Here is a 72,089-nt window from a genome sequence, read left to right on the forward strand (position 1 = left end):
GCCATGGATGGAGATGGGGAGTTGGACTTAAGTCTCTGTACAGGCCAATGATTGTGATGGCGATTCTGATCTAACCATGAATTAATATGTTTTGCCACTGGCCTGAGACAATTGGAGTTCAATATGTGGCCTAGATGTAGCCTAGTTAGCTAATTTAGCAGGTTCATTGTTGCCCATGCGTGAAAGTTAGGCTAGCAAGCATTTTAGCTAGGTAGCCTATGACAACAAAAATGAAACATGTACTGTATGACAGAGCCATAGATCTTTTTTGCCAACATGAATGAGGAGGATAGCATTGGTGTTCAACTAGTTTATAAGTAGGGTGTTTTTACTTACACACACACAGAAATAAATCAGTACCATGGACTACCACATGATATTTAGCTAAATTGATTGGACCAGTGGCAACCCGTCATTCAGGGCAGAGCCACACCTGTTTAGCTATAATATATATATATTTTTTAACGTGTCATTAATACATTTCACATATCAGTTTGCAAACAGTGTAAAAAAAACGAAAAAAACATTGAGTTAATAAAGCCGCATACAAACAATGTATTTTTTTTCTGAGTAAGGCAGCTCCAAAATGCAGGTGTTTTAGCCTAGCTCAGTGCTTTCTGTGGTGTTGGAGCAGCCAACGGAAAATACGTTGCGTAGGGGTTGATAATGTTCTCTTGTTGCTCCGTGATTGGCTCAGTGTTCTGTCACTCATGGGGACACTACGTCACAGCAAGCCCCTTGGTTACTGCCATAGACTTACATTAGAAGTGCCCATCCAAGAAGACTCAAGGTCATTAGCCACAGATAAAATTACATCAGATCATGTTATGTCTACCATAGCTTTGATTGGGACTGATCATGTCAACATCATACTTTCAAAATCTTAGCTGGGAAGCTAGCAGTCATCATCATGCATCAAGTCGGCAATCTACTGGCAAATTGTTTTCAATCCTTGTCATATGAAGAGAAATTATATATAAAGCGTATCGGGGTGCTCATTGGTCATAAACATTACACAACAAGTTGGAAATGGTAAATTCAACAATTAGTGCTAAGGCACCACTGCAGCCCCCACTGCAGTTTCCTCCAACACAGCGGTGCAGCTGGCTTCCGGGTTCAGCAAGCAGTGGGTCAAAAAGCAGTGCGGCTTGGCTCTCGACCTTCACCGAGTCCGTAGGGGAGTTGCAGCGATGATACAAGATCGTAACTACCAATTGGATGTCACGAAAAAGTTTCAATACATTCGCCATGCTGTCAATCCAGCATCACTTCTGCCTTTTTTTAAACAACTGGAAACTCGGAACTGGGAAATCTCAGACTTCAGTGAGTTCAAGACAACTGGGAACTCAGACAAAACTAGCTCCGACTGGGAAAATACAGAAAATAATTTTGAACGGTCGTCCAACTCGGAATTCCAAGTCGGGATTTCTTTCTAGAGCCCACAAGAAGGACCGCCGTGCCACCTTCCTGTTCAAGTAACCACAGCACAACAAGGTGAGTCCAAAAATGTATTGTATTGTATGTTGCTACATAAATGAAGTAATATGCCAGGGAGATATGCACACTGTAACCAAGAAAGTAATACTAAGTGTATGTTGTGTAGTAAGCTGTTAGTAGCCCATGTGCCTCACCCTAATAATTTGGTCCCTTTCCTCCCTCATAACTTAGCCTACTGTTCTGACTCGATGGTGCACATGTAGCCTAAAGCCTGTTTTAGTGAAACGTAATCATAAAATATTGTAATAGCTTTCATTGTCTGATGATGTGCCCCCTTTATTTATCCTACATTTCTGACTTGGTGTACAGGGAGAATATTGTAAAAACAGACCATGTTCTGAATTCTGTTGCTGTACATTTCAAAAGTGCTGAACAAATAGTTTTATTGACTACGTCCATCCTAGCTTGCTTAGTAATGTCTTAATCAAAATTACGGATTTCCCCTAATCCGCTCATAGTTTGTACATCTCAAATGTCAGTAGAAACCACATTTGTTTAAGCAAGTCGGCCGTATCAGCTATGTTTTTTTTAAAGGCAGTAAAGGAGGCTGAATGAACTGTTTCACTGGCAGAGAAGGTTCCGCTGGTAGAAAGGTGTAGCGGTGTTAAGGATTCACTCCATGGTGCTGAAAAGACTGCTCTCATATTGTGGGCACCGTTTGTCACCATTATAGTGCAATGAATGTATTGTTTAGTGTAGTGTTGTGCAGTGTAGTGGCTTTGCCCCACCAAGATTTACATGCTAAAATCGCCACTTGATTGGACTAAATTGTTTTTGGTATCTTTAAGTTTGTTTTCAGTGTATTAAACAAAGCATATGTAGCCTTATTGATTTGATGATGCTTAAGTTAAAATGGTGCTGGAATAGCGGAGGCAGTGCTCCTGTTGCCTTTGTGCTTACTTGTAGTAACTCTGTGGTTCTAAATCAGTAGTTGATTAGTAAAGTGTCAAACATGAACTTGCTCGACCATGCTGCAGGTGATATAACTGTTTGTTACATGAAATATTTGCTTTATGGACTTCACAGGACAGATGCTGCTCTCCGTTTTTTGGGATAAAACAAACGTATGTGTGTAGCTGAACATATTCCGCCTGTAACAGCTGTCGTGGGTGGAAGAAGAGGAGGACCAATGCGCAGCGTGGTAAGTGTCCATATTGTTTTAATAAGAATACTGAACAAAAACAATAAAACGAGAAAACGAACAGTCCTGAACGGTGAAGCAAAACACCGAACAGAAAATAATCACCCACAAAACACAGGTGGGAAAAGGCTACCTAAGTATGATTCTCAATCAGAGACAACGAACTGATTGAGAGCCATACCAGGCCAAACACAAAACCACAACATAGAAAAAAGAACATAGACTACCCACCCAACTCACGCCCTGACCATACTAAAACAAAGACGTAACAAAAGAACAAAGGTCAGAACGTGACACTGCCACTGTGTGACGTTGTCTTTTTGCTGTCACTGCCTTCTTGTATTTCACGGTGGCATATGAACGAATGGGTTATAGAGCAAACAACGCAATTATCACAACATAGGTTGTAATATGGCTCTTTTACTGGCTTGGTTTATCGTCTTCAGTGGTTATACCAACACACCGCTACTGTAACGGTGGAACCAGGTAGGCTACATGAAGGATGTAGACATGAAGGGTGAGGGTGCACCAGGCAGACTGCACTAGTGGAATGATGTTGCTGTACCACATCATTCTTTAAATACCTTGTCGTCTGATTGATAATCCAGAAGTAAACTGTGTAGTTTATTTCCCTCACCCTGATATATTCATTCATCCATTCATTGTCCATCCTGGTGTGAGTAGACAATGAATTACTTCAGGTAAGCTCAGTATGAGTAACAGGCAGGTTGATCCTCTTCAAGGATGTCATATGCGGGACACATTAAAGTTTAATGGAAAATGTTAAGGGAGAGAAATGTTCCTATCATTATGCTACAGATTATAATGGCATGGGACACAGGCTAGCTAGACCATTTATGGCGGCATTGTTGGCAAACACATCTGGACTTGGACAACAGGATCATTTAAGCTAGAAAAAAATATTAGATTTAGATGAGTGATTTTATTTAGTTATCCAATGTGTAATAGGCCCTATGAAAACAATTACATACATTCCCACTGACCAAGAAATCCAGTCGATCTAAGATTCAAGTGCTGTAAACGCACATGCTCATAACCCACAGCAGCGGCGGGCTATATTTATGTCTGTCTCTAAGGCTTTTGGCTGGCTCTTGGCGATCATAATTCAGCACAAAAAGTCTGCATCCATAATGGGAGCAGTCAGTAATGGATGTAGCTGTTGCCTTCTTAGCAACACAGTGCCTCCAGCTATCATCGTCAACACATTTCTCTTTAACCCCCCCCCCCCCCCACCCCGCAAAAATGGTATACGATTTTAAAACACCGAACAGAAAATAATCACCCACAAAACACAGGTGGGAAAAGGCTACCTAAGTATGATTCTCAATCAGAGACACAACAGTGGTAGGCTTGATTACCAACAACGATGAGACGGCCTACAGGGAGGAGGTGAGGGCCCTCGGAGTGTGGTGTCAGGAAAACAACCTCACACTCAACGTCAACAAAACTAAGGAGATGATTGTGGACTTCAGGAAACAGCAGAGGGAACACCCCCCTATCCACATCGATGGAACAGTAGTGGAGAGGGTAGCAAGTTTTAAGTTCCTCGGCATACACATCACAGACAAACTGAATTGGTCCACTCACACAGACAGCATCGTGAAGAAGGCGCAGCAGCGCCTCTTCAACCTCAGGAGGCTGAAGAAATTCGGCTTGTCACCAAAAGCACTCACAAACTTCTACAGATGCACAATCGAGAGCATCCTGGCGGGCTGTATCACCGCCTGGTATGGCAACTGCACCGCCCTCAACCGTAAGGCTCTCCAGAGGGTAGTGAGGTCTGCACAACGCATCACCGGGGGCAAACTACCTGCCCTCCAGGACACCTACACCACCCGATGTCACAGGAAGGCCATAAAGATCATCAAGGACATCAACCACCCGAGCCACTGCCTGTTCACCCCGCTATCATCCAGAAGGCGAGGTCAGTACAGGTGCATCAAAGCTGGGACCGAGAGACTGAAAAACAGCTTCTATCTCAAGGCCATCAGACTGTTAAACAGCCACCACTAACACTGAGTGGCTGCTGCCAACACACTGACACTGACTCAACTCCAGCCACTTTAATAATGGGAATTGATGGGAAATGATGTAAATATATCACTAGCCACTTTTAAACAATGCTACCTTATATAAATGTTACTTACCCTACATTATTCATCTCATACGCATACGTATATACTGTACTCTATATCATCGACGGTATCCTTATGTAATACATGTATCACTAGCCACTTTATACTATACTATGCCACTTTGTTTACATACTCATCTCATTTGTACATACTGTACCCGATACCATCTACTGTATCTTGCCTATGCTGCTCTGTACCATCACTCATTCATATATCCTTATGTACATATTCTTTATCCCCTTACACTGTGTACAAGACAGTAGTTTTGGAATTGTTAGTTAGATTACTTGTTATTACTGCATTGTCGGAACTAGAAGCACAAGCATTTCGCTACACTCGCATTAACATCTGCTAACCATGTGTATGTGACAAATAAAATTTGATTTGATTTGATTTGATTTAAAAGTTCCTAATGACCCACTCCTCTCTCACCCACCTTTAGCTTAATGTGTTGAAAAGCTAATGGCTAATTTCTAAGCTCTGGTCACAATGACATGTCGTCATTTTAGAAACCTTTTTGAAATAAAAGTCAAGGTATTCCGTCAAGCAAAACACTTGAGGAAATGAATATGAGTTTTTTTGTGATGTTCAAGACACGACTAATGGAACGCAGAAAGTCTTGATTTCATGAAAAAAAAAAAACTTGATTGACCTTCCCCAGTAAATTTTCACAAACAACATTTGTATCTAAAATGTATTTTCCTGCAATATTGCTTGAATATTTTGTAATGTCACATTTATATTTGATAGCTATATGGAAACTGACACCTTAACCAAACAAAGAGTCATAGTCCGGAGTATGGCAGAAAATCTGAAACAAAAATAATGGCTCTACAATGTTCTATAATGATTTTGTTTTTGGGCAAGTTATGTCAGTGTTCAACGGGACAGTGCATTTTGAGACAGAAGATTGATTGATGCTCTAAGACACACTATTTCATTAAAGTGTTCAGTAAGTTATAGATTTGCTGTATTTTATTTGTTGGCTTGCCGAGAGACTATTGTGTTGCCAGGTGTTGCAGATGAGACTGAGTTTGAGTGAGGAGGCTCTTTTTGCACAGTAACTAGGTGCTTAGCTCCATGTGTGTAGGTAATTGAGTGGGATTCCTGCTGAGTCATTATGGAGCCAAGGCAGCAACGAGTTCCATAAATCATATTCCATCAACATTTTTAAATGCCAGGAGGATCTCCAGTCCCAACCGGGAGTACTGCAAAATCCACAGAGGGAAACTCCACCAAGAGTTTTATAGCCTAATAAAATTATGGGTGGGCACCTGCTTTTAAGTGGTGCTGATTAGACCTACTCTATATTTTCACTTGGGTGGACTGCTGCAGTAAAGTCAGGCCTGCTAGGTCTACTCATTATAGTGTTTTTACATTTACAGAGCTGCTGAAGCATAGCCCACTGGGCACAGACTTCAATTCAACGTCTAGTCCACGTTGGTTCAACATAACTTCATTGAAATGATGTGGAAACAACGTTGATTCAACCAGTGTGTGCCCAGTGGGAGGTGTCATTCAGTGAAACTACTAGGCTTTACATAGACAGGACTTGGTATTCATGCAGTGGCAGGACCTGAGGAATACTTTCCCAGCATGCCATGCAGACTCTTTGTGAGGCTGTTCAATACAGTCAAAGCATAGTTGCTACCAGGGGCGCAACTTTGTGGGGGGGGCATTTTATTATTATTTAAAAAATAATTTCCCAAGGCATCTGCATGGTCCTAAAGTACACTGTAGCCTCGTTTTGTATCACTTTCCAATTATAAAACTGGGGGGGGGCAGTGAAAGTTGTGCCCCTGGTTGCTACAATCCTTTCTCCTGCAATGTCTGTGTGCTCCTCATTCCTCTTTCCCTCTGTCTGAGTGTATCTTGTCAGAGAATATTAATTATGTAATTCGGGAAACTTATAACAAAGCACCGTAATGACATGTTCTTTTCACAGAGTCGCACAGCTAATTTACCATTGATTCATGCTCAAGGACAAGAATAAGAACCCAAGTCAACACAAGGTACATTATTTTTCAGGTGCTATGATCTTTTTTTCTCTTGATTGATCCAGAAAAACTGAATGACATATGCTAGAGACATGGCTCTTCTTGACACTGTGCATGGAGATGTAGTTTTTGTTAAACAATACAAAAAAACTCCTCTTCTTACAACTCACAAGATCAAACCATTGACAGTAAAAGGGTCTGGATCTAACAACACGTGGTCTGTTGAGCTGCAACTTTACAGTGATGGTGTCATGACTCTTTTACACCACAAGAGGGCATTATTTACTCAGCTTTCCATTCATTGAGGTCCTGGATACAACATAAAAGAGGAAAGGTGATAGGCTACTACAGTTCTGGGAATTAAAACGTTACTCAGAAGACAGCAATATGATCCAATCCCTACTGCCTCTGATCTGGTGGACTCATGCAAATGCTGCATTTGAAAATGATGTCTGAGTGTTGGAGTGTGCCTGTCTGTCTGTAAAGAAAAAAAAGTTAATCATGTGGTCTGGTTTGCTTATAGCATTAACTTTTTCATTTTGAAGTATAGCAATTGAGTCATTTATCCACCACTGTACTTAAGTACATTTAAAACTATATACTTTTAGACTTCTACTCAAGTAGTATTTTACTGGGTGACTTATACTTTACTTGAGTCATTTTTTATTAAAGGTATAGTGTCTTTACTTTTTTATCAACTATGACAATTGAGTACTTGTTCCACCACTGATTTTACACATTAAGTTTAAAATGTCACGTATCATGTCCCACCCACTGTAGTCAGCACATTCCCATATCTGCAGTTCTACACATTCATAGTGCTGTCTTATCCATAGAAACTCTTTTATCCTTTTACCTCAGGTATCTTTATGAGCCATACCATCTTCAACTATCTTCCCACGCAGCTGCCTCCCAGTTGGACACTACTGAAAAAAGTGCCCAGATCGATGTACTGTACTTCAGCCCAGACACAAATGTGACAGCATTGCTGTGGAACGCATAAATTAAGCAATTCAACTCCATAATTGAGATAACACTTCCCTGATATCAGAATTCTACAGTTCTACAGTTCCAGGAGTTGATTAACATTAATGGGGAGAGCTTTCCATGGATAGTTTTACAAAAGTAGCAAGGTGTTATGTTTCATTTGTTACAATTGTCTTTGGTCTTCTCTTTGCCACCTGCGACTTCTATCCTCACCCCCTTCAAATTAGAAGACCTGGGGAATTTTTTTCACTCGCCTATAAGTGTATCTCAATAGAGATGTGTCATCATACAACTGGCACTGCCACTTCAGTTCTGTAGGGTTGATGAGTGCAAGCCAGGGCACAGAGAAATGGGGATTTTTGCAAGAGCATTCAGAGCAATGTCTTTATCCGCAGGATTACTTTACCACCCAATTAAGAGCTGTTTAAGAACACGTTAAAGGGATGGCCATGGTACAAGATTAGGAATAAGAACACGTTAAAGGGATGGCCATGGTACAAGATTAGGAATAAGAACACGTTAAAGGGATGGCCATGGTACAAGATTAGGAATAAGAACACGTTAAAGGGATGGCCATGGTACAAGATTAGGAATGCTTCATTTGTTGTTGCTATCTTGCATGTTCATCAACAATATGGAAGACAAAATAACTTAACAACTTAAATATGGTCATGTGAAAAAGTAAATACACCCTTTGGAAAGTGGTCTTTTTTTAATGTGTTTTTTACATATTTGTACACATGGATATTTGAGCTAAATTCCAACCACATTCATTGATAAAGGTAACCGAATTTAACAAATCACACACAAAAACATTTACTTTGAAAAGGTTATGCAATTAAAATAAACAAAAATGGAATTTCCAAATGCAGAAAAAATGTGTATGCCCCTACCTTTACCATCACCTAAAATGGCAAAAATTAGGATCAGGTGCACCAAAACAGGTGACAATGATTAGGAAATCATTAGAGAGTACCTTGGGAGGGTCCAGCCTTCCACAAAGATTAGAAACTTGGTCTGGTTTGGTCTCAACCATATGGGCGTGTGTGGTAACACATCGAGCAAAGGTCAAAATACCTATCTGAGGCCCTCAGAAGAAAGATTATTGATTCCTGTGAGTCTGGGAGGGGTTACAAATCAATTTCTAAGCAATTTGAAGTATATCGCTCCACTGTCTGACAGATCATCTACAAATGGAGAAAATTCCAGACGACACCGGAGTAAAGACCAAAACTACTGGAATAATGTGCTCTGGACAGATGAGTTAAAAGTGGAGTTGTTTGGCCGCAATGCTAGATGCCATCTTTGGCAAAAAATAAACGTCCTTTGACCAGAAGAACACCATACCAACCGTAAAGCATGGAGGCAGTGGCATTATGGTTTGGGACTGCTTTGCTGCCTGAGGGCCAACTTTAACACAACCTGGACACAGAAATGGAATAAAATGGAACAAAAACAATATCATAAAATACTACACTTTTTTTATGAATGAAAGTACATCATGCTAAATTCTTCACATTGGAATAATTATTGACACAATTATTGCCAGGGGTATGAACAGCTAGATGTGGCTAGATGTTCTTTTCCATTCTGCCATCAGATTAGCCACCGATGCTCTTTTATAGGACACATCACTGCAGTCTATACTCTTCTGTAAACTGGTCGTCTCGGCAAGACCCACTGGTTGATTATTTATAAAACCCTCTCAGGCCTCCCTCCCCCTTATCTGAGATATCTATTGTAGCCCTCATCCTCCACATACAACACCTGTTCTGCCAGTCTCCCAAAGCACACATCCCTGGGTCGCTCGTCTTTTTAGTTCGCTACAGCTATTGACTGGAACCAGCTGCAACAAACACTCAAACTGGACAGTTTTATCTCAATCTCTTCGCTCAAAGACTCAATAATGGACACTTACTGACAGTGACTGCTTTGCGTGATGCACTGTTATCTCTACCTTCTTGTCCTTTGTGCTGTTGCCTGTGCCCAATAATGTTTGTACTCTGTTTAGTGCTGCTACCATGTTGTGCTGTTGCCATGTGTTGCTACCATGTTGTCATGTTTTGCTACCATGCTGTGCTGTCATGTGTTGCTGCCATGCTATGTTGTTGTCTTAGGTCTCTCTTTATGCCGTGTTGTGTTCTCTCTTGTCGTGTTGTGTGTTTTGTCCTATATTTTTATTTTCAATCCCAGCCCCCATCCCCGCAGGAGGCCTTTTGGTAGGCCGTCGTTGTAAATAGGAATTTGTTCTTAAATGACTTACCTAGTTAAATAAAGGTTCAATACATAAAAATGAAAATAAAACAGCATTTTCTTATGTATCCAGTTCACAGAACAGTACTCATATCAATGATACACTGTATGTATAAAATAAACAGAAAATATATAAATATTCATTTCGATTTATTCAAATAAATGGTTAATTTAAAATAATCAAACCAACATTTAATTCACAGTACAAGCTCTGGATTAGTCTCTTTGAACAAGAAATCATCTCATTAACATATACAACTTTCCCCTTGGTTAGTAACAACAAAAGTTGTTTTGTGAGATAAGGGAAGGCATTAATGCATGGTGTGTAAATGCTACAGGCGACAGAGACTACTGTATATTAGGACTGCATGTGCGAGCAAGCGTCAACAAAAGTATGACAAAAGTATGACGATTAAAGGGTAACTTAAGAAGAGAGGTGATTTAAAACAAGCATGAAACACATTCTGTGTTTCTGAGTCTATATTGTAAAGAAAATCAATTTGACATACAATTCATTCAGCCCTTCATGTTAACACAGAAACTACAAACTGAGGATGTACATGAAAATACATTTGATGAGTGGTCTACAACAAAATCAGTACTCCATAAGCTTCAGTTAGATGTTTAAAACACTACGGCTCCAAATATCAATAATAAACTGTGGTTAATTTACATTACAATCAGTCCTTGAGGAATCCTACACCTCATGTTGAAAGTGGCACTCTTTTGTAAGTGAACAGCTTAGTGTCAGTGTTTATCGTGTTTGGCACAGGAGAAGTTGGGTTAGTCAGGTCAGTTGGGAGTCATGGAAACTGTCCATCATCCAGTATGTGTGTCAGTGAACTCGAGGTCCTTTGACTTTCTTCTATCCCAGAAGCACTCTCTGCAGCCTGTCGGCCGACACGCATCTCTCGTCCTCCGACTCAGCGTCGCTCTGCGGGTTGGAGCTGCAGGGAGAGGTGCATTCTGGGGAGCACAGGTAGTGCATGAAGGGTAGCCGGTACTTCCCGCAGAAGTCCACAAACTTGATATGCCTCACACACGAGTCAAAGTACACACCTGAGAGGAAGAAGGCAAGTAAGCACAACAATATGAGAGCAATAGAAATATCTCAAGGTGTGATTTTATTACAAAGAATATGTTTTATTTCAATTTTTCCTCAAATTATTGAGGAATCCCAGCCTTCTCTTCCTCCCTGGACGAGCCTCCTCTGATCCACTCACAAATACTAGTACATAAGTATGTAACTTAAACCTGTCCCCTCTCCTCCACTTACCGGTACATTTAGGGTTGGGACACTTGCTGGCCAGGTCCAGGTACTGTACCAGGTTTCCAGGCAGGTCATTGGGGTGGTAGTGAAGGTTGCGGGACTTGATGGTCCGTCCGGCCAGCTCCAAGAGGGAGGGGGGGTCGTAAGTCATGTCCTTGATGAAGCGGACCACCAGGGGGTTGCCGCGGAGACTGAGCTCCTGCAGGTGCACCAGGCTGAGGATCTCCCGCGGTAGGTAGGTAAGTAGGTTGTTATGGAGACTGAGGCAGCGCAGGGAGTAGAGTCTACAAACAGACATATTCAGACATGACCGTGAATCATGGCTTTAGCTCAGCAGGCTAACACAGTCTTATGACACACAGGAGACCTAAGTAAAAAAACAAAAAAAAACTGTCGGTCACATGAGAAAATTATGTAAAGTCAGTGTTTCTCCTATGTGATGGCCCTCACCTTGTGAGTTGGGGGGGTACACTCTGTATCCGGTTGTCACAAAGGACCAAGTATCTGAGACCGCGAAGGTTGGCCAGCTCTGGGGGGATGGAGATGATGAGGTTCCCACCCAAATAAAGCATCTCCAGACTGCATCAGATCAGAGAAAAGTGTTTTTCTTCACACTTGGAATGACAGGGAACATTGCTAAATTAACATACAGATGTAGGATCTTAAATTGAACCAGTTTTCTACAGCCCAAAAATAATCCTGTGGATTATATAAAGCACAATGTTCAAAGGTCAAGAATGGCCTAAACAGTTTGAGTTTAAATCCAGAAGAAGCATGTTGAAATTCCAGGGTTCAAAGATCCCAGAGGACAAGCTGTATTGACTGAGTGATCTGTTTGTTTTTGGAGAACCACTGTGATAAGGTTACACACATACTACACTCTTGAACACCTCCAGAACACCTGCCAACTATCTCTGATCAAGCTGACAACAGAAGAAAGAGAGAGGAGATAGAGGGAGCGTTCGGAATTTAACTCCGCTTTTTGACCATTTTATGTCAACGGAAGATATGCAGAAGAGGTGAGATGATGGTAAAATAACTCTGATTGTAAAACGTCTTCTCTTTTTAGAAAGGGGTCGAGAGAGAGAGAGAGAGAGAGAGAGAGAGAAATCCTACGATAGAAATGTCAAGAGGGAAGGCCTTATGATGCAAAGCACAGCTGCTAACTTAGCTACAACACCGTTTGAAGGATGCTGTGGGCTTTTGGGGGGAGTCCAATGGACCTTTTCATCTTGTCTTTACTCTATAACTTATTCTCCACTTTGTTCCAAATCCCAAACCCCCATGTTCCTCTCACGGTGCCAGTCCCCCACTGTGGTAAGGCAATATGTCAAATGACCTGATTTTGTAACATGGCACACAGCCAGCCAGACAGGCTAAGCCACACTGACGAGCCGACTCCAGAGAAGTGTGTCAATGCAGCACCAAGACGGAGACGATGGGCCCCTGCACCATCATGCAGGACATGATCAGGAACCACATGCTCATGTGGAACCTATCTAGGTGAATACAGCGACAGTATTGATTTTATGCAAACGTATTTGCCCGTTATCTTAACCCTCACCATCTAGTTCCTGAATGCACACTATGAAATCACAGCTGCAGTCCTGGAGGCCCAGTCATTTCATTAAGACAGCAACAGAGCTTATTATTCTAGCTGGCTACTACATAATGGTTATTATGAGCATGCTATTATCAGGTAGGGTGGCAGGTAGCCTAGTGGTTACGAGTGATGGGCCAGTAAGTGACAGGTTGCTGGTTTGAACCCCTGACCTAGGTGAACAATCTATCGATGAGCCCTTGAGCAAGGCACTTAACCCCAATGGCTACTAGGAGTCGTTCTGTATAAGAGTGTATGCTAAATTACTAAAAATATATATGATAAGGGCAACATAACCTTGATATGGCAATTTCTTTATTCACATTTGAGTGTCCCAACGTTGGGTTATTAGAAGCTAAGTGTTTTTAAAAGCTCAGAAGCTTAAAAGCTTAAAGCTCATCTAAGTTTCAGCAACCTCCCTTCGTCATGCATAGCTGTGTACAGATAGTTGTTTGTTAAAAGTCCCCCTTTATATTAAGTGGCTATAAAACCTATGATTATATGGTAATTAACGTGGAGGTAGTTAGTGTCTTTGTAACAAATACCGTTAGCCTAAATTGTTACCGCTATAATGTATCGGTATTCTTACCTGGTAATATTTTCTATCTCTGCGGGGATAGCTTTGAGTCTGTTACCCCCAAGAGACAGATATTTTAATCGCTGGAGTTTTAGAAACTGAGTGGGCACCTCTTCAAACATGTTCCCACTGAAGTTCAATGTGTCTATCTGCATGGACCCAAATTCCTTTGGGAACGAAAATTCGTTCAAACGGTTGTTCTTGGCTATGAGTGTTTTGAGGTTTGACAAACGTTGAATGTCCTCACAGAGAACCGTTAATCCATTGTTGCTTATATCCAGAACTTCCAATTTGGAGAACAGACATACCGAAGCGGGAAACACTGTCAGTCGGTTGTTATACAGGTAGAGTTGTTGGGTCACTCTCCTCCGTTCGTCACCGACAGTGTCCAAATTTAAACTCTCCAGATTCAGATGGGACATGTCCAAAATGCAACCCCCCTGATCAACTGTTGCAAATAGCTCCATATTCAATACCAATTGCTATCCACCTAGTTCAAACATATGAATGAATTACAATGTGATTTTACAAAGTATATGCTCTTTCAGCACTGATCACGACCGTATAAAGCCTCTTTATGCATTCTGCTCATGTGCAAATCCTTTTCCATTAAAGACAGACCGCACACGCACAGCTGTCACATTTGCATCAAGTTCACATGTAGTCGGTTTTAAAAGGCTGGTCAGACTTTGGATTCTCCGCCCCCAGTTTAAATTAACCCGTGCATGCCTGCTTGCTCCATGTCCAGAAATCAAGTTTGCGCGTGTGTGGATGCTTTGTAAATGTTTTCACGCTGAAACATATGGTCAATTAACTTTGCAATAGGAAAACCCAGCTCTCATTTATATTAGCCTATGAGGAACCATATCTAATATTTTGTAATACACCCTACTAGTTTTAGTGGTAGATCTTATGTCACAAAAGTCTGGAGACATGTGAAATCATAAAATACATGTGCAATGATACAATGACTACTATAAACTGGGTGGTTCAGCCCTGAGAGGTATACCACAGGTATGACAAAACATTTATTTTGTACTGTTCTAATTACATTCGTAACCAGTTTATAATAGCAATAAGGCACCTTGGGGGTTTGTGGTATATGGCCAATATACCACGGCTAAGGGCTGTATACACGCACTCCGCATTACGTTGTGCGTAAGAACAGCACTTAGCCGTGGTATATTGACCATATATCACACCTGCTCGTACCTTATTGCTTAAGTATCCAAAGAACACACGCACGCAAATCAAATCAAATCAAATGTATTTATTTAGCCCTTCGTACATCAGCTGATATCTCAAAGTGCTGTACTAAAACCCCAAACAGCAAGCAATGCAGGTGTTGAAGCACGTTGGTTAGGAAAAACTCCCTAGAAAGGCCAAAACCTAGGAAGAAACCTAGAGAGGAACCAGGCTATGAGGGGTGGCCAGTCCTCTGCTGGCTGTGCCGGGTGGAGATTATACCAGAACATGGCCAAGATGTTCAAATGTTCATAAATGACCAGCATGGTCAAATAATAGGTTTGGGACAAGGTAGCACGTCCGGTGAACAGGTCAGGATTCCATAGCCGCAGGCAGAACAGTTGAAACTGGAGCAGCAGCACGGCCAGGTGGACTGGGGACAGCAAGGAGTCATCATGCCAGGTAGTCCTGAGGCATGGTCCTAGGGCTCAGGTCCTCCGAGAGAGAGAAAGAAAGAGAGAAAGAGAGAATTAGAGAGAGCATACTTAAATTCACACAGGACACCGGATAAGACAGGAGAAGTACTCAAGATATAACAAACTGACCCTAGCCCCCCGACACATATACTACTGCAGCATAAATACTGGAGGCTGAGACAGGAGGGGTCAGGAGATACTGTGGCCCCATCCGATGATACCCCCGGACAGGGCCAAACAGGACGGATATAACCCCACCCACTTTTCCAAAGCACAGCCCCCACACCACTAGAGGGATATCTTCAACCACCAACTTACCATCCTGAGACAAGGCCGAGTATAGCCCACAAAGATCTCCGCCACGGCACAACCCAAGGGGGTGGCGCCAACCCAGACAGAAAGATCACATCAGCGACTCAATCCACTCAAGTGACGCACCCCTCCCAGGGCCGGCATGAAAGAGCACCAGTAAGCCAGTGACTCAGCCCCTGTAATAGGGTTAGAGGCAGAGAATCCCAGTGGAAAGAGGGGAACCAGCCAGGCAGAGACAGCAAGGGCGGTTCGTTGCTCCAGAGCCTTTCCATTCACCTTCACACTCCTGGGCCAGACTACACTCAATCATATGACCCACTGAAGACATGAGTCTTCAGTAGACTTAAAGGTTGAGACCGAGTTTGCGTCTCTCACATGGGTAGGCAGACCATTCCATAAAAATTGAGCTCTATAGGAGAAAGCCCTGCCTCCAGCTGTTTGCTTAGAAATTCTAGAGACAATTAGGAGGCCTGTGTCTTGTGACCGTAGTGTACGTGTAGGTATGTACGGCAGGACCAAATCAGAGAGATAAGCCCATGTAATGCTTTGTAGGTTAGCAGTAAAACATTGAAATCAGCCCTTGCCTTGACAGGAAGCCAGTGTAGAGAGGCTAGCACTGGAGTAATATGATCACATTTTTTGGTTCTAGTCAGGATTCTAGCAGCCGTATTTAGCACCAACTGAAGTTTATTTAGTGCTTTATCCGGGTAGCCGGAAAGTAGAGCATTGTAGTAGTCTAACCTAGAAGTAACAAAAGCATGGATACATTTTTCTGCATCCTTTTTGGACACAAAGTTTCTGATTTTTCAATGTTACGTAGATGGAAAAAAACTGTCCTTGAAACAGCCTTGATATGTTCGTCAAAAGAGAGATCGGGGTCCAGAGTAACGCCGAGGTCCTTCACAGTTTTATTTGAGACGACTGTACAACCATTAAGATTAATTGTCAGATTCAACAGAAGATCTCTTTGTTTCTCGGGACCTAGAACAAGCATCTCTGTTTTGTCCGAGTTTAAAAGTAGAAAGTTTGCAGCCATCCACTTCCTTATGTCTGAAACACAGGCTTCTAGCGAGGGCAATTTTGGGGCTTCACTATGTTTCATTGAAATGTACAGCTGCGTGTCATCCGCATGGCAGTGAAAGCTAACATTGTGTTTTCGAATTACATCCCCAAGAGGAAAAATATATAGTGAAAACAATAGTGGTCCTAAAACGGAACCTTGAGGAACACCGAAATTGACAGTTGATTTGTCAGAGGACAAACCATTCACAGAGACAAACTGATATCTTTCCGACAGATAAGATCTAAACCAGGCCAGAACTTGTCCGTGTAGACCAATTTGGGTTTCCAATCTCTCCAAAAGAACGTGGTGATCGATGGTATCAAAAGCAGCACTAAGGTCTAAGAGCACACACACATTCAGTCAAAAGTGTATCAATAAAAATGTGCTTAACCATTCCATTACGTCTATTAAATGTATTTATTGACATGTATAAAGCTTGCATACCTTTTTGACGGTACAGTAGTGTTAATAATCAACAGGGAGTAAATGTTTTATTAAAAGTCTACTGTAACAGCGAACAACGCGAGCTGGTATTATTCTAAAAGTGAGAGAATAAATCATTACAAACAAAAGAAACACAGGCTTTTAACTTCAATTAGGCCATCCATTTGGCATGGTTTCATAGTGTCAGCCATTGCTCTAAGAGAACGACAGCAGGATGTCCCATAGGTCTTAGTGAAAATTTAAGGCACTGAATACCACACATTATAAAGACATTGAAGTGAGATCCACCACATTCAAATATTGACATGCAGGACATACAGCTCTGAACAAAGAAAGGAAAGCTCGAGTCTAGGCTGTGAACCTACTTTCTAAAAGTTACTACACATACTGTACTTCAGGTATCTTGCATTTGAACTTTGGTTTAAGTAATGCAATCTAAAATGTTTTCTAGAGGTTGTTTTGGCAGTTTTTCCCAATCCTTGTGCCTAACAAAGTCATCCCATCAAAGCACCTATATCCTGAGAGACCGACATGCGTCAGCTTCCAAAAGAAACGGATTGCAGTACTGTTGGCAAAGCATGCACAGATTATGTATGTCTCAGAAGGACCAGACAATTGTGTATTTCAAACTAGTAGGAGGGACCCATAGCACTGGAGTACTTGTGTTATTAAGTACTTTTAGTACTATTAGTTAGTCCATATCTGCAGCATCCTTGAAATATTTCCCCCTGAACATTCTACAATTGATCATCTTTATTGCTGGGTTTGAAGAGACACAGGCGTTATCACAAACTCTCCTAGCAATACAGTACTGTCACTACCATCTGTGTTTTGGTAGCCTGGATCCATACTGAATTCTTCAGTTTCACTTCACAATCCGAACAAGTATCCAGGCTAGTGTTTTGGCATTAGATTCATTTTATGGTGTAATAACTCTACAACCCTATGATAGAAAAACCATTTGTAAATAGATGGACAGCATTACCTCATCAGTGTAGACATGTAGCCTACAGATTGAACCCTAGAATCATCACTTTACCTTGAAAAAGCAGGAAACCCTGCACACATCTAATCATAGATTCTTGTCATATTGTTGGTGCATAGACAAGAAAATAGAGATGGAATACATGTTCTTGTCTAAGACAGTGCGGACACTCTTCATTTTCCTTTTCCTAACAGATTGAACCCTGGCACCATCAGATGTTATGGGTCAGTGGGTTTTACTGTATATATCACAGATATGATATGAGTAGTTATACTGCCAGGAAAGTGTAATCACACTGTTGATGGATTTACAATGGTATTCAGGTACATTTACAACTGAGCCATGTGTTCATCTTTCATGTGATTTACTGGCCCTGTAAAATACTCAGGTGTCTGGAATAGTACCCTGTAAGGTCAATGTATCTGATAAGGCTTTCTCGCCGAATCGCTTGTCCTCTGTGATGTGGTTGGTGTGTGTCGTGGCAACTGTGAAGTCATTTTCTGCGAAAAGTAGTTCTTTACAACTGTGCTTTCTTTATAGCTCCAATTCCCACACTCTTCTCTTCTCTACAGATGAGCTAATTTGACTGACAGAAACAACAACGAAAACAACAAATGAACTAAAATGAATACAAATATTAACCCACCACTAGGTGATGGGGATTTTTACCAAGGCTTGGGAGTGTTACTCAAATAGGATAACAGTACTGTGTTTGTAGGTACACACACTTCAACTAGTCTCCCCTATACACAATAATATTATAATAGACATTGGTACATTTTTAAAAAATCTCAATAATTCACATTGTAAAATATAAAAACTAAAAACAAGTGATGCATTTCTTTAGCAACAGTACAAGCTCCAAAGCCTCAGCCAGATAGTGATTGTTGATGGTGGGACTGAAGGAGGGCTCTCTCTCTCTCTCTCTCTCTCTCTCTTAAATGTCCTTAGTGCTCACTTTCATCTTCTCCACAGTTTCCTAACAAGAGTTAAAGGAACAAGATTATTGGCTACTGTAGTACAAGTACCGTTATGATACACAGTGTACACAGCATGGGTTCATATCGTTTTCCCCCCTTTAAAATACATTAGCCGCTCTTGATTGAGCTTGCCTGACACAATGGAACCAATGAAATAGTCCCAAATGTGCAAACCCCGCCCATCTGGCACCTCAGGCAGGCTCAATCAAATGTGCCTAGTACTAAAAAGAAAGCAAAACCTATGTCTGATGTACAGTAAAGATGCAGCCAAAAAGTGTGACATTCCTAGAAGCATGGGCATGTAAACTATGACAAATATCGGCTCTGATTATGACAGTAATTGACTCATAAAGTTCTAAGTACAGGTGTGTGTGTTGTATAAGTACACAGCCTCATTGACCTATACTGTTACTTAAAGGGGCAATCCACAATTGAAACAAGAACACTTCTCAAGTGTTTCGGTTAAAAGCTGAGGGATTGGCTGGAGAAATGTACTGTAACCACTCTCAAATTCACAGACAGAGCTATGGATGTAAGGACCGACCATCCATGATATCAGAATTATAGTTTTAACCATGTTTTAAGGCTATACAATGTTTGTTTACATTTACTTTGCTTACACAAACATTGGAGTAAAACAAGCTTATATGTTGGGTTCGGATGGAATGTGACAGTTGAACTAAGTTCATGAGGCATTTACAAACTATACTCTTTAAGAATCAATGGGTACATATCATTCATTTCTAAGTCCAAAAATTGATGTAGCAACTGCAGATTGCCCCTTGATCAAGTAGCAGTGAAACGTCATGTGCTGTTCATGGTGCCAGACTAACCTGATGTTTGTTGAGCTCAGCCACTCTCCGTGTCCACTCCTCCTCTGTCATCTCCTGGTCAGCACCTTCAGTCTTCTCCACAGCAGGCATCTTATCTGTGCCTGCAGGGAGGGAGAGAGGAATAGAGAGAGAGAGAGAAAAAGAGAGAGAGAAAGATAAAGAGAGGAGGGAGGACAGAGGAAGCGAGACACAAGCCAATATGGACAGAGATAGAGAGCAACAAAGAAGGAGATAAAGCGAGGGAAGAGTCAGACATAAATAGAGAGAGTGAGAGAGAAAGAACATAACTAATCTTAACTCAAAATCCCCTCACACTATGACCCAGATAAGTAAAGGCCTACTATAACGGCAGGTGTGAGACAGCTAGTCTCACCTTCGCAGGTCACAGCTGTGCAGACCCAGTTCCCACAGGCACAGACACAGCGGTTACATTCCACCTGAGTCTCGGCCCCGTCCTCATAGGTCTCATCCTCCAGGGCACACTCTACAGGAAGCAGGAAGTGGATAACAGGAAGTTAATGGACATGTTGATCAGTAACAGTTTTCAAACCCAGAAATGAAAGTGGTCAATACGTTCGGGAGCGCCTTGCGAAGCAGTCTCAACGGACCAGACCAGGTTTTGGGAAATCAGTAGGAGAAAATTCTTCTTTATTTGTACATTTTCTTTAAATCTATAGGCACAACCTACAGTAGATTCGAGCCAATGTTGGAAGCAGAACATGTAATTACTACAACTTTGTGCAAGTGACAAACTGACACGTTTTCATTTTCGTCAAAAACAACTTTATATCGAAGGAATGCTTTTGATTTGACGACCTGCACATCGTTAGACCCGATGATGTGTTTCTGCGCATGACCTTAGGTAGCTAACGCGGCCATGACATCGCCTACAAGCGTAATCTGTGATTTTGATTGGAGAAGCAGTTTCTGGACATCTTCATGTATATTTTCTTTGGTAGCAGTATTTTATTTATGAACGTGTCTTTTTGGTGTGTTTTTAAAAGGGTCTAACAATCAAATCACATTAAAAAAAAAACGTAAGGTTTGAACATTGGACATAAAAAAACATACCAGGAAGATACTGTATATGGTGTAAGTCTTACTTCTCTCTGGTGGGTTGAAGCCAGGCTTGAAGCAGTTTAGGAACTCATCGAAGCTCAACTTCCAGTCCGTGTTCTCATCTGAGAGCTCGATGAGGGCATCCACACACAGGCTCCTAGTGACCAACAGGAGAGGTGTGGGAATTAACAATAGGGCCAATAAGACACAGGAGGGAAATAGAGTAAAACAGACTACTGTTACCCTCATTTCACTGGAGCTAATGTATATACACTGCGTTGACAAAACATTGCAACCCATCCCCTTTTGCCCTCAGAACAGCCTTAATTCGTCAGGGAATAGACTCTACAAGGTGTCGAATGCATTCCACATGGTTGCTGGCCCATGTCGACTCCAATGCTTCCCAAAGTCATTTTAGAATAAGGTTGTAACATAACAAAATGTGGAAAAAGGGAAGGGTTCTGACTACTTTCCGAATGCACTGTAAATGTTCCTCAATGTTCCTTAGACTGGGCCTAAAACAAACCACGCCGAAACCAAACCATGCCTCACTATTTTGTTTTTGGCATCTTTTGAAACTAAAACATTGGAATGACAATGACCACAGGAGTTGGCAAGACAGCACAAACAGATCTGGGATCAGGCTAATGCCAGTCCAGCTGCCCTTTAACTCTGGTCTATCTCACAGATGACCCCAGATAGCCAGCCGACACACATTGGGAGGAAGGTTCCACACATGAATGAGAGTTGATACTGCCCAAATCCCCGTGCCGCTCTCTGCGCTCGCTCCCAGACCCATGATGCATGGGAGAAGAGTATGGTCCCACGGGACAGCCAGTGTTGTGCCACTGAGCCCCATTGCCACCCACACCCACCACCACTTTCCATCAAAACAAGCCGCCTCACCATAACAGAACTGCCAAAACAGCACTTTCAGCCCCACCAAATCACCCATCCCCCTACCCCAACCCTGCCCCCGTACACCCTGTCTCGAGGTCACCATGTAAACAACTGTGATATAATAAATCTACATCACTCATCCTAGTCTTATCAATTACATTCTTTGACGATTCCATACAGTCACAACTGTAGAAATCTACAGAACACTCACCATGGCTGCAAAGGTGCAGCAGGGTGATTAGACACGGACAACTGAACAGTTCAACATCAGAGTTAGAAAACTTTGATAAGGGCAAGAACTGAACAACTGGATTCTACAGAATGTGATTAGCATATATTGATGTATATTATACAGGTAGTTTTATATCAATATGGCAATAACCGATTCACTGAAAGAACTCAATCAAATACCTACAGTATTAGCAGTGCAAGCAGTGGCTTCATCGTGGCCTTTCCATTGCTTTCAATTACTCCATGTACTCCATGTATTGAATTCAATTAGTGTTAGTCCCAGAAAAATTGATATTTAACTTATTTTGAAGTTAAGTCCCTGGTTAGGTGCTGGAAATTAAAACCCTGTTCATTTGCTTAGGGAGCTCAATAAGTGCTGGGCCCCACTCACAATATGAGCAGGTGTTGGTGGAGATAGCTTCTCTTCTCTTCAAGCAGCAATTGAAAACAATGACGGCAAGGTTACAGTCACTAGTCTTTTTAGTAAGTACTCTTATTCAACACAGAAATACACCGAGATACCAATATGTTGAGAGACAAACAATCATGGTGTTGCTACTACTTGACGTGAATGCACTGCACTAAGCAAATGTCAGTAAGTAACACTACTTGCTCATGACTTACAGTTCATTATCAATAACTTTAGAATGCATTATACCTGCAGGCTTTACGTGAAGTGTTACCCAATTATGGTCTGGGCTCAGTGAGAATCGACCAGTGGGCGCAGCTCATCTGAGCTGGTCTGTGACGAGTGACAGCTGTGCGCTACTGACTCTGGGCCAGTGGTGGGGGCTCACCTGAGCAGGCGGTTGTTCTCCTCGTCAGCATATGAGGTAATGTTGATGGCTGTTTCGTTGTGCTGGAGGAACTTAAGGAACTCAGTGGAATCCAGCTGGGAGTCTCCATTGTCATAGTCCTGTAGGAATATTCATTCATTCATTTTATTTTGAGCCTATGAGGATGCAGTAGATGTGTTTTTTTTTTCTTCATTAAAGGAGTACAGTTCCACCACTCTTTAGTATGATTATTTTTGCTGTATTGAGTATGAAAATAAATGGTGGAGATGACCATCAGAGCTCTATGGGCTTTCTGTGAGAAGTGTTAACCACACAGGCAAACAGTGGGAGATGATATTGACTCTTTGGGGGGACAGAGCAGGAGAGCTGTTGCATAACTGCTGTTATGTGTTCAAGTGCTGGGCAGTGGGAAGAATGTTAAACAGTCTGTTCTTGCTGTGGGGCCTTTTCTATGCTGTGAAGCTTGGCCCACAGAACAAACGAACTGACAGAGGGGGAGAACTCGGTGAACTTTCAACAGATTCTGTCTCAGTAGAGCTGCTGCAAGTGAAATGTATCATTCTGCTGCTTACGGAGTCATTAAGTAGTCCATACATGCTAACGGATTGTAATCTTAGCCGTTTTATTAAGGTGAGGACAGAGGAGGACTTTCTAGAAGTACTTTACTAGAAATAAATACTCCATTCCACTTTAAATAATGTGAGCGGTACTTTCCCCTGCAGTTTTTCCATGATTTTACAGCAATAGTTAAACTATGAAAGTATCATTACCTCTCCCCACACACACACACACTGGGCCCACAACCACACACACACACACACACACACAGGGGGGGGGGGGGGGGGGGGGGGGGGGGGTGTTTCACCCCTGTTTCCTGTAAACGACTTTTGATTGGTTGCCATGCAGGAACAGTTGTTCACAGTTGTTTGTAGAGGTGGCCACTTTGGTCATTGACCACCAGTGTAGTGTTGTTGACATGTTGGAGGCTCTGGCTAGGTTCATGGCACTTCTTAATGAACTGGTCTTGTGCTGTGATGGCCAGAGGGGTGATTGATGGTCTCAGAGAAAATAGACCAATATAACAGACAGTTAGGAAAGCCAATGAGGATTTTTGTTTTTGGTCACACCTCAACCACACACACACAAGCACTGCAGATAGGCAAGCGTGCACACCCACACACACATGCACAAACGTAGGCACGCACACACACACACACACACACACACACACACACACACACACACACACTGGGCCCACAACCACACACACACACCCACACCTATCCACCCACCCAACCCCACAAACACGCACAAGTCCGACCTACCTTGAAGTACTTGAGCAGGGTGTCGGAGAAGTTGGAGCCCTTGGCGAACCAGCCGTCAGGGACCACCTCATTCTGCAGCCACTGGATGACCCGGCTGCGCAACTCGTTCCTGTTGGCCAGGTAGCACACGACTACACAGGCAGAGAGGGAGAGAGTAGAGAGGGTCAGTACTGCAGACAGCTGAATGACTATACAGACTCGCTAATATTTACCGCGTGTTTTTACTGGAACTAAATATGTGAGAGTACTGCTGTTTGTGTGTGTGTGTGTGTGTGTGTGGTGTGTGTGTGTGTTGGGGGGGCTGGTTGTGAGTGTGTGTGTGTGTGTGTGTTGGGGGGGGCTGGTTGTGAGTGTGTATGTGTGTGTGTCTCCCTTGAGCACATAGCTGTCGTGTGAAAGTGTAAAGGAATATCCAACAGTGTATCTTCCACAGTGCATGTAAGGATAGTATGAAATGAACATACTGCTATTATTACAGTTTTTCTCAGTCGCTTTGGTGCATTTCTTAGATCAAAAGTGCAATTCTTGACACTACTTGTACAAATTCCAAATCGTCGAGGCACTTGTGCACATCATTAAAGCAATTTCTTATTCCTTTTGAACAGGTGTCAGCTTTTTTCCACATTATCAATTGCTCATGTCATGTTGATCAAAATGTAGTAGATGGTTCTCTGTTGAATAGTCTTACCCCTCAAAACATCTAGTCATTAGTTCCTTGCATAAGCCATTACATGCAAAATTGTTGAACTATTTGTCATTAACTGTCAAGCATAGTTTTACACCTTTCTATTAGACCTTTTGTACAAAAACGTGAATTGATGAATCGTGCAGGTGAAATTGACCCTCACTCATGAAGGAATGTAAAGTGTTAGTTCAACCAACAATCAACCAGTTGTCTAAATTGCTCAAAGTTGCATCTCATGAAGAATCAATCGGCAAGCATATATAGACAGACCACAACACAGAGTTGCAATTTTCCAATAATGGATGGACCAGGAAACGAACAGGGTCAACAGCCAAGAGGAGGAGGAAGAGGAGCAAGGATGCGTGGTGGAAGGCAAAACAGAGGAAGAGACAGAAGAGGACATAGGCGCATATCTGATGACATAAGGGCCACTATTGTAGACCATGTTGTCAATCATGGCCTTACAATGGCTGAGACGGGTCGAAGGGTGCAGCCGAATATTGGGAGATCAACCGTGTCCTCAATAGTTCAAACGTTTCGAAGAGAGAACAGGTATGTCCACCAATGTACAGTGCACTGTTACTGTATATAAGCAGTATACTGTATACTTCCTACAATGCTTCATATTACAGTAGTCCACTTGTATTTCACAGCATACAGAAATATACTCTATACAGATACATACTGCACCTTACATGCATGCACCCACCTGTATGTTTTACAGTAAAATGTGTGTTCGCATAGTTTTTGACTATGTGAAAGTGTGCGATGCATCACTGTATTTCCCCACATAGGACTGCAAGATTACCTCAAACCGGTGGCAGAGGACGCCTTTTCACACCTCAACAGGGGGAGGCTATTTGCACCATGGTCCGAGTAAACAATGCCATGAGACTCAGGGAAATACAAAGGACCATTATAGAAGACAACAATGTCTTTGAAAACATCCATACGGTTAGCATCTCAACCATCGACAGGGTGCTGCATAGAAACCAGATGAGTATGAAACAGCTGTACCGTGTACCATTCCAAAGGAATGAGGACAGAGTTAAGGAGCTACGGTACCAGTATGTACAGGTAAAACATATATCTATGTAACTACTTTACAGCAACATTTTATAGTGATACATAGTACAGTAAGCATAAACTGCACACATTTCCATTGCTGTGGAATGGAACATGCAATATATGTACATTTTATGTCACTCTTCCTTACCAAAACAAATTCAACTGTGTGTTCTGGGATATACAGTGCCTTGCGAAAGTATTCGGCCCCCTTGAACTTTGCGACCTTTTGCCACATTTCAGGCTTCAAACATAAAGATATAAAACTGTCTTTTTTTGTGAAGAATCAACAACAAGTGGGACACAATCATGAAGTGGAACGACATTTATTGGATATTTCAAACTTTTTTAACAAATCAAACACTGAAAGATTGGGCGTGCAAAATTATTCAGCCCCCTTAAGTTAATACTTTGTAGCGCCACCTTTTGCTGCGATTACAGCTGTAAGTCGCTTGGGGTATGGCTCTATCAGTTTTGCACATCGAGAGACTGACATTTTTTCCCATTCCTCCTTGCAAAACAGCTCGAGCTCAGTGAGGTTGGATGGAGAGCATTTGTGAACAGCAGTTTTCAGTTTTTTCCACAGATTCTCGATTGGATTCAGGTCTGGACTTTGACTTGGCCATTCTAACACCTGGATATGTTTATTTTTGAACCATTCCATTGTAGATTTTGCTTTATGTTTTGGATCATTGTCTTGTTGGAAGACAAATCTCCGTCCCAGTCTCAGGTCTTTTGCAGACTCCATCAGGTTTTCTTCCAGAATGGTCCTGTATTTGGCTCCATCCATCTTCCCATCAATTTTAACCATCTTCCCTGTCCCTGCTGAAGAAAAGCAGGCCCAAACCATGATGCTGCCACCACCATGTTTGACAGTGGGGATGGTGTGTTCAGCTGTGTTGCTTTTACGCCAAACATAACGTTTTGCATTGTTGCCAAAAAGTTCAATTTTGGTTTCATCTGACCAGAGCACCTTCTTCCACATGTTTGGTGTGTCTCCCAGGTGGCTTGTGGCAAACTTTAAACGACACTTTTTATGGATATCTTTAAGAAATGTCTTTCTTCTTGCCACTCTTCCATAAAGGCCAGATTTGTGCAATATACGACCGATTGTTGTCCTATGGACAGAGTCTCCCACCTCAGCTGTAGATCTCTGCAGTTCATCCAGAGTGATCATGGGTCTCTTGGCTGCATCTCTGATCAGTCTTCTCCTTGTATGAGCTGAAAGTTTAGAGGGACGGCCAGATCTTGGTAGATTTGCAGTGGTCTGATACTCCTTCCATTTCAATATTATCGCTTGCACAGTGCTCCTTGGGATGTTTAAAGCTTGGGAAATATTTTTGTATCCAAATCCGGCTTTAAACTTCTTCACAACAGTATCTCGGACCTGCCTGGTGTGTTCCTTGTTCTTCATGATGCTCTCTGCGCTTTTAACGGACCTCTGAGACTATCACAGTGCAGGTGCATTTATACGGAGACTTGATTACACACAGGTGGATTGTATTTATTATCATTAGTCATTTAGGTCAACAGGATAGTAGGCAGGATACTTACTTGGGCTAGCAGCAACAGCTTTGTCTGTCTTTTTCTCTGAAAGAAATCACAACACAATCAAAACAACTGCAAGCACTTCGCTTAATCTCCTCTTTATTGCAGAATGTTCCTTGGAACACAGAAATAGAACTCCCAGAACAGACTTTCAATTCAAGGTAATGCTCTGTGATGGGAAGACCAGCAGTCATATTGAGTGTACATATGTGTTTCATTGAAATGTGCATGGTCTGAGGGGCTTTGTCCATTCTAGAAATATATTTCTATGCCTTAAGACAACCCGGGGATTCTTTTCAGGGTCCCCTACCTTCACAGTGTCCGTCGTGGTACACCTGGATCTTGAGGCCGGTCAGGCAGGCGTCGCGGTGGAGCTCACAGTGGTTGCGGTACGTCTTACCATTACTGCCACACACAGAGCGCTTGTGAGGTTTGCATTGCTGAAGACAGAGAGAGAGCACACCCATTTTCAATCTGTGCAGTGAGACCTTTGGTCTTTGCCAGGAGTGTGTATGCATGCGTGCATGCATGCATGCGAGTATGTGTGTATGTGTTTGTGTGAGCGCATGCACGCCTGCGTGTGTGTGTGTGTGTGTGTATAGGCTAAGACTCACCTCGATGCACAGGCAGGAAGGTTCCCCTTTCTCTGTCACAGCACACTCCCTGCCAGCCCCACAGAATACATTGGCACACACCTTGGACTTGCTCTTCCCCTCCTACAGGGACACAGAGACACAGAAGACATGGGAGATTATACATCTGATGCCTTCTACTTGTGTGATGATGTCCGTAAATACAAAATGAACATCTCCTCCCGCAAAGACATTGAGATTACATGCCACTTCTTAAATGCATTCTTCTAATCTACACGATCAGAAAAATACAAGGAAACACTAAGGAAATTCCAAAGAATTAACAGTAATAAGTAATAAAGGAAGGGTCCTTCTTTACTGCCGTAAGTAAACTACAGAGCGATCTCATTGAAGGTGGCCATCGCCATCTAGTGTTGACTAAAATAGCTAGATTTACAGGTATAACATTTGACTGGAATGCAATCATTTTAGGTTTATTTGAACAATATGCATTACTATACAATTCTTCAGTTATGTTAGATTTAGAAAACGGGTGATTTTACTAGAACCAGGTCTACTTGGCTTGAGTCAGATAACATTGTATTTGTAAAGACTGCACAATTAAATCAATAAAATAATATAATGTTACTGAGATTGATAATTTTCTGCTGTGATCACAAGTAAGTGACCACAATTTACTCACTGGTGTATGAGATAGATAGATAGACAGACAGACAGACAGACAGACAGACAGACAGACAGACAGACAGACAGACAGACAGACAGACAGACAGACAGACAGATAGCCTGACAAAATGACAGACAGACAGACAGACAGACAGACAGACAGACAGACAGACAGACAGTACGCATTCATGAAGGCTGTCACTAGATGGTGAAATGGCCTTCACTTCCTAGCAGTAGGGTTTTCTAATGTGTATACCATTACTGTAACACCCTGATCTGGTTCACCTGTCCTTGTGATTGTCTCCACCCCCTCCAGGTGTCGCTTATTATATCCCGGTGTATATATCCCTGTGTTTCCTGTCTCCCTGTGCCAGTTTATCTTGTTTGCAAAGTTAACCAGCGGTTTTACTTGCTCCTATTATTCCCCAGTCTCTGTTTGTTTCTAGTCCTCCTGGTTTCGACCCTTGCCTGTCCTGACTCCGAACCCGCCTGCCTGACCACTCTGCCTGTTCTGACTACCAGCCTGCCTATCCCCTTGTACTGTTTTTGGACTCGGACCTGGTTTTTGACCCCTGCCTGGCCTGACCTCGAGACTGCCTATCGTCTGGTACGGTTTGGACTCTGACCTGGTTGATGAACTGTCCCCCCTGCCTTTGCCTACTCCCTTTGTTATAATAAATATCGGAGCTCCACCATCTGCCTCCTGTGTCTGCATTTGGGTCTCACCTTATAATTACGCCCTTATAATTACGTTCTGTTTCAGATGTCTTGATAAACAGTATGTTACATTTTAAGAAACACTATGTAATTTCAATATATATCGATTTCTACACTCAAACACATACACAACAACATTGAGAGAGAGAAGTGTGTTGCCCTTTTGTCTGCTATCTAAGTCCCCCAGACTGCTATCCAGACCCTCAGTTTCAGATGGAAGTCTGAACAGCCCGTTGACCTGTGACCTTTCATTCACAGCGAGGGCCGCTAAGCCACAGTGACTTTAGCATAACAATGTTTCGGCAAATGCCCTCCCACACGCATAGTGACACATGTTCTCTCAGCCAACGCAGTCAGACAAAAGACACCCACAATTTTATAGGGCAGATGGTAGACAGACAGACACTGGACCAATATGTCATGGAGTGTCCAGGTGACTGAAGAACACAAACAAACCCACACATACACTACCGTTCAAAAGTTTGGGGTAACTTAGAAATGTCCTTGTTTTTGAAAGAAAAGCACATTTTTTGTCCATTAAAATAACATAAAATTCATCAAAAATACAGTGTAGACATTGTTAATGACTATTGTAGCTGGAAATGGCTGATTTTTAAAATGGAATATCTACATAGGCGTACAGAGGCCCATTATCAACAACCATTACTCTTGTGTTCCAATGGAACATTGTGTTAGCTAATCCAAGTTTATCATTTTAAAAGGCTAATTGATCATTAGAAAACCCTTTTGCAATTATGTTAACACAGCTGAAAACTATTGTTCTGATTAAAGAAGCAATAAAACTGGCCCTCTTAAGACTAGTTGAGTATCTGGAGCATCTGCATTTGTGGGTTTACAGGCTCAAAATGGCCATAAACAAAGAACTTTCTTCTGAAACCCATCAGTCTATCCTTGTTCTGAGAAATTAAGGCTATTCCATGCGAAAAATTGCCAAGAAACTGAAGATCTCGTACAATTCTCTGTACTACTCCCTTCACAGAACAGCGCAAACTGGCCCTAACCAGAAAAGAAAGAGTGGGAGACCACTTGCACAACTGAGCAAGAGGACAAGTACATTAGAGTGTGTCGTTAGAGAAACCAACACCTAACAAGTCCTCAACTGGCAGCTTCATTAAATAGTACCAGCAAAACACCAGTCTCAACGTCAACAGTGAAGAGGCGACTCCGGAATGCTGGTCTTCTAGGCAGAGTTGCAACGAAAAAGCCATTTCTCAGACTGGACAATAAAAATAAATGATTAAGATGGGCAAAATAACACAGATACTGGACAGAGGAATATTGTAAAAAAGTGTTATGGACAGACAAATCTAAGTTTGAGGTGTTCGGATCCTAAAGAAGAACATTCGTGAGATACAGAAAAAATGAAAAGATGCTGGAGGAGTGCTTGACGCCATCTGTCAAACATGGTGGAGGCAATGTGGTGGTCTGGGGGTGCTGTGGTGGTGGTAAAGTGGGAGATGTGTACAGGGTAAAAGGAATATTGAAAAAGGAAGGCTATCACTCCATTTTGCAATGCCATGCCATACCCTGTGGACGGCGCTTAATTGGAGCCAATTTCCTCTTACAACAGGACAATGACCCAAAGCACAGCTCCAAACTATGAAACTATGCAAGAATTATTTAGGGAAGAAGCAATCCACTGGTATTCTGTCTATAATGGAGTGGCCAGCACAGTCACTGAATCTCAGCCCTATTGAGCTGTTGTGGGAGCAGCTTGACCGTATGGTACGTAAGAAGTGCCCATCAAGCCAATCCAACTTGTTTGAGGTGCTTCAGGACGCATGGAGTGAAATCTCTTCAGATTACCTCAACAAATTGACAACTAGAATCGCAAAGGTCTGCAAGGCTGTAATTGCTGCAAACGGAGGATTCTTTGACGAAAGCAAAGTTTGAAGGACACATTTATTATTTAAATGAAAAATCATTATCTATAACCTTGTCAACGTCTTGACTATATTTGCTATTCATTTTGCAACTCATTTCATGTATGTTTTCACGGAAAACAAGGACATCTCTAAGTGACCCCAAACTTTTGAACGGTAGTGTATATTACATATGGCACCAATATGTTATTATATTTTTGATGCATATATGAGTGGGTTCCAATGGGGGACCATGTATAGACTGTAGCCTGGTGTCACAGATATGACAGGCATGACTGGGGGTCAGAAAGCACCAGCTGCCTGAGACTTGTGACCCCCGACCTCTCACCATTGATATTTTGGGGTATTTTATTAGGATCCCCATTAGGGTCCACACAGCCACAGCTACTCTTCCTGCCAGGCCACACAGCCCTACTTAAGTATTACAGGACATGATTAGTAACAATCATAAGTATCTGCTGGTATGTCACTGCTTGGCTGGCGTGTGTGGTGAGATTTTCACAGACACACGATATGAAGCCTTGTGTAATCTCTCTCTATATATATCCCTCCTTATAGAGACACAATCACCCTTTTATACATCAGCGAAACAATCAAGAGGGTTTGCAGTTTTTTGATTCTATTGGTTCCATTGAGCTGGGCAAGCCCAATCAAACCCAACATTTGAAATTCTCTTGAATACTATTTGAACCTAGGCCTGACCCACACATGCACGCACTGGCATGTACAGTATGTGCGCACTCTAGCACGCAGACATACACACACACACACACTGTACGATATGCAGGTCAGGCCGAGACCTCCTGTCTCAGGCATGTTATTTTCATTAGTCCACATGAAGACTTATGGCAGGGTCGGTCCACAGGCCAAGAACTGATGGTAAAAAAATACTTCCGTCTTCGAGCTATCTAACAGAGGAGCTGTACACCCATCACACACACACACACACACACACACACTTGAACACACACACAGATCTGCATTCTCAGCTGGAGTGTCTGGTCTGGACTGACTTCTCCCTCTGTGTGCCCAGAGGGAGATGGATAGCGTGAGTGGAAGACAACAAGAAGAAAGACACTTCAGGGAAACGAGGGCGCAAACATTCCCCTGCAGAGCCAAGATGAGGAATTTGGGAGCATGTCCAACCTGTGACTCTCCCATCCAATCCTAACTTGTTTTATAGGGCAAAGTTAAGACACTGAAAAAAAGAAAGCTGTAAGTCAGGGGCATACCAAACCAATCATGGCTTTAATAGCGCTAGATGAACCAATCAGTTGGGGAGAGAGCCTTCCATCTGTTATCCAAGGAACTTTGTTTCTAAATGACCTAAATGATCTCCGGTTAAACCCAAATGCGACACTCTCTCATTGACCTAATACCAAAATCTCTCAATTTCTGGTATTATTTTTCGTGGACAGATCTTGGGCAGAGTAAATGCTCACGCATCACATCGTCCTCTCTGGTGTATCCAGAGAGCTACTGGAGACCCATAACAGAGACGGAAAAGGCACCCCCAATCGCTGTTTTTTCCCCCAGTTTTTTTTGGGGTTCAATGAAAGTCACTGAACTAACTAGACCAGACCCAGCTGCTATTGCATTGGTGTCTATGTGAGACTGACAATTCTTTCCCCAATGGTAAACGGCCTGAGTGAACTATCTTAATTTATCCACCATCTTTGCCCATATGGCTCAAACAGAGGAAGTGAGTGTAAATGGACTGTGAGCAAAACATAACGGGTACACAATTCTACACAACACTGCCTACATGGCTTTCACAATAAAAAATATTCTGGCTCCACCAGCACCTTCTGAGGTGACTCAGGGGAAGATGTTAAAATGGCTACACAGGTATAACTGTTTCTGCTCTTTATTTCACAGCCGCTTTGGATTTTTTGGGAGGGAGAGGCCTAGAAGGGGCCAGGCAGGAAAGAACACACAGGGAACAGTGATTACTTTAGCAGAGAGACAGACAGCAAACATGGGCCTGGTTTGGCCACTCCACAGGGTGAGGAGAGCAACTGTGTTCTCCAATGGCGGCCAAGACTAAAACGCCATGATTGAGTTATCACTTGGGATGTACTGTAGTGGGGATGACCACAACTTACACTAAACTATGACTAATGGCTATACATTGTCAGACAACCAAAAGGTGCATTAATTGGATATGTGTTGGATAATGGTATTTTACAGACAGAATGAGCTATAAGGCCAACACTGAGTTTCGGTGAGGTTCATACCAGCAACACAGAGAGTTACTAGAGAACCGCAGGGCTCAAACACAGGAAGTGAGTGTGGACAGACTGTGAGCAAAACACAATGAGGGCACAATTCTACACAACCGTCCAGCTGTAGACAAGAAACAGACCTAGTCCCAAAAACAAATGAACATGGTTTTCTTCGATTCAAACAAAGGACGTGTCACTCACTGTCATCCTCCTAATTGGTTGATAAACAACAATGTGAGGGTTTGAGTTATAATAAACTATTACTGTATTTAGGTCATTAAGATGTCATATTGGACGAAAAGACTCTCCTTTCTGTTCTGTGTGTGTGCGTGTGTGTGCGTGTGTGTGTGTGTGTTTGTGTGTGTGTCTGTGTGTGTGTGTGTGTGTATGCATGGACTACTTTGGATGAGTAATGGAAAGATACCGTTCAATGAAACAAACCAAAGTCACACCCTAGGTGTAACTTCAAGATCCTTCGTCATCAAAGCTTCAAAAGCCCTTTACATAAAATGTAATTGCCAATGTCATACTTTTCTTTGAAAGCCAGGAAAAAGGCTGTGGGGGCTGATTATACTCTATGACTAATCTTTCCAGCTGGCTGACTGCTGAGACCTTTCATTCAGAAGTGCTTTCCAGAAGAGGAGTGTGTGTAATGTCTATACTTCATAACTCACCATGACCCAAATCAGAGGGCCCACAGTGGACTGAACATATGAGTCACATTAGTCCTTTGCAATCAGACCAAAAAAAGAATCGAGATGGGAGGTAGAGGAAATGTTGTTTTTGTCTCACGTAAGGCTGTGTCTGTGGCTATTGGGGAAGGGGGCCTTATACATCTAAACAGAAGGACAAACAGCAAAGAAAGGCCTCTTGTCTCCCTGCAGAGAGAATATACAAGCAACTGCCAACATAGTATCTTAATAGAGCAGAACAGAGCCAGAACAGTTTAAAAGGTCCTCGGCATGAATTCTACAAGGGTCTGGAACTCTATTGGAGGCATGCGACACCATTCTTCCACGAGAAATTCCATCATTTGTTGTTTTGTTGCCGGTGGTGGAAAACGCTGTGTCAGGCGCCAATCCAAAATCTCCCATAAGTGTTCAATTGGGTTTAGATATGTTGACTGAGACAGCCATGGTGTATGGTTTACATTGTTTTCATGCTCGTCAAACCATTCAGTGACCACTCGTGCCCCGTGGATGGGGGCATTGTCATCTAATCGGGGCATAGCCATGTTAGCCAAAATAATGTTGCCTCTGGCTAGCCGTAAAAAAAAACGAATATAAGGAACTTTAAATGATTTACACTTTTAATGTTGATACTTAAGTATGTTTTTGGAATTACATTTATTTTGATACTTAAGTATACTTAAAACCAAATACTTTTTGACTCTTAATTAAGTAGTATTTTACTGGGTGACTTTCACCTTTACTTGAGTCATTGATTATCCTTTATTTTTCCAGCAATTACGTTCCTGTCACGTTCGTCGTAAGGATCGGACCAAGGCATTGCGTGAGTAGAGTTCCACATCATTTTAATAAATCGAAACTCACTGAACAAAACAACAAACAACCAAATGAAACGTGAAGCTACTGATGTGCACTAAGGCAACTATACATAGACAAGATTCCACAACACAAATGAGGAAAATGGCTACCTAAATATGATCCCCAATCAGAGACAATGATAAACAGCAGTCTATGATTGGGAACCATATCAGGCCAACCTCCGACATACAAAAACCCTTAGACATACAAAAACCCTTAGACATACAAAAACCCTAGACATACAAAAACCCTAGACATACAAAAACTAGAGTACCCACCCTAGTCACACCCTGACCTAACCAAAATATATAGAAAAACAGAGATATCTAAGGTCAGGGTGTGACAGTTCCATACAGCACATAACTTGAACTACATGTAATTGCAGAACAACTTCAAACTTGTCTCATCCATCTACATAGGATCATGATTTTAGTTTAAACTACACACACACAAAAAAAATACCAATCTGTTAAGTTGTGCCTTAATAAGTGTGTCTAAAGTGAACAGCATTCTTTCCCTCTATCTCCCAGATCAGGCCCAAATGAGAGAGCTCACCCCACATACCAGACATTCCTGCCCAGGTCAAAGGCCTGATTCGGGGGACTGCTCACCCAGACAAACCCTCTGACTTCCAGAGCCATGGCTGCGGGCTCCAGCTGTGCTGACCCATTTAGCACTTGCACAGCCCAGCTACTGCTGCTTAGCCTGCACACACACTGGAATGCTCTCACCCATGCATGAGCGCACACACATTTCAGTGATGGGTGAAAAAAACAATGCATATCGGGATATTCATTTTGACGATATATCATATCCTATCATATCCTATTGCAATATTATTTTGAACTAGTTTGCTGTACCTGCGCCAAAACGTTCCTCCATAGCTTGTTCTCCGTCTTCTTTCTAAATACAGAGCCCATTTGTTTTCAGCACTTTCATTTCCATGACTGATCAAAAATGCATTTCATCATGGCTGTCTCTTGTCTGCATCAGATGGTGAGCAATACGTTTGGAACACCGAATCGCAATAAAATCACAGTATCGAATTGCAATACATCTAGAATCGTGAGAATCGCAATAGATGTTGTGATAATATCGTGTCGAGGGGTCCCTGGGAATTCCCAGGCCTAATACACATGCACGCGCAAGGGTCTGAGCTGTGTGTGACACCATCACCATGTTGGGAAGTAAGCTGCTGTGGGGGGTAGGGGGGGTGGGTCAGAGGGCTCTGATCACGGAGGAGGTGACCCTGGCTTGTAAGAGGACATCTGGCCTGAGGTGGCCCAGCTGGGAGTGAAACTTTGTCTTCATGAGACCCCAGGTTTTGCGGTCACTACTTACGAGACAGCGTCGGGATTAGAAGGCACTAGCACAAAGTGATTCTTTGGCATGTGTGACTTGTTAACCTCTCCGTTTTAGACCCTGACTCAGGCATCAGATAGGTCAATAGGTACTAATAATAGTCGCTGTGCCCCCCTGAAATGGTACCTGACAAAGAGAATTGAGTCAACGCATACATATTTCATTATGCAATGAACCCCAGTTCTTTCTAAAGCTGGTAATGAGTTTTGTTCTACTGTCTTGTTTTTGTTTTGCGTTCCCAACAAGCAGAATGCTTGCATAAATAAATCAAAACATGGGATTCCCTGAACATTTCGTCAGAGGGTCCCGCTCGGACAAAAATCACGCGTTTTTTTCACATTAAGCTTTACAGAGGTAGGAGGGCGTTAAGGTGGGCAGTCAATTCCTCCCAGGGTCTCTCACACCTCGGCTAGCATCCAAAAAGGCCAGCTTTCTAACCCAAGAACTCACATCCTTTTCCTCCACTCACACATTCGACCTGAGCACTGACAACTCGATTCCGTGGTTTAAAAACTTCTGATACAAATTCTATTTGAAAATGCTCTTTCTGATTCTCCCTCTTTTTCCATTTCTTTTCACAGATTTTCTTGGAAGTTGCGTCTGTAACAGCATAGCTTCCGTCCCTCTCCTTGCCCCTACCTGGGCTCGATCCAGAGACCCTCTGCACACATCGACGACAGCCACCCTCAAAGCATCGTTAGCCATCGCTCCACAAAAGCCGGCCCTTGCAGAGCAAGGGGAACAACTACTTCAAGGTCTCAGAGCGAGTGACGTCACCGATTGAAACGCTATTAGAGCGCACCCCGCTAACTAGCTAGCCGTGTCATATTGGTTACACGTCTGAATAAAGACAAAGTTTCACTCCCAGCTGGGCCACCCCAGGCCAGATGTCCTCTTACACGTCTGAATATTGGTTACACATCTGCATTCTTTCATTAATTCATTCACCGTATTAAAAGTGATTGGTTTAGATAGAGCGTCTCGTTCGTAAAGGCTGTTTGAACCAATAAAAGCCAAGGTGATGTCATGAGCAAAAAGGCGGGCTCTAGCAGCCTAATCAGCCTATAGCCTTATTGTTTCAAGTTCGTTCTCATGCTAGGTGAATGGAGTTCCATTACAGTGCTCCTCTCATCCACCCAAAAGCCATGTATATACCATCTCCCATAAATCCTTGGGAAGCTCAGTCCATTCAACTCCTCTCCCCCTAACTGTGTATAGCTCCCCTCTTCTCCCTTCCTCTCCCCCGTCCTCCCACCCTCTCTCCCGGCTAGTCTCTCGACTAACTCTCATCGCCTATATCACTCTCTCCCACTCTTGTTTCTCACTTCTTCATCCCACTCTCTCTCTCTCCCGCCCACTTTTTTCCCCCCTCCTGTCTCAATCTCTTATTTTTCTGTCTATAACTCATCCCCCCCCCCCCCCCCCCTCTCTTCCTGGCTAGTCTTGGCTGATGCTGAGTGGTGTCATGGCAGAACAGGCTTGTTCCTGTGTTGCTCTGTGCAGGCGGAGAGGGTGAGCTAATGGCTGACAGATGTTTAGAGGAGGAGGAGAAGGAGACACACTCTAGGAAAAGGCATGCATTCTTAAGCAGAGCACTGTTCCAATCACACACTCTTTAGGAGGGCCAAGCTAGCACACTTAATAGACGTATCAACTGCCACAGTTATAAACAGTTATAGACCATTGTGTAAATACAAGACAACCTTGCTGTAAATAGCCTTTCTGCACTACAAGGTTGTGTTTATCAGTTGGCGGTTATGCACTCATTTGTGCTGTGTTCCTTATCAGCCGTCCAGGCAACAGCTTCAGTCATCCAGACCACATTTTGAGACTAATTGCCCCCCTAATAGGGCTAGAAATCGTCTGGTTTTCTCTCTGTCTCCTTCTCTCTCCCTCCCTTTTTTTTCTCTCGCTCTATGAATCTGGGAAACATGCCAGCCAGGGAGAGAGCGAAAAAAAAAAGCAGAGACAAAAGATAAAGAAAGAGAGGGGGGAAACCTTAAACTGGCATAAAACACAGTGAAAAACATCAACCTTCCCTTAATGAGCTTCACAAGCTGCTCTGTGTAGGAGAGCAAACAAGCCTTTCCACTGAGGGCATTAAGGATGGCTCTGAAGTGGTGGCAGAAGTAGGGGAATGGGTGCACTGCACCACACCACATGCCTGTCAACCACAACCACATACACGCACGCACGCACACACACACACCATAACCATGTTCACAAAACAAGATGGAAGAAGGGAGGGAAAGAGAGAGAGAGGCAGTTGGATCTCCTCATTGTCTAAGGCTTAGCTGGCTCCTCAGCCATCACACATGCCTGTCAGATCCCAGCCTGCTCCACTCGGACCCCTAAACCATGAACCCTGGCCTTCTGTGTAGGACCGGCCCGAAGGACATACAGCAGTAAATTCAGTCTGGTGAAGGACAAACAGCCACCTTGGCTCTTATGGGCCATTATGGGCATCATGGTACTGCCTATAATGCTTGCTTTTAGATTACAGAAGGACTGTGCTACCAGTCAGTAGCTGGTACCTAAAGCTATTTTTCTTTCAGACAACAGTCAAAGGTTATGGAGCTATGCCCTACTTCCAACAACACATCGATTTTCCATTCTGAAATCTATAGAAAATGGCCCTGCTGGGTATCCTTTTTCAAGGGCCTTTGCACAAATACAGATTTGAATTTGACAGATTTGGCATGTATTCCTCTAGTGCTGTTACATGTTCATGTCCAGGGTTGGATAACTCAGTCCCTCAGGCTGGCTGTGAATGAACTCACAGGGCCTGGGAGGGCATGGATGAAGCAGGACAAACTGTACACAGCTGAGACCATGTTGACTGTCCGTGTCCACACTAACAGATTACAACTGAAATGAGGACATCTGAAACAACTACCTAGTTTCTGCTTGGAGCAGCATGTTTAAAAAAAAACACATTCAATGATACTCATTCATTACTATGGTATTCAAAAAGTCAACACTGTCGTTGCTGTCTGCGCCACAGTATAACCTGTAGGGAAACAGGTAGGAAAGGAGGCTGGCTTTGAAATGAACCTTTAGAAATCTAAACCAACAACTGGAAAATCCAGACAGACAGAGCAAAATGATTGAACACAGCAATCACTTTTCCTCTTTCTTCCTTGTCAGGACTGCCAGTCTATGGATGTTGAGGTCTAAGGGCATGTTCTCTGACTCAGTGTACATGTGCAGCTAGATGAGGATATAGACACACACAGGCACACACACACATACATCCCAAATATAGAAGATGTGGCCCCAGGGCTGTAGATGAAAAGACTGACACATCTGTTATCTGCGTTTGTCAACACCTAAGAGCTGCCAAGCTGTGTATTTCACAGCTGTTTAAACAGGGAAAGATGGTTTAAAAAACACACACAAATACATAGTAAAAAAAAAACACCTGGAGTCTTTCATTGCAGGGAACTGGTAGTGTGTGTGTGTGCGTGTGTGTGTGTGTGTGTGTGTGTGTGTGTGTGTGTGTGTGTGTGTGTGTGTGTGTGTGTGTGTGTGTGTGTGTGTGTGTGTGTGTGTGTGTGTGTGTGTGTGTGTGTGTGTGTGCGTGCCTACGTTTGTGCATGTGTGTGTGGGTGTGCACGCTTGCCTATCTGCAGTGCTTGTGTGTGTGTGGTTGAGGTGTGACCAAAAAAAAAAATCCTCATTGGCTTTCCCAACTGTCTGTTATATTGGTCTATTTTCTCTGAGACCATCAATCACCCCTCTGGCCATCACAGCACAAGACCAGTTCATTAAGAAGTGCCATGAACCTAGCCAGAGCCTCCAACATGTCAACAACACTACACTGGTGGTCAATGACCAAAGTGGCCACCTCTACAAACAACTGTGAACAACTGTTCCTGCATGGCAACCAATCAGAAGTAGTTTACAGGAAACAGGGGTGAAACACACCCCCCCCCCCCCCAAAAAAAAAAAAAACTTTAAAAAAACTATGCTGAAGTGAAGTACATTCAACAGCAGTGATCAGGATTTGCTTGATGTAAATGGAAGGCAGAAAGCACATTAATTATCTTCTAATGTTCTCTAAAATATATTACATATCAAGTATGTGTGATAAAGACTTTTCCTAGAGATACTGACGGTCGGTCTGGAGCTAATTAGAATAGGCTGCTATTTCATTGGCACATAATGTACACACAAAATGCACTCAAAAGCACTGGTTTGGTGAATGTTGACATTGCACCTTTGAAGCTGGACAGATGTGCAAGGCTTTGCCCCTTCTTTTTCTAAACTCTTTGTCTTCTTTAAATTACTGTTTAGTTATTTATATAAAAACGTACACACATCAGAATGTCCCAAGTTAAATTGACCAATCAGACAAGCACGTTACTGTTGGATTATGTACTTTAGCCAAATAATGAAAAAGTATACATTAAAAAAAAAGGAAAACAGTCGTTTGTCAACAGACTAATCGTCCTCTAGAGCGTATATATTGTTTTACATCTAAATAATAAAAAGCATTTACCTCGGCATGACAGCAAACGACTGCGACTAGTAGACATAAAAGGGCACTTCGAAACATCTGCAGAGAACACAAATAAGACAGTTGCTTCAGTGACGGCCTGACAGTCAAAACAAAACCGAAGAAACTTGAGTATTTATGAAAACGAAAATGTTATCCTTTTTCCAAAAACTTACCATGTTAGCGGGTGATGACTCAAAGGCCATAGGAGAGACGTCAGTGTTCAGACCGAGACAAAGGAGGATAGGAAAATTAGATTGGCGAAATTTGAGCACCACGAAGGAATTTCCCTCGTCTGTCTCCCCCCTCTCTGACTTGGCCAATAGCGCTCGAGGCATTCGAAGCTGGACGGAGCAACAGCAGCAAGAAGAGAAGTGCTCAAGGATGGACAGTTGCCGGGGAGAGAGTTGTATCAAAGTTTAATGTTGTCCCAAAATACATGTGCCATCCATGGTTCCTTATTTGATTTACTGTGTAGGTCTAGCCTACAGTTGAAGTCGGAAGTTTACATACACTAAGGTTGGAGTCATTAAAACTCGTTTTTCAACCACTCCACAAATATCTTGTGAACAAACTATGGAATATCGGTTAGGACATCTACTTTGTGCATGACACAAGTCATTTCTCCAACAATGGTTTACAGATTATTTCACTTATAATTCACTGTATCGCAATTCCAGAGGTCAGAGGTTTACATACACTAAGTTGACTGTGCCTTTAAACAGCTTGGAAAATTATGAAATGGCTTTAGAAGCTTCTGATAGTCTAATTGACAATATTTGAGTCAATTGGAGGTGTACCTGTGGATATATTTCAAGGCCTACATTCAAACTCAGTGCGTCTTTGCTTGACATCATGGGAAAATCAAAAGAAATCAGCCAAGACCTCAGAAACAAATTGTAGACCTACCACAAGTCTGGTTCATCCTTGGGAGCAATTTCCAAATGCCTGAAGGTACCAGGTTCATCTGTACAAACAATAGTACGCAAGTATAAACACCATGGGACCACGCAGTCGTCATACCCTTCCGGAAGGGAGATGAACGTACTTTGGTGCGAAAAGTGCAAATCAATCACAGAACAACAGCAAAGGACCTTGTGAAGATGCTGGAGGAAACAGGTACAAAAGTATCTATATCCACAGTAAAACGAGTCCTATATCGACATAACCTGAAAGGCCTCTCAGCAAGGAAGAAGCCAGTGCTCCAAAACCGCCATAAAAAAGCCAGACTTCTGTTTGCAACTGCACATGGGGACAAAGATCGTACTTTTTGGAGAAATGTCCTCTGGTCTGATGAAACAAAAATAGAAATGTTTGGCCATAATGACCATTGGAGGAAAAAGGGGGAGGCTTGCAAGCCGAAGAACACCATCCCAACCGTGACGCACGGGGGTGACAGAATCATGTTGTGGGGGTGCTTTGCTGCAGGAGGGAACTTCACAAAATAGATGGCTTCATGAGGAGGGGGTAAAGTATGTGGATTTATTGAAGCAACATCTCAAGACATCAGTCAGGAAGTTCAAGTTTGGTCGCAAATGGGTCTTCCAAATGGACGATGAACCTAAGCATACTTCCAAAGTTGTGGCAAAATGGCTTAAGGACAACAAAGTCAAGGAATTGGAATGGCCATCACAAAGCCCTGACCTGAATCCTATAGAAGATTTGTGGGCAGAACTGAAAAAGAGTGTGCGTGCAAGGATGCCTACAAGCCTGACTCAGTTACACCAGCTCTGTCAGGAGGAATGGCCAAAGTTCACCCAACTTATTGTGGGACGCTTGTAGAAGGCTACCCAAAATGTTTGACCCAAGATTAACAATTGAAAGGCAATGCTACCAAATACTAATTGAGTGTGTGTAAACTTCTGACCCGCTGGGAATGTGATGAAAGAAATAAAAGCTGAAGTAAATAATTCTCTCTACTATTATTCTGACATTTCCCATTCTTAAAATAAAGTGGTGATCCTAACTGACCTAAGACAGGGATTTTTTACAAGGATCTAATGTCAGGAATGGTGAAAAACTGAGTTTAAATGTATTTGGCTAAGGTGTATGTAAACTTTTTACTTCAACTGTATATTTTCCCTTGTCATGTCCTCAGGGCGAGAGTCAGGTTAGCTGTCATTCAGGTTATCAATGGGAAAAACATTAGCACTGTTTCCTGTCTCGTTACTAATATTGTTCAATAGATTAACATTGGCAGGTGCATGGGGAGCAACCCCATTACCAAAAAACTCAGACTGCGGAAAAACTTTTGAAAGTCTATAACTGTATCATAGTCCTTGGCCTGTGATGTTGGGACAAATGATGGTCCCTTACCTAGGGTAGATGAACATGTATCAGATGTTGGACAAGTTTATTGCTGTGTCTTGCACGCTGTGCGTGTTACGCGGAGTGGAACAGCGGAACCCAAGAGCAGACTCAAACGAGCAGACTGTGATGAAAGGTTTTTATTGAAACACAGGGAGGAGATGGAGTGCAGGTCAGGGGTAGCTCGGGCGGGTTGCTGGAAACCAGGTGCGGAGGTTGAGGCTGGAGCGAGAGGGGTTGAGACAGGCCTGGAGGGGAATCCAAGGGAGTAGTAGAGTGGAGAATCCAGGACAGAGTAGCAGGATGACGAGACGTGGGACTGGAGACATGGACCAGATTCAGAGCGGGCAGAACTGTAGTGCAGAGGAAAACAGCGTCAGACAAGGAAAACAGGCACAACAGGAAAACAGGATCTGAATAGTAACAAACGGCTAGAAACGTAGACTGACTGAGCAGAGATTACGATCTGGCAGCGTGGAAGTGGCAGGGCTGAGTATTTGTAGAGGTCTTGATTATGGAACAGATTGCGGCTGGTTGGGATCTGCTCTGACTCCTACACATCTGTCTCCACACACACAATCACACACACACAGAGAGAGAGGGAGAGAGTACTGGGGGAGTGGCAGAAGGTCAAGGAGACACAGGATGAGCAGTAGATGGCATTGCAGGAGCAGATGTGACATTGTGTTGGGCGGGGACTTTGGGTGTTGCCGTCTTCATACGTAGTCCTCTCCTGCATTTCTTGCGGGGACACAGGGTGGGCAGTGGTCGTGATGATGGCTTATTTGATGACGTCGTCCATCGGGATTCCCCAAAAAAGAAGATGCTCTGACTCTGGATTGGTCACTGGAGTCAGATGTGAGGGAGTTGGTTGATCGCTACATTAATGGCCCTCTTGGATTATGGCTGGGCTGGCGTTTACACTTCCAGTTTATTCGTGGTGGAGTGCCAATTGGCTGTCTCTGGCCATCCCTCCAGAAATATACCTTCTGCTCCTTGTAGTCAGCAGTATCACTTTCAAACTTTTTCTGGTTGTTAGTCTTTGTCTCCTTCGCAAGTTTATCACAAATGTTTTCCACATTAGTCAGAATGTTCTCTCTTTAATCCTTATGAGTGATTATGGTTTCAGGATCAACATTTAACTGTGTCACTTGATCTCTTGACTTGGAAGAGTTCCAGTGTCGTATTGGATAGTCATAGCCAGCTACTAACGTAGCATCTCTCTGTTTGAGCAGGGTGTTTGAGTATGCTAAACTAGCTACCTGCATTTGCTAGCTAAGTAAGTGAAACTGAAAGTTTAAAAAATCTCTCTCTCTTGCTTCTTTTTCATTTTGGAAGAAATTAATTTGTCCAAAACTGCTAAACTATTGTCCCTCTCTCTCTTTGAGTCAACTACTCACCACATTTTATGCACTGCAGTGCTAGCTAGCTTTAGATTATGCTTTCAGTACTAGATTCATTCTCTGATCCTTTGATTGGGTGGACAATATGTCAGTTCATGCTCCAAGAGAGCATGGTGCTGCTATGGTCACCATAGCAGCACCCACCCGTAGCACGCGCTCCAGCAGGTATATCTCACTGGACACCCCCAAAGCCAATTCTTCCTTTGGCCGCCTCTCCTTCCAGTTCTCTGCTGCCAATGATTGGAACTAACTGCTAAAATCTCTGAAGCTGGAGACTCTTACCTCCCTCTCTAGCTTTAAGCACCAGCTGTCAGAGCAGCTCACAGATCACTGCACCTGTACATAGCTCATCTGTAAATAGCCCATCCAATCTACCTCATCCCCATACTGTACTTATTTATTTATTTAGCTCCTTTGCACCCCAGTATCTCAACTTTCACATTAATCTTCTGCACATCCTACCATTCCAGTGTTTAATTGCTATATTGTAATTAATTTGCCACCATAGCCTATTTATTGCCATACCTCTCTTATCCTACCTCATTTGCACATGCTGTATATAGATCTTTCTACTGTATTATTGATTGTATGTTTGTTTATTCCATGTGTAACTCTGTGTTTTTGTATGTGTCGAACTGCTTTGCTTTTTCTTGGCCAGGTCGCAGTTGCAAATGAGAACTTGTTCTCAACTAGCCTACCTGGTAAATAAAGGTGAAATAAATAAAATACATTTAAAAAAGCTTGGCTTGAAAGTTACAACATTCTCATATGTTTTGTTGTCGATATCCATGATCTTCATTGCGTTTGACTCATCTTCCACTCTTCCTGTGTTTGCATAGATTTCCTCCAACATCTTGACAAAATGGTGCTTAATTACAGTAACTTGTACTGTTACTTCAGTTCTATTGTAGGTCTGCACCTGTATCTGTTCCCTGCACTGCGGTATGATCGTCGGTGCCAGATGCGCCTGATCCAGGGTCTCAGAAATGAAAGCCCTGCTGGGCTTTTCAAGCACAACCGTGTCTAGGGTTTACCAAAAATGGTGTGACAAAGAAAAAACATCCCGTCAGCAGCAGTTCTGTGGGCAAAAACAGCTTGTTGATGAGAGAGGTCGAAAGAGAATGGCAAGAATCGTCCACAGACGATACAATCACAATCACACTGCACACTGCCCTAACCCATCTGGACAAGAGGAATACCTATGTAATGTGTCATCGATTACAGCTCAGAATCTGGGCAACTGGGTCCTGGACTTTCTGACTGGCCGCCCCCAGGCGTTGAGGGTAGGAAACATCATCTCCACCCCGCTGATCCTCAACACTGGGGCCCCACAAGGGTGCGTTCTCAGCCCTCTCCTGTACTCCCTGTTCACCCATGACTGCGTGGCCATGCACGCCTCCAACTCAATCATCAAGTTTGCAGACGACACTACAGTGGTAGGCTTGATTACCACCAATGACGAGACGGCGTACAGTGGGGAGGTGAGGGCCCTCGGAGCGTGGTGTCAGGAAAATAACCTCACACTCAATGTCAACAAAACAAGGGAGATTATCGTGGACTTCAGGAAACAACAGAGGGAGAACTACCCTATCCACATCGACGGGACAGTAGTGGACAAGGTGGAAAGTATTATGTTCCTCGGAGAACACATCACGGACGAACTGAAATGGTCCACCCACACAGACAGGGTGGTGAAGAAGACGCAACAGCACCTCTTCAACCTCAGGAGGCTGAAGAAATTTGGCTTGTCACCGAAAACACTCACAAAATTTTACAGATGCACAATCGAGAGCATCCTATTGGGCAGTTGCCTTACCAGTTGCCTGGTACGGCAACTGCTCCACCCACAACAGTAAGTCTATCCAGAGGGTAGTGAGGTCTGCACAACGCATCACCGAGGGCAAACTACCTGCCCTCCAGGACACCTACCATCACCCGATGTCACAGGAAGGTCAAAAAGATAATCAAGGACAACAACCACCCAAGCCACTGCCTGTTCACCCCGCTATCATCCAAAGGCGAGGTCAGTACTGGTGCATCAAAGCTGGAACCGAGAGACTGAAAAACAGCTTCTTATCTCAAGGTCATCAGACAGATATCAAACAGCCATCAATTACATTGGCTGCTGCCAACATACTGACTCAAATCTCTAGCCACTTTAATAATACAAAATTGGATGTAATAAATGTATCACTAGTCACATTAAACAATGCCACTTTATATAATGTTTACATCCCCTACATTACTCATCTCATATGTATATACTGTACTATATACCATCTACTGCATCTTGCCTATGCCGCACGGCCATCGCTCATCCATATATTTTTATGTACATATTCTTATTCATTCCTTTACACTTGTGTGTTTAAGGTAGTTGATGTGAAATTGTTAGATTACTTGTTAGATATTACCGCATGGTCAGAACTAGAAGCACAAGCATTTCGCTACACTCGCATTAACATCTGCTAACCATGTGTATGTGACCAATATAATTTGATTTGACTCTGTGAAACATAAGATATTACAGTTTTTAATGTCCCGTTGGTAGGATAGTCTTGATCGGAGCTTATCCAGTTTATTATCCAATGATTGCACTTTGGCTAATAGGACTGATGGTAGAGGAGGATTACCCACTCGCCGTCAGATCCTTACAAGGCACACTGACCTACGTCCCCGATATCTCCATCTCTTCTTCATGCGAATGACGGGGATTTGGGCCTTGTCCGGTGTCTGAAGTAAATCCTTTGCGTCTGACAAGTTAAAGAAAAAATATTAGTCCAGTACGAGGTGAGAAATCGCCAAGCTCATCACCCTGGGACTGAACCCCTCCCTCTGCAGCTGGATCCTGGACTCCCTAATGGGCCAGCCCCAGGTGGTGAGGGTAGGCAGCAACACCTCTGCCATGCTGACCCTCAACACAGGGACCCCTCAGGGGTATGTGCTTAGTCCCCTCCTGTACTCCCTGTTCACCCAAGACTGTGCAGTCACGCACAACTCCAACACCATCATCAAGTTTGCTGAGTCAGCCTACAGGGAGGAGGTCAGAGGCAGTGTGATGCCAGGACAACATTCTCTCCCTCAACGTCAGTAAGACCAAGGAGCTGATCGTGGACTATAAGAGAAAGAGGGGAGAACACACCCACATCCACATCAACGGGGCTGTTGCGGAGCGGGTCAAGAGCTTAAATTCCCTTGGCGTTCACATCAATAAAGACTTAACATGGTTCACACACACCCACACAGTTGTGAAGAGGGCACGGCAGCGCCTCTTTCCCCCTTTGCATGGGCCCTCGGATTCTCAAACATTTCTACAGCTGCACCATCGAGAGCATCTTGAATGCCTGCATCACCGCTTGGTATGGCAAATGCACCGCCCCTGACCTCAAAGCACTACAGAGGATGGTGTAAACAGCCCTGTACATCACTGAGGCCGAACTCCCTGCCACCCAGGACCTCTATATTAGTGTCAGAGGAAGGCCCGAAAAATGGGCAAAGACTCCAGCCACCCAAGCCATAGACTGTTCACTCCGCTACCGTGCTATAGAGCATCGGCTCTCAGACCAACAAGCTTCGAGAGCTTCTACCCCCAAGCCATAAGAATGTTAAATAGCCAGACTGCTTAATAGTCAATTAATGGTACCCAAACTATCTGCACTTACTCTATCTTGCACTGACCCTACGCACACTCACTAAACTATATATACAAACCATCTACACACTCATTCACACACACTAAATTGACACTCACAAAACACACACACATGCACATACACTACATATGCACACACACACACACACATAACACAAACACGCAGACCAACGTAACACAAACACACATGCACTCACACACACATGATTTGCTGCTGCTACTCTGTTCTTTATTGTACTCTCATTATTATCTATCCTGATGCCTAGTCACTTTACCCTGCCTTCATGTACGTACAGTATCTACCTCAAAATACCTATTTACCTCTGCCATTGATCTGGTACTGGAACTCCCTGTATATACTGTAGCTCCATTCGTAAAAATTTGATTTGTCACATGCGCCGAATACAACTGGTTGTAAGACTTTACCATGAAATGTTTGTTTACGAGCCATTCCCAACTAGCCTCGCACGAACCGTCCTGATCTAGCGAGCCTTTCCATCTAGCAAAACAGATTGTAAACTCGCAAGATCAGGATGGTTCATACAAGGCTAGTTGGGAAGGGCTTGTAAGCAAGCATCGGTTGTATTTGGCGCCTGGGACAAATTAAGTTTGATTTCTTATCCAGAGCAACTTCATATGCAACTTCATATGTCTCCTGGCATTGCAAGCACCATGCCCTACCAACTGATCCACACTGGACATATATAAATATAATAGCAGATGTGAAGACAAGATGAATTTGAGAATAGTGAGGTAGTCTACGGAATGGAGTGGAATGGCGCATGAAAGAGAGTGACTCTGGCGTTAAAACCCCCAAAAAACAGCCCGGGATTTTTTTGATCTACAGTTTATATTATTGAAAAAGAGGACGGCTTATGGTTTCTAGTGAACCTAAGGTTACGTATCAAGTGTCAAAATGTGGTTCAAGCGTGGCCTGGGATGGTCTAGGGGTTAGGGCCATTGCCTTCAGCGTATACATACAGTTGAAGTCGGAAGTTTACAAACACTTAGGTTGGAGTCATTAAAACTCGTTTTTCAACCACTCCACAAATTTCTTGTTAACAAACTACAGTTTTGGCAAGTCGGTTAGGACATCTACTTTGTGCATGACGCAAGTCATTTTTCCAAAAAGACAGACAGACTATTTAACTTATAATTCACTGTATGTAGTATTCCAGTGGTCAGAAGTTTACATACACTAAGTTGACTGTGCCTTTAAACAGCTTGGAAAATTCCAGAAAATGTCATGACTTTAGAAGCTTCTGTTAGGGTAATTTACATAATTTGAGTCAATTGGAGGTGTACCTGTGCATGTATGTCAAGGGCTACCTTCAAACTCAGTGCCTCTTTGATGGACATCATGACAAAATCAAAAGAAATCAGCCAGGACCTCAGAAAATAAATTGTAGAGCAATTTCCAAGGTACCACGTTCATCTGTACAAACAATAGTACGCAGGTATAAACACCATGGGACCACGCAGCCGTCATATCGCTCAGGAAGGAGATGCATTCTGTCTCCTAGAGATTAACGTACTTTGGTGCGAAAAGTGCAAATCAATCACAGAACAACAGCAAAGGACCTTGTGAAGATGCTGGAGGAAACAGGTACAAAAGTATCTATATCCACAGTAAACAGAGTTCTATATTGACATAACCTGAAAGGCCGCTCAGCAAAGAAGAAGCCACTGCTCCAAAACCGCCATAAAAAAGCCAGACTACGGTTTGCAACTGCACATGGGGACAAAGATCGTACTTTCTGGAGAAAAGTCCTCTGGGCTGATGAAACAAAAATAGAACTGTTTGGCCATAATGACCATCGTTATGTTTGGAGGAAAACGGGGAAAGCTTGCAAGCCGAAGAACACCATCCCAACCGTGAAGCACAGGGGTGGCAGCATCATGTTGTGGGGGTGCTTTGCTGCAGGAGGGACTGGTGCACTTCACGACATAGATGGCATCATGAGAAAGGAAAATTATGTGGATATATTGAAGAAACATCTCAAGATATCAGTCAGGAGGTTAATTAAAGCTTGGTTGCAAATGGGTCTTCCAAATGGACAATGACCCCAAGCATACATCCAAAGTTGTGGCAAAATGGTTTAAGGACAACAAAGTCAAGGTATTGGTGTGGCCACCACAAATCCCTGACCTGAATCCTATAGAACATTTGTGGGCAGAACTACAAACCTGACTCAGTTACACCAGCTGTCAGGAGAAATGGGCCCAAATTCACCCAACTTAGTGTGGGAAGCTTGTGGAAGGCTACCCGGAACATTTGACCCAAGTTAAACAATTTAAAGGCAATGCTACAAAATACTAATTGAGTGTATGTAAACTTCTGACCCACTGGGAATGTGATGAAAGTAATAAAAGCTGAAATAAATAATTATCTCTACTATTATTCTGACATTTCACATTCTTAAAAAGAAGTGGTGATCCTAACTGACCTAAAACAGGGGATTTTTACTTGGATTAAACGTCAGGAATTGTGAGAAACTGAGTTTAAATGTATTTGGCTAAGGTGTATGTAAACTTCCGACTTCAACTGTATAGGCCTATCGGTATGGATTTGATTTCCGACCCATACCCTTCTAGCACAATACCTCAATCCCCCCCCCCCCCCCCCCCCCTTTGATTTAGTTACACATTTTAAATACCACAATATTGATAAGAAATGACCATAACAGACACTTTTATTTTAAAGACAGTAGTATTTTAATGGCTAACACAAATCAAAATAATAACAGACTACACCAAAAGTTTTCATTCATACAAAGTGTCGGGTAAATTGCCACAGTAGATTTGCAGTGGTAAATGAGGAAATACTTGATTTATGTTGTATGGAATGCTTGTCCACTAGATAAATCACCCTTAGCCTGTTAAAAAGGACTAAATAGTTCCGAAGATAATACCAACCAGAGGGTGAACATATCTTAATAAAGGACTTTGGTTGCAAGAAGGACTGAGGTAACTGTAATGATCCTCTTCGTCTGATGAAGAGTAGTCAAGATCGGACCAAAACGCAGCATGGTAAGTGTTTATGTTAATATTTATTTTAACTCAGACCACTAAGACAAAATAATAAAAATAGACCAACACGAAACAGTTCTGTTTGGTACAGAGACAGAAAACAACTACCTCCAAACACAGGTGGGAACAGGCTACCTAAGTATGGTTCTCAATCAGAGACAACGATTGACTCTGATTGGGAACCATACCAGGCCAAACACAGAAATACACCACACAGAACAAAACATAGAATGACAACAATTCCCACCCCTTCTCACGCTCTGACCAAACCAAAATAGAGACGTAAAAAAGGAACTAAGGTCAGGACGTGACAGTAACACTTACATAATCTTTTATTGAGCAGTAATGATGTGACCAATAATGGCTGCAATTGAGATCAGTTTTGTGGGTGAATTTCACACGAAGTGATGATTTAACAAAACATCAGCTAGCGATAATCTCGTGCCGTTGATGGTTCATCTAGTGCCATAGATGGTTGCAATAGGCCCCTTGTTATTTGATTATATCCCAATAATAAAATGTATGCCATTTAGCAGACGCATTTATCCAAAGTGTTCTGTCGGCTACCCGTTAGCCTAAACATATAATGAAAGGTGGTGTTGAGATGATTTGGCCCATCAGTTGATTGACAGATGTAGGTCTACTAAGTAGAACGATAAACTTCATGCTCCCCCCTGTTTTATAGTTAGGCTATGTATAAATACCTCTTCAGCTATTCAAACCCTCCTGCTGCAGGATTATTTCCTCCTGCTATGAAACAGGCCCAAATTAAGATCCGACATCTGTACGATAAAATTCCACCTGTTTGCGTATCCGTTTCACACACGTTTTTAAAAGATAAATACATAGGTCTATACAACATGGCAATTTATATTTGTACATCGTTTTGTTTTTTTTAAGTCAAAGAGGTTAATGACCTTGTCAGATAACTGGCATGTGCCTCCTGAGTGGCGCAGTGTTAAGGCTGCCAGGTGGAATACACCACTAAGGCGGTAAACTCAGAATCTTTGGGTTGCAGTAACTGGGCGTTAGAGGGAAAAAAGATTCACTTCTGGTTGCACATGTGACGAAGTGGAGGATTATTATAATAATGCATATAATATATTCTACATTTAAGTGTACACGTCTATGTAATATAGCCTATATAATAAACATCATTATTAGCCGTGTATTTTTGTCTATATGGCTGAAGAAAGACGTAGCTCCTCATTACGTTTATTCTTCATCTTTTCAAGGCGTTGGCTGCACTTCCCTTCGCAACACACTAACACAATAATTATAATTCTACATTATAAAGTGTTAAAATAATATCTCATCTGGGATTCAAGCCCTGGCCACAAACTGTCACCATTTTCAGGAGCCAGGCTTGCTACACTGTGAGCTAGCTCGTGGGACTGCAAATGCATACTGTGTGCCTTAACTTGTCTAAAAGCTGATTAAAACTGAAGACTTGACTCCAAGTGGCCAAGCAGTCTAGAGCATAGATTGCACATATCAATTTGGTGTGTGTGAGGTATGACATTCCTCCTTGTATGTTCATATGATTACATGATGAGCCATGTATCTATATATGACCACATAATGAGAGTTTCGTAACATAATAATAATATATGCCATTTAGCAGACGCTTTTATCCACAGATTTTATCCAAAGTGACTTATGTGTGCATTCTTTCTCTACTATTATCCAAAGGGTGTTTTTATATGGCACAGTCTGTGGGTGGTGTACATAAAGGTGTTGCCATAAGGTGGACCTTGTGCTGCATTCCATTAACAGGCTATAGCAAACTAATTTAGACACCATATAAAGTGATCGGAAAGTACAAGTGTGGATGCTTTTGGGACGCACCCAGATAGAGACCTTCCAGGTCAAAGGTCATGTCCTGCTCCCTGTGCTGGTAATTTGTCAGGCATGAGCATGTAGATTGAGTTGATCTTCTCTTTGTAGCTTCTGTGCCCTCTGCCTACTTTCTTCTCACGCATACCAGGGACCTGAGAACAACAGAGGCTACATATCATCACATACTTTATATTAAGCAGACACATCTATAGCTGGCTTTGCAGAACAAACATAATTTGGTATTTTCATTTTAACACCTTTCAAGGCCACGATTCAATAAAATAAATAGATTAATGAGCTACCTCGGGCTGGTGTTCTACCACATCCTGTTGAGACATAGTCCTACAACACAAATAGAGTATCAGTGCTGTCACACACACACACACACACACACACACACACACAAACACACAATTAACCCACAATATTCAATAACACTTGTAGGTAAATAGCTTCAGATTGATATGCAGCCTTAAAAAGAAAGATCACTTCATACATTTAAGTCATTTACTCTTATACCTCACAGTTTACAGTGATGAGTGCATACATTTGTCATACTGTCTCCAGCGCAATGCTTTAACAAGTGAGCCACACACTCTCTGAGAAGAAGCCGGTTGCTATAGTGTTGTAATGCTTGACACCGCGCTTGGTCTCGATGCCGGTCTTGAGACCACATATTGAGTGTCTAGGTCTTGTCTTGGTGTTAGATACATTTGTACTCAGTCTTGACTTGGTCTTGGACAGTGAGGACTTGTTATTTCTTCAGAGACCAGCCAAGACTAGCGGAGTAAAAAACTCATTAACAATCAGCTTCCATTCAGTCAGTGCATTAAAGCGCTTCGCCATGCCAAATATATACACTCCTTTCTTGAAACATTAAACGGTATCTTAACAGCCTTTATATGTATTATAGACATGTTGGCGAAGTAGTGAAGTGTGTGACACATTTGTGATTCTGAAAAGACAGCCACCGTAATACCAGCGCAGTCATGTAGGAGACTGCACTTTTTGTAAAACACAAAGGCTTAGTGGTGTAGTGGAGGCTATATGCAAGTAAAGTATAAACCCTATACCAAATTATTTTTCAGTGGACATTGCGTATACTCACTTCTTAATTCCTACTAATGCATATCAAAGTAGTGTAGTGGAGGTATACAGTTTATCAATTATGTAGTACAATAGAGAAATCATGCACAAAGTATCCTACACAATCGCAAAGCACGTTAAAAATATTCACACACGCTGCGCACAGCCTAGTTTCAGCTGAATATCATCTGCAGGCAGCAAGAATGAGTAGCTCTCAACTGGTTTTGGCACAGAATAATGACATCGGTAGCCGGTAGGGTAGGAAAGACGTTTGAATTTATGAAACCTACCAAATAATGCTTAGGCAAAAATGGGCAAAGCAGGTTTTGAAAATGTTTAGTCCAAAGTGTTGTTTGTTTGCATCAGGGAAGTAGACATGGATAGGCCTTGGTGGAAAGAGGCTCACCACTGGGGAGCCAGGCCCTGACAGGCCCACACAATCAGATTGGTTTGGTTTAAGCATTGTTGTGGATTTAGACCATCATTTTGAGAGTGAAAATCTGAAAAAATCTATAGGAAAACACATTTTAAAAAACATAAGAAATAATATGATTTTTCAGACTGGAGGCCTTTCCTTTGCTGGGCCGGACGTTTAGGAACTTGTGGGCAAAATTTGAGTATACACACTTCTCCAGGAATCACTACACCACTGCATAGAGCTGATGGAAAGACAGCAGTCACACACAGTATGATGTTTAAGGATAAGCAATCCATAAACTTTGACATAATAAGCCAGGATGTCCCAATCATAAGAACACAAAAACACCATCATTAAGCATTTCCCAATCGAGATGTACAACTATTACTTCCCATTGGAAAAAACATTTCACGTTTAGCACACAAAGTAACCAGTGACCTACAGTTAAAAGTGGAACTGACAGTGTTTTAACTCATTTGCAGATATGAAACAAACAGACAATCATACAGGGCATTCGGAAAATATTTAGACGCCTTGATTTTTTCCACATTTTGTTACGTTACAGCCTTTTCTAAAAATGTATTAAATGTGTTTTTTTCCCTCATCAATCTACGCACAATACCCAGTAATTATCAAGCGAAAACAGGTTTGCAAATGTATTTAAAAAAATAGAATCAGGCCTTTATGGTATAGTGACCAGACAGAAGCCACTTCTCAGTAAAAGGCACACGACAGACAACTTGGAGTTTGCCAAAAGGCACCTAAAGGATGCAGACTATGAGAAACAAGAATCTCTGGTCTGATGAAATATAGGTTGAACTCTTTGGCCTGAATGCCAAGTGTCACGTCTGGAGGAAACCTGACACCATCTCTATGGTGAAGCATGGTGGTGACAGCATCATGATGTGGGGTTGTTTTTCAGCGGCAGGGAGTGGGAGAGTAGTCAGGATCGAGGGAAAGATGAACGGAGCAAAGTACAGAGAGATCCTTGATGAAAACCTGCTCCAGAGCGCTCAGGACCTCAGACTGGGGTGAAGGTTCACCTTCCAACAGGACAACGACCCTAAGCACACAGCCTAGACAACGTGGGAGTGACTTCGGGACAAGTCTCTGAATGTCCTTGAGTGGCCCAGCCAGAACCCGAAGTTGAACCCGATCAAATATCTCTTGAGTGACCTGAAAATGGCTGTGTAGCGCCGCTCCCCATCCAACCTGACAGAGCTTGAGAGGATCTGCAGAAGAGAATGGGGGAAACTCCCCGAATACAGGTGTGCCAAGCTTGTAGCGTCATTCCCAAGACGACTCGAAGCTGTAATTGCTGCCAAAGGTTCTTCGACAAAGTACTAAGTAATGGGTCTGAATAGTTATGTAAATAGGCTATTTCTGTTTTTTATTACAGGGTATTGTGCGTAGATTGATGAGGGGAAAAAACGATATAATCAATTTTAAAATAAGGCTGTAACGTAACAAAATGTTTTTAAAAAGTCAAGGGGTCTGAATCATAGATGATCTGGTACATTGTTTGCTGCCTCCATTCGGGATGCACTGTTTCAGTTTCAAGGACTCAATATTCTGGACAAAAACGGGTGAATGTAACTAAGGCTGGGAATGTCAGTGCAATCAAACTAGCAAGGGCAATTTTCACAAGTCAGTCATAATGTGGCTAATAGGCTAGCGTATCTATTTATGTAGCAATGTAAAATACAGGAGCCTAACATTAGCTGGATAGCTGCTAGGAGAATTTCATGTCATGCTATTGGAGGAGTGGGTAAGTGAATTACTTTTTCCCCAAATATAATTTTTCGGTGGCTATACACAGCTAGAGATGCAGGAGTCATTTGGTTAGCTAGCAAGAACTTGAACGACTGTTATCCAGTTAGCTTATCTCTTGCGTTTGCAAATTCACTCTGGCTATCTACTCCGATTTCAGAACACTCTCGCCAGAGCGCAGAACAACTGATGAATTTATGTATGCGCAACACTCGCTGAATATGACCGGTGTCAGTAAACGTAGACAAAAAAAGTAATAGTTAGTCAAGAACGCTCTAGATACCATTTAAACAGCACAACCCGCTCTGCTACGTTGAGTAAAATGGTTATCCAGTTAGCTTATCTCTTGCGTTTGCAAATTCACTCTGGCTATCTACTCCGATTTCAGAACACTCTCGCCAGAGCGCAGAACAACTGATGAATTTATGTATGCGCAACACTCGCTGAATATGACCGGTGTCAGTAAACGTAGACAAAAAAAGTAATAGTTAGTCAAGAACGCTCTAGATACCATTTAAACAGCACAACCCGCTCTGCTACGTTGAGTAAAATGGTCAGGGTGAGGTGAACTCTCATTTGTGTCTGGAAGTAGCCAGTTAGCAAGCTAGCCAACTTTAGACAGTTAGCTTGGGTGCTTGCTTGGGACAAGCATGCATAGGCAGGCAAGCTGCAGAAGAATAACGAGGCTACAATTTCCAATAGTTTATCAGTGCAATTCTGACAACCAACTAGCTGAAAAGGTTTGAGAGGGTTTATCTAATGTTCCTTTGTTAGATTTTAGCTCATCTTGCTCTGGCTAAGATTAGTTGTTGATCTTGTTGTTGTTGATCTGCATAACTGAGGGAGAGAGAGACTATCTTTCATGGTTGTTTGATCAATAGGAATGTAAAGTTCCCAAATGTAAGAGGACTCCCGTGGTGTTGACATATTTGCAGAAATCCATTCAGGTTTATTCTGTGACTTTTGGTGAATGTGTTCTAATGATCTAAAGTCATGCTGTTGCAACTGCCTGAAAACACACAGTCCAGTTCAAAGTGAAGGATCCCAGGTCATGTGGCAAATTTCTTGTTTACATACATTTCTTGTTTATATAAATTTCTTGTTTATAGAAAGGCTTACTGCATTTGGACAAGACAGATGTTTTTATAATTTACTGCAGCATCTATTAATTGTCCAAATGCACAGCCACTTTCCCACTTGATATTGCTTTAGAATTTTCACAAATGCCTTAGTATAACGTTACATAATTCCCAAACGTTACAAGAATTTATGAAAACATGAAAATGACCATATCTATGTGGCCTCTTGTCCAAAACAATTGTGCAAAGTGTCAGTTCTTCCTCGCGGTGTTTATGAAAAAATGTTCCCACCCATTAAGTCAAAATGTGATTGGTTGATTCCACTGTCACTGCAAAATTAGGCCCTGATACAGTTGAATGGCAGATGCCTTTATCTAGCTTCCGATGGCCTAGGATATGTCTGATTTAGCTTGCTAGATTCATCTCCCCAGAGACCAGCTAAAAAAAATCCTGATTGGGTCTTTTTTCTCTTCAGTGTTAACCCTTTCCTTCCCAATAAAAACTGAAGAGATTACATTAGAATATCACTGAAACAGTAATAGTATAATCATTAAGTATATTATTATAATCATAATTGTTTTAATCCTTAGAAGACCCATTGTTCTCCACTGTGTTTGGGTTAGCAATAATGTTGTTCTGAAAAATGAACACTGAAATACTGGACATTTTGAACTCTTATTATGGTGGCAATTTGACAAAACTGCAATCATGGTCTTGAATTGGACTCGCATTTTTCAGGAATAGGCCTTGACTCGGACCCCTTGTCCCCCTCCCGGTCTTGACTCGGTCTCGCCCCCCACCCCCTCCGGGCTTGGTCTTGACTCGGACTCGATTTGCTCCAGTCTTAGTCAATAATCAGTCTCGCTTTAGGTGGTCTCGAACACAACACTGGGTTGCTATACATTACTTTTACCCATTGAATAAGAGACTCACCGAAATTGAAAAAATCCATGCATTCATTTAGAAAATCCAGTTTGAATGCTTTTGTTAATGGTCATATATGATAATGTACTTCTAAAATCCAAAAAGGGCAAGTATCACCAACCTGTGTATCTTCAGTTTGTGAAGGAGGGTGATGACAGCATATGAGAGAATGAGCATGATCGACAAACCCAGACACGTGATAGACAGTCGAATAAAGCCAAGACGTTCTGAAGAACAAGGAAATAAAAAAATAACAATTTAGGGGAAGTTTAACTTGTTGCTTTGTGGCAATTCTACTGCTTTATCATGAATGTTACTGGCCTTGTACACAGTCAGGTTTTTACAACTGATGTACAACACATTTGGCAGATTGATTGTGATACAACAGAGTATTTTTCATGGAACACAAAAGGGTTAGACCTGAAACCAAAAAGGGTTCTCCTATGGACAACCGAAGAACCCTTTTTTCTAAGAATGTATATCACAACAACTGTGTCAAATGTATTGTATATCAGTTGTGTGTAAAGGGGATCTATGTTTTGAATATGATGTGCATATAATATGGATTAAATATCAAAATGCCATCCTGTAACTCACCAAGCTTTTTTACATCTGTTGTCCCATCAGTTCCAGTGGTTCCATTCTTACAAGGTTCGGTTAGGTTCAGAGAATATTTACCTGTGTGTCCAATAGGTTAATAAAACTTAATCATAGTGCTGTTTAGTACACAACAATATGTAATAACAATATCAAGAGACAGTAGAAATCAGCAGAATACAGTGGGTGACATTTTCATAACACAAAAGAGCACACATCTCTGCAAAAAATAATCTGGATTCTGTGCAAGAATCAAGGCTGCTGGCTATCTGACAGGCTCACTTTCCTGTTGAACTTGTCATCTTTCTTCTTGAATCCGCAGGACATAAAACAATATAAAGTGCCTTGCAAAAGTATATAGACCCTTTGGATTAATTTACATTTTATCGTGTTACAAAGTGGAAATAAAATTGATTGAGTCGTCATTTCTTTTTAAAGATAGAAAATCCATAACTAAAATACAGACTTTGCATAATATGAGTGTAACCTTTGACTTCTTACCCCGGAATGTTGAAAGGACAAACAAAACCATGAAAAAAACATTGGCCATCATCTCAAAACTTCTCTATTGCTTCCTTAATATTTAAATAGTACTAAACAATATCCAAGCAGCACCTTATTGTTTCTTGGCTAGTGTTATCTTGACTGTCTTGATACACTAAGTGACACATTAAGCCCAAAGAAGCAGCAAACAAGGAAATGTTTTTCTCACACTTCGCACTTCGTGTATGCCAATGATTATATTTACATATCCTGTCCCCCTACCACACACACACTCACAATTAACCCTCTCATCGCTCTCATCTTGGTCTTTATTGTAACAGAGAATTGTAATTTTCGTCGTTGGGAGAAAGAGAGGAGGACCAAGGTGCAGCGTGGTAAGTATTCATTATGCCTTTTAATGAAAACGAATACTCGAACAAAAACAACAAAACACGATAAACGAAACAGTCCCGTGTGGAAACAAACACTGACACAGAAAATAATCACCCACAACTCAAAAGTGAAACCAGGCTACCTAAGTATGGTTCTCAATCAGGGACAACGATAGACAGCTGCCTCTGATTGAGAACCATACCAGGCCAAACACAGAAATCCCAAATCATAGAAAAAGGAACATAGACAACCCACCCAACTCACGCCCTGACCATACTAAAACAAAGACAAAACAAAGGAACTAAGGTCAGAATGTGACAAGAATGTGTTCTCAAGGACTTACTGTATCTGGTTAAATAACGGCACAATAAAAAATAAACGCAAACACATGCGTCCATGACTTTCACCACTTGTATTGGTGTAAAATTTCACCCAACCTAAACCCTTACATTTCACAGCTTCGATGGTACTCTGAATGAGTGTCTGCTAATGTCAAATACTGTGATAATGCAATACATGTTTGGTTATTAATGTAGGCCAAACATACTCCACAAAGAGCTCGCATTGAGAAGCATGTGTAAAGATAAACAATTTGAAAAGACATCATGTCTCTTCACACTGTGACCAATAGGGAGCAGCAGAAAACTAAACTCCTTATCAGCTTAAATTGTTGTAGTAGTGTAGTCATAGCAACATGATGGCAGGGCATAGAGTATAGCATGCTTTCAAACTCTAAGGTTGTACAGTAGCTTATGTTTTATTGGAATTCCTGTGTGTGTGTGTGTCTATGTGTGAATGTGTGTGTGTGTGTGTGTGTTCATGTTTGTGTGTGTGAGTGATGCACAAATGTGTCTATGTGCAAGTGTGTGTGTGTGTGTCCATGTGTCCGTGAGTGCTGTGTGATAAGTGCTGCGTGATTATGTGTGTGTGTGAACCAATTTTGTATCTGAAAAGACAAGGAGGCAGCACCTCTTGACCACACATTTCAAAAGATGATACTTGCACATAAACTATAAGCAAATAAGACTAGAATTTAGTCAAATGTTTCTTTTTTTTCAACGACTAAGAATACTTATTTTGATCGTAAAAACAGAGTAAAAGACTGACTTTGATACCGCTAGGACACTTAATCCTATGTTGAGGTTTGAAATCACACGGCCCTCATCTGTCTCTTGATTATTGTGAATGTACACAGCTTGAAAAATAAACTGATATTTCCTCTAATATTTACTACTGATATTCCTGATATTACCCTGACATTCCGGTGAGCAGGTCAGCAAGGTCGACTACTTTCAGCATGGCTAAATGTTTAACTGGATACCTTACCAACGTCATGAATTCGTTTTGGATTTCATTTTTAAATGAGATTTAATCCAAATGAACAGCACCGCATCTGGAGCAGCCCTCAGAAGTGCATGTCTGCCCCATTCACATTACGTACAGAACTGAGGTTTGGGCTAAGTTGATAACCTTGCAGCTTGTAGCATCTTGTCTAGGACTGGGGTTTGATGGACCACTGCACTATACTGAGATGGTTTGCATTTGTTGGCTGAACAAGGCTCAATGCTCCCCCTCCGCGGAAGCATTACTTTCCTAATCATATCAACACTCAGAAACATTTGCTTTACCTCCTCTGACTGGTAATTGTTCCAAACGCTTCTCATAATTTGTTGCAATGTGTCAGTGTTGGAAAAAGTAGCCAATTGTCATATTTGAGTAACAGTAAAGATACCAGTGAAAGTAAAAGTCACCCAGAAAATACTAGTTGAGTAAAAGTCTAAAATAATTTGTTTTAAAATATACGTAAGTATCAAAAGTAAATGTAATTGCTAAAATATATTTAAGTATAAAAAGTAAAAGTATACATCATTCCACATTTCTCATATTAAGCAATCCAGATGGCACATTTAAAAAAATATATTATAATAATTAACAGCAGTGGCAACCCATCATTCAGAGTCCCACACATTTTGTAAATTGTTTTAAATAAAAAAATAATCTAACATCTTTTTTTTTTTGTGCTTGTTTTGCATGTCATTTTGGCATTAATACGTGACACATATCAGTTAGCAAACAATGTAAAAATATATATATAATTCATTGAGTTAATAAAGCCTCATACAAACTTGGTCTCTTTTTGTTTTCTTGAGTAAGTAAGCTCCAAAATGCAGGTGTTTCAGCCTAGCTCAGTGCTTTCTGTGGTGGTGGGGCAGCCAGCAGAAAATGCAGAGCGTAGGGGTTCTTAATTTTCTCTAGTTGCGCCTTGCTTTGCTCAGTGTTCTGTAACTTAGGGTGACACTACGTCACCGCTAAATCTACAGGTAGAGCTTGAAAATTCAAGCCCCTTTGGTGAGGTCTGTGGGCATCCTAGAGCAAAACAATCAACATGTACGTGTTCGTGAGAGTCTCACCTTGCCATAACTGCAGGCAACAGGATTATGGAATGTCTTGCCCTTTTGATTATGGAGTGTGGTGCTGTCTGTAGATAATGGCGTATGTTGTCGTTTTAATTATGTTGTGTATGGCACAGTCTGTGAGTGGTTTACATAAAGGTGTTGCCATAAGGTGGACCTTATACAACATTCCAATAACAATCTATATCATACCAATTTAGAAACGACTGTATATATAGTGATCAGGAAAGTACATGTGAAATTGACCATGTAATTATACAGATTAATACTTGTTTGCCATTTTTCATTTATTCTCAAATCAGAGCAATTATATTTTACTAATTAATATTTTACTAATTCCTTTGCCTTTGAATATCGAGGAGACTAAAGATGTATTTGCTCTTTATTCATGTGCTACACATGTATCATTCACTTAATTTAGTTGAAAGAGAATGATTAATCAGTAATTGTTATGAATGACTTGCTCAAATCTAGAACCAGACTGCAGTCAGAGAGAGTGTTTCCAGGTTTAATGTCATGTCCTCCTCCCTGTTCTGGTATTGGTCAGGCATGCACATGTAGATTGAGTTGATCTTCTGTTTGTAGCTTCGGTGTCCTCTTTCTACTGTCCTCTCCGCACACCAGAGACAAGAGAATGCACAACAACAGATAAGGCTACATATCATCACACACTTTCTGTTAAACAGACACATGTTTTTGCATCATCATCAAACAGGGGATATAGCACATGAATACAGATAGAATCTTATTTTGATCACCCTGTTGTTGCAGGAAATGTCCACAGGTTGACAAAGTGCAGTCAACTTTGTTCTAAGGGCAAGGGTTTAGGGCACAACAAATCTGATTCGTTTTTTTTTTAAATCACAGAAATGTCCTAAACATGTAGTTTATATGAGCTTTAAAAAGGCCTCTAAAGTTTATTTCCACTTTAAAATGGCAGACTTGATTTGCACTAACTAAAAATATAACCAACAAAATGTCCATTAAATATAATCCACACAATAATTCACATTTCCTGCTGCAGGATCATTTTCCTGCTCTGAGAAACTGGTCATTTTAACACCTTTCAATCATTAATTAAATAGATCAGTGAGCTACCTCGGACTGGTGTTTTACCACATTGTCACGTTCTGACCTTAGTTCCTTTGTTTGGTCTTTATTTAGTATGGTCAGGGCGTGAGCTGGGGTGGGCAGTCTATGTGTGTTTTTCTATGATGGGGTTTTGAGTTCAGCCTAGTATGAATCTCAATCAGAGGCAGGTGTCGTTAGTTGTCTCTGATTGAGAATCATACTTAGGCAGCCTGGGTTTCACTGCCTGGGTGTTTGTTTTCCGTGTGTGTGTTTGATGCCACACGGTACGGTTTCGGTTTCGTTCGTTTCACGTTTATTGTTTTGTAGTGTTCAGTTTATGTCTTTAAATAAACGTTATGGACACTTACTGTGCATTGGTCCTCCGATCCTTCTCGCTTCTCCTCAGAAGAGGAGGAGGAATGCCATTACACACATCCTGCTGATACATAGACCCACAAAACAAACAGGGAGCATCAGCACTGTCACACACACACACACACACACACACACACACACACACACACACACACACACACACACACACACACACACAGGGAATCCAGCCCTGGCATTCTATCCATACCTGCCCATATCACTGTGCGTGCCTTCAACTCAAATCATGAGTATTCATCTCAGAAAGTAATTAATAGTGCTTTAATAGGAAGTATGATAAATATACTTTTGAGGTATAAATAGACAATTGAGGTATTCAATAAATGAGTTGTTTCAACTAACACATTTAAGCAGGAATGCGTGATTCAAGATATTTTGATGTATAACCTAATCTAGTGATCCTGGTGGAATCTGACTTAAGCTGTGTTATCTAGTGGTGACCCTCCTTTCCTGCCTGCCTGCCTGATTGCCTGCCTCATACGAGAGTGAACACAAATGTTCATGGAAAACAAGGTACGTGTGTAAGGGGTGCGAACTGGCGGCAGAGAAGTCAGACGCAGGAGAGAAATAACTGTGTTATTGGGTAACTGTGTTATTGTGCGTTGGGTACATAACCATGTACCTTATACTAAGGAGTGGCTTCCATCTGGCCACTCTACCATAAAGGCCTGATTGGTGGAGTTTTCCAGAGATCGTTGTCCTTCTAGATGGTTCCCCCATCTCCATAGAGGAACCCTGGACCTCTGTCAGAGTGACCAATGGGTCTTTGGTCACCTCCCTGACCAAGGCCCTTGTCCCCGATTGCTCAGTTTGGCCTAGTGGCCAGCTCTAGTCTTGGTGGTTCCAAACTTCTTCCATTTACAGTTTTTTTCGATTGCTAAACGACAGTGGACACAACTGGAGTCACATGTGCAAAACTCTAACTACAGTCTGCACAGCAGCAGTTCATGTGGACCAAACTCTAGTTCGTTTTTCATTGCTTGAACACAGTTTTCAAAACTCTACACACTTATCCCATGACTTTAACCACAACCTGCACAACACTGTGGATTTACAGCACTTTGTTCAAATGCTAACACACTGCTGTCAAAACTGTGAACCACACATTCAAAACGGAATAGATTTCAGCCTTGTGCCTTTCAAACACTGCTGATTGCAATTTCAGCTGAAAGGCTAAGCAGGTGTCTTGTTTTAGACTTGTTAGTGAACACACACACATATTACAGTATATATAGGTAGAGCTCAGAAAGACTCATTTTGGAAATGGAACAAGGAAGATGGGTTCGTGGAGGGAGAAGGGTGGCAGGGAGAGGGCGGATGCGTGGAGGAAGACAAAGAAGACAAAGAGCTGTTATTTCAGATGAAATAAGGGCTACACTTATAGACCATGTTGTGAACCATGGTCTCTCATTGAGAGAGGCAGGGTTGAGGGTGCAACCCAATCTGCAAAGATCCACAGTGGCTTCTGTAATGCGAATTTTCCATCATGCAAACAGGTGAGAGTTATATCCTTACAGTAAATGAAAACATTACAGGAATCTATTTTGTATTGCAATTATAGAATATTTACACAGATATATATTACAGTAAGTTTGACTGTAAAATACAGGGGGAAGAGGAAAAATATTTTCAGATGCGCAGGAAAATGCTATTGTTGACATGGTTGTTGTCAACAATGCAATAAAACTGCGGGAGATTCAAGATAGAGTGCTGGCCGATAATGATATATTTGAAAATGTTAATTCTGTCAGCACAACAACTATTGCTCGAGTCCTAAAGAAACACCAAGTTACAATGAAACAGTTATACACTGTACCGTTCGAGAGAAACAGTGAACGGGTAAAAGAGCAAAGATGCCAATATGTCCAGGTAAGACGTCTGAGGTTACGTACACAGCTATACAAAATATTTACAGTAAAAAAAAACACTAGCATTTCTACAGTAAAACTGTGCACTTACTGTTTTTCAGAGAGTAATGGAGGTGGAAGCACTGGAAAGACCACATTAATTTGTATTTATCGATGGAGCTGGATTTAACCTTGCCAAAACACGGCGCAGAGGAAGGAATGTTATAGGTCAAAGGGCCACTGTGGAGGTTCCAGGCCAAAGGGGGGGAAATATCACCATGTGTGCTGCAATGGCCAATGATGGTTTGCTTCTCAACACACCACTCATTGGCCCATACAACACAGAAAGGCTTATAGCTTTCCTAGAACAGCTCTATGCTCAGCTAGTGCCAGCAGAGCAGGGGGAGCCAGTAAGAAACCCCCAAGTTTTTGTCATAGTTTGCGATAACGTTTCTTTTCACCACTCTGCAGCTGTCACAGATTGGTTTGCAGCACATCACAGATTTATGGTTTTGTACCTGCCTGCATATTCACCCTTCCTCAACCCAATAGAGGAGTTTTTCTCTGCCTGGAGATGGAAAGTGTTTGGTCACCACCCACATGACCAAATGTCTCTTTTGGAAGCCACACGTGCCGGATGTGAGGACACGAGTCCAGAGGACTGCCAGGGATGGATAAGGCACTACAGAAGGTTCTTCCCCAGGTGCATGGCAAGAGAAAACATTAGATGTGATGTTGAAGAAAACCTGTGGCCTGATGCTAGAGAGAGGCAGGATTAGCCCCTCAATTATTTGTTCGAATTACAGTATGTACTTTTAGTTTCTACCTTTTTTTTCTCATTACTGTAATTCCGTAAATTACTACAGACTATTGAAGCAAACTGCTCATTTTCATTTTACCTTAAAGAATTGTTATGTTCTAAAAAATTGTATAAATCATGTGAAAGAATGTCACTCTTTTCTTTGAAGAAAATATGACTTTGTATGAAGTCACTGAAATTGTTCAAACTGTAAAGATGAAAAGTTTGTATTTTCTGTATTGGTGTTTGATGCTAGTGTTTTTACTCTCAGTGTGTTCTGAGTGACAGTGTGTGTTATCTCAGTGAGGGTTGTGCATAGTGTTTGGCTGCACTGAGCGTGTTTTGAGCCATGTGTTAAGAGTTGTGTTGCTTGGAATGAGTTTTGCAGGTGATGTGAACTGTTTAGCTCAGGTGATTGTTGGTAGTGCAGACTGTAGTTAGAGTTTTGCACATGTGACTCCAGTTGTGCCCACTGTCGTTTAGCAATCAAAAAAAAACTGTAAGAATGATGCAGGCCACTGTGTTCTTGGGGACATTCCTTGACACAATCCTGTCTCAGAGTTCTATGGACAATTCCTTTGACCTCATGGCTTGGTTTTGGCTCTGACATGTTCTGTCAACTGTGAGACCTTATATAGACTGGTGTGTGTCTTTCCAAATCATATCCAGTCAATTTAATTTACCACAGGTAGACTCCAATCAAGTTGTAAAAACAACAAGGATGAAAAAAGGAAACAGTATGCCCCTGAGCTCAATTTCGAGTATCATAACAAAGTGCCTGAATACATATGTAAATCATGTATTTCTATTTTCTGTTTGTGCTTTGTCATTATGGGTTATTTTGTGTAGATTTTTATTTTTTATTTTTTTTTAGAATATGACTGTAACGTAAACAAAATGTGGAAAAATTCAAGGGTTCTGAATACGTTTCGAATGCATTTCTACACTGAACAAAGTTACAGTTCATAATATGAAATCAGTCAATGGAAATAAATTCATTAGGCCCTAATCTATGGATTTCACATTACTGGGAATAAAGATATGCATCTGTTGGTTACAGATACCTTTAAATAAAGGTAGGGGTTTAGATCAGAAAACCAGTCAGTATCTGGTGTGAACACCATTTGCTTCATGCAGCGCGACACATCTCCTTCGCATAGAGTTGATCAGGCTGTTGATTGTGGCCTGTGGAATGTTGTCCCACTCCTCTTCAATGGCTGTGCGAAGTTGCTGTATATTGGCGGGAACTGGAACACGCTGTCGTACACATTGATCCAGAGCATCCCGAACATGCTCAATGGGTGATCTGTCTGGTGAGTACGCAGGCCGTGGAAGAACTGGGACATTTTCAGCTTCCAGGAATTGTGTACAGATTTTTGCGACACAAGGCCGTGCATTATGATGATAAAACATGAGGTGATGGTGGTGGATGAATGGCACGACAATGGGCCTCAGGATCTCATCATGGTATATCTGTGCATTCAAGTTGCCATTGATAAAATGCAATTGTGTTTGTTGTCTGTAGTTTATGCCTGCCCATACCATAACCCCACCACCACCATGGGGCACTCTGTTGACACAATGTTGACATCAGCAAACCGCTCGCCCACACAATACCATCTGCCCGGTACTGTTGAAAGTGGGATTCATCCGTGAAGAGCAAGCTTCTCCAGCATGCCAGTGGCCATCGAAGGTGAGCATTTGCCCACTGAAGTCGGTTACGATGCCAATCTGCAGTCAGGTTAAGACCCTGGTGAGGACGACAAGCACGCAGATGAGCTTCCCTGAGACGGTTTCTGACAATTTGTGCAGAAATTCTTTGGTTGTGCAAACCCACAGTTTCATCAGCTGTCTAAGTGGCTGGTCTCAGACGATCCCGCAGGTGAAGAAGTCTGATGTCAAGGACCTGGGCTGGCATGTTTACATGTGGTCTGCAGTTGTGAGGCTGGTTGGACGTACTGCCAATTCCCTAAAATGACATTGGAGGTGGCTTATGATAGAGAAATTCACATTAAATTCTCTGCCAACAGTGCTGGTGGGCATTCTAAAAGATTTGACATCTGTGGCATTGTGTTGTGTGACAAAACTGCATATTTTAGAGTAATGTTTTATTGTCCACAGCACAAGGTGCACCTGTGTAATGATCATGCTGAAATGCTCATTAACAGGATGTAAACACATTTGTGCACAAAATTTGAGAGAAATAATATTTTTGTGCATATGGTACATTTCTGGGATCTTTTATTTCAGTTCATGGGACCAACATTTTACATATTGCGATTATATATATGTTTTTCCTATGAACCGTTCATGGCACAAAATTATTTACTTTTAGATTTGTGTGCATTGTTATGAATTGTCAAATACTACTGCACTGTTGGAGTTAGGAACACAAACATTTCGCTACACCCGCAATAACATCTGCTAAATATGTGTAAATAACTAATAAAATTTGATTTGAATTTCACAGTCTTAAATGTAAAAAACCTACAAATTCTTTCCACAGAACAGTCTACACCGACAATATGAACACATCTGTCCAACCATACTATACTGAACAAAAATATAAATATTTCAACAGGTAGTGTTGGTCCCATGTTTCATAAGCCTGTGTTGTGATTCTCATGCTATTCAAATCCCACAATTGAATAAACAGCTTGTGAAACTCTCTTAACCTATAGATCACATAATTGCAAACAAATCATCTGAACACATTTTTTGTGCACCACAAGTGGCTGAAAGGAAACAAGTGTGAAAACACCCTTAATGACGAAGAAAGGAGACCAATATAAAACAAGATAAGCGTCTAAACATGGAAACACAAACAATATTGCCTGGTGTGTGATCACAACGGAGTGCTATATAAAGGGGAAGTCATCCGGGAGGTGATGAAGTCCAGGTTTACCTAATCAGGTGCAGGTGTGCGTAAAGATGGGTTGCCAGGACCGGTGGTTAGTAGCCCGGCGAAGTCGAGCGCCAGAGTGGGAGCGAACGTGACAAGGGAGACCAAAGACCCAAACTCAAGTGGTTTTAGATGTATATGTAATTTGGACTGGAAGCTAATGGAAATGCGATCTGTACATGAATTATTAACCACAGCTGTACAGGATAAATATTTGTAGAAAATCAAAGGGGAGGAATACAAAATAAATAAAAAGGTGTACCTTTGATAAGAGAGGTCAAGGAACCCACCACACTTGTCTGTAGATTTGTTGCTCATATGGACAGTGAGCAATTTGACCCATCACAGGAAATATTCATGGCAAACTAAGGACGAGGGTAGTCAGAGACCTAACCACAAGTCGTTTTAGATGTATATGTGGATATGAAGCTATTGAACATCAGATCTGTATGTTAATGAATATCTAAATCTGTATTAGGAAAACTATTTGGAATCAAGAGGAATACATTTTTTTTACATTTTGATAGGAGAGTTGAAGGAACCCACAGCCCGTGTCTGTATATCTTTAGCTCATATGGATAGAAAGGTATTCAAAGTTAGACCTATCAGAAGAAATATGCCTATAAAATCAAGGAAGTGGTGAACTGGACTTCTAATGAATGTAGCATGGACGAGGGGGGTCAGTGACTTCACATTATGTGGTTGTACATTTCCATTTCACCTGGATAGGGAGCTTTTGAAAAGTATATTTGTAAATGGGTCAAATATAGCACCTTAGTAGTTAGAAGTAACTAATAAAAATGTTGGGCCCTTTAGCGACTGGAGGCCCTATGCAGTGTGTGTAATCTTCATGGGAATGCAAAAACATATATTTTTTTGCTTACTTGCAATCACATGTATTGCACTTTTACGATGGTCCCTAAACCACCTGAAAACAGCACAATGCCTCCTTTTAGTCTCTGTTAAAGATACACAATGCAGAAATCCCTCTGCCATTTCCTGGTTGCTAAAATTCAAATAGTTACCGTCTAAATGTTGTATTTCCAGCTGTTTGAAGATGGTGTACAAAACCGAAAGCAAAAACAAAACTTAAGACCAGGAAGCATAGAAATAGCGCACATAGAACAGATACATCACTCTCATCATGCTAGGACCTTGACGATCGAACTCAGAAAATCAAAAGTCAAAACAAATTTACTGGGGTGGAAGTAAGCCATCTGGCACGAGCGACTCATGTGGGAGGGAGACTAGAGCAGAGCCAGAAGTTCTGACTGAACAGACACACATTTGAGCACCCCAGGACGGTGCATTTATTTTGTGCTATTATAATTTATGCTATGAAATCCTGCTATTTCGTTGGGGCAGTTCCCCCTCATAGCAAATAGCTGGCAAAACAATCTAAGCAATGTTCACATGACCTGTGCGCCCACAGATCTGGCAGTCAGTAACCAGGTTTCCATCCGACCCTTTTATGCCAGTGAAGTACATGTCAGATAAAAAATGTCATGACAGTCCTGATGGAAACAGAAGATTTGTCAGTAAACTTTCCAAATGTCAGAAACACACAGAGACACTGAGGCTGTTTATACAAAGGTAGCCGAATTCTCATATTTCTTCCATTAACTGGTATTTTGACCAATCGCATCAGACCTTTTCACATCAGATCTTTTTCAGAGCTGTTCTGGATTGGTCAAAAGACAAATTAGTGAAAATTATCAGAATTGGGCTGCGTGTGTAAATGCAGCCACACACACACACACACACACACACACACACACACACACACACACACACACACACACACACACACACCCCTATCCACATCTATGGGGCCGCAGTGGAGAAGGTGGAAAGCTTCAAGTTCCTCAGCGTACACATCACTGACAAACCAAAATGGTCCACCCACACAGATAGAGGCAACAGCCTCTTCAACCTCAGGAGGCTAAAGAAATGTGGCTTTACACCTAAAACCATCACAAACTTTTACAGATGTACAATTGAGAGCATCCTGTCTCCTGTCGGGCAACGAATTGATGAAAGTCATGGCCTTTTATACTTGCTAATTAAAATACATACTGTGTGTGTGTGTGTGTGTGTGTGTGTGTGTGTGTGTGTGTGTGTGTGTGTGTGTGTGTGTGTGTGTGTGTGTGTGTGTGTGTGTGTGTGTGTGTGTGTGTGTGTGTGTGTGTGTTTGTGTGTCTGTGTGTGTGTGTGTTTGTGTGTCTGTGTGTGTGTGTGTGTGTGTTTGTGTGTGTCTCTGTGTCTGTGTGTGTGTGTGTGTGTGTGTGTGTGTGTGTGATGCAGAAAAGACAAGGAGGCGGCACCTCTTGACCACACCTGACCTTTTATTGGATTTGTTCACAGTTTCAAAAGATGATACTTGCACACAACTATGAGCAGATAGGACTACAAGTTAGTAAAACATTTATTTTCTTTTTACTAAGAATACTTATTTTGATCGTAAAAACAGTAAAAGACTGACTTTGATACTGCTAGGACACTTAACCCTATGGTGAGGTTTGAAATCATGAGGCCCTCGTCTGTCTCTTGATTATTGGGAATGTATACAGCTTGATAAGAAACTAATATTCCTCAGATATTCCCTGCTGACATTCAGGTGAGCAGGTCAGCAAGGCCGATGACTTTCAGCATGGCTAAATGTTTAACTGGATACCTTGCCAACGTCATGAATTCTTTTGGATTTCATTTTTAAATGAGATTTAATCCAAGTGAACAGCACCCCATCTGGAGCAGCCCTAGGAAGTGAATGTCTGCCCCATTCACATTACGTACAGAACTGAGTT

General features: G+C 42.0%; 3 protein-coding genes across 3 annotated transcripts in view; all 3 read right to left on the minus strand.

Moving 5' to 3' along the window:
- Positions 1–10,164: 10,164 nt before the first annotated feature.
- On the minus strand, positions 10,165–14,123 carry LOC139372544 (leucine-rich repeat-containing protein 58-like). Its single transcript, XM_071112281.1, has 4 exons — positions 13,491–14,123; positions 11,752–11,880; positions 11,308–11,585; positions 10,165–11,090 (listed from the first exon to the last, which is right to left on the minus strand). Exons 1-4 carry the CDS (start codon positions 13,943–13,945, stop codon positions 10,897–10,899), a joined length of 1,056 nt encoding a protein of 351 aa, XP_070968382.1. The 5' UTR covers positions 13,946–14,123; the 3' UTR covers positions 10,165–10,896.
- A 4,606-nt stretch (positions 14,124–18,729) lies between these two features.
- LOC139373264 (follistatin-related protein 1-like) lies at positions 18,730–41,230 on the minus strand. The gene is made up of 11 exons (XM_071113578.1): positions 41,055–41,230; positions 40,882–40,938; positions 27,981–28,082; positions 27,677–27,806; positions 27,373–27,408; positions 24,069–24,199; positions 22,744–22,862; positions 20,860–20,972; positions 20,130–20,240; positions 19,757–19,857; positions 18,730–18,922 (listed from the first exon to the last, which is right to left on the minus strand). Exons 1-11 carry the CDS (start codon positions 41,214–41,216, stop codon positions 18,881–18,883), a joined length of 1,104 nt encoding a protein of 367 aa, XP_070969679.1. The 5' UTR covers positions 41,217–41,230; the 3' UTR covers positions 18,730–18,880.
- Positions 41,231–71,612: 30,382 nt separating this feature from the next.
- LOC139373266 (gap junction alpha-8 protein-like) overlaps positions 71,613–72,089 on the minus strand; it is a 3,820-nt gene continuing 3,343 nt past the window's right edge. The window contains exon 1 of the mRNA XM_071113579.1: positions 71,613–72,089. This exon is cut by the window's right edge and continues 3,343 nt beyond it. The gene's annotated coding sequence lies outside the window, so the exon portion shown is untranslated.

Source organism: Oncorhynchus clarkii, chromosome 18, assembly GCF_045791955.1.
Source record: "Oncorhynchus clarkii lewisi isolate Uvic-CL-2024 chromosome 18, UVic_Ocla_1.0, whole genome shotgun sequence".
In the NCBI taxonomy this organism is placed as follows: domain Eukaryota; kingdom Metazoa; phylum Chordata; class Actinopteri; order Salmoniformes; family Salmonidae; genus Oncorhynchus; species Oncorhynchus clarkii.

Coding starts and splice junctions, on each gene's coding strand:
- LOC139372544 (XM_071112281.1), bottom strand. CDS start 13,945: ATGGAGCTATTTGCAACAGTTGATCAGGGGGGTTGCATTTTGGACATG. Junction 11,586..11,751: donor GTACCCCCCCAACTCACAAG/GTGAGGGCCATC, acceptor GTCTGTTTGTAG/ACTCTACTCCCTGCGCTGCC. Junction 11,091..11,307: donor TCCCAACCCTAAATGTACCG/GTAAGTGGAGGA, acceptor TCTTCCTCTCAG/GTGTGTACTTTGACTCGTGT.
- LOC139373264 (XM_071113578.1), bottom strand. CDS start 41,216: ATGCCTCGAGCGCTATTGGCCAAGTCAGAGAGGGGGGAGACAGACGAG. Junction 27,409..27,676: donor CCACGACGGACACTGTGAAG/GTAGGGGACCCT, acceptor GATTTCTTTCAG/AGAAAAAGACAGACAAAGCT. Junction 20,973..22,743: donor GAGAACAACCGCCTGCTCAG/GTGAGCCCCCAC, acceptor GTTGGTCACTAG/GAGCCTGTGTGTGGATGCCC.